Source organism: Sinohyriopsis cumingii, chromosome 4 (assembly GCF_028554795.1).
Source record: "Sinohyriopsis cumingii isolate HCF-2022 chromosome 4, ASM2855479v2, whole genome shotgun sequence".
Lineage (NCBI taxonomy): Eukaryota > Metazoa > Mollusca > Bivalvia > Unionida > Unionidae > Sinohyriopsis > Sinohyriopsis cumingii.
The window spans coordinates 59,352,836-59,424,924 of NC_142964.1; the positions used below are offsets into that span (position 1 = coordinate 59,352,836).

Sequence of the window (72,089 nt, forward strand, 5' to 3'; positions counted from 1 at the left end):
CATAAACTTTTAATTTATTAATTAAAAGAACTAAAATGTAATATATACGATTGTGAATGTTGTTTTTGTCTCGTCGTCAGAGGGTTCGAGCATTCTTTTTATTGGCCAACTGGAGTACAGCAAGGATGTGTTTTTAATGTTAAATATGGAAGCTATATGTTATTCTTGGAGAAAAAACATGGATAGTTGGATTTTGTAGCGGAGGTTATCTGCATAGACACGACACAATGGTACTATGTTTGAACAGAAATGACAACTGAAACAATACAAATATTTAAGTTAAATATACCTGCCTATGAATCAACAGAAGCTATACACACATTGAAAAGTAGTTAATCTACATTTTTCAGATTACCTGTATATACCTTGCTTCGGATACTTGATACCAAAATGTATGATTAGTTTGAAATATGTATCCGAATCATCGAGCTTCCAGGGAAACAGGATAAAGCTTAATATTGAATTTTGTAAACATATGCTAGGTCTAGCAATAAATACGCCACATTCTTTTGTTTAACACGAATTAGGAAGAATACACTCGAAAAACTAATTTGTATGTTTGAATTTGCATCAATCTCCAACTGAAATGGGGTGAAAACTTACGTATTAAAGCATTGATATATAATGTCTGGTTAAGATACATTGTCTCTAATAAGCGACTGTTTAAACAAATGTTTACACAAAGATGTAAAGACATTTTCATGCAATAAGTCGCTGACGAGATCAATGGAATGGATAGATGAAGATACTCTGGGTGAGACTATAATGTTGGGTGGTTGTGATTAGTTTGGTTTGTCTGCCATTGGCAATGCTGGTCCAAACTGGTCTTTTTGGTCATCGTGCTTTAATCCATTATTAAGTCCTTTTACACCATGTACTTCTATTTTACGGATTACATGGCTTCGTTCATTTCTGAATATCGTCACAAAGAATCGCGAAGAATCAGGGAAAACCCCGCTAAGAACCACCGACACACTGGAAATTATTGGCAACTTTCTCACATACCCACATTGTCCATGCCCAAGACTCGTACCCACGCAGACATGGCTGAGATGCCATTGATTCATAAAGGAAAGGGATTTAGACCACTCGGCCACCCGGGGGAGGGGGGTCTTAAATAATTATGTAACTCCTTTGACAAATTGCATGTGTAGGTACGAATCACTATTCCCCGCCATCAGATTTTGGAGCGTGGTTTCCTTGTCAGCTTACAAACAAGGTGTTTCCCATCAACTTCTGCGTAAAACCAAGGGGTCTATATACACGTCTTCTGGCAGACTTATTCTGATTGGCAGTGTAAACGACATCATTCAAGATCTCTTATAATCAAACAAAATAGCGGTATGTTTACTACGGTCAATACAAAGCAGTTCACGGATAAAAATATTCTGTGATAAAAAGAAGTATTCATGTAATTTATAGACAAACGTGCTAAGAAATATGTATTTCTATCTTTTCTTCCAGTGTTGGAGACGTGTTCGCGTAAATTAGCATATCCACGATATAGCTTATTCCGCTCTAGTTATTTTTCACTGAATTATTACACAAATGTTCAGCGATTTTTGGCTATCTAATGAAACAATTGAATAACACTATTTGCTGTATGAAATTATGAAAATGAACAAACGTTATTCCCATGATACATTCACGGGCCTCGGAATATTACCGTTTCAAGACCGGATAAGGATAGCACAGATCCTTTCAACTAGCATCTCGTTGCTTTGAGACAGCTAAGTTTGGAAAACCATGGAAAGAATGATCAATTCCATTCTTGTTTGTTATTCAGAGGCTAACAATTTAGCTCCTTTCTAAAGTAGCTTCCAATATGGCCTAATAACCAAAAATCATCTGTTTAGACTTAAACGTTCAATCGCGATGAAAGAATACTTAGTAGCTGTTTTATTTGAGTTGGAAAAGGACTATGATGGAAGTACCCACTTTATATCGAACTTTCCCTCAGATGTTGAATTCATAGGACGAATGGGATTCACCCTTTCTGATATGTATGAGCAGGAGATGGGTGTGCCCCAGGGCTGTATTTGATTTGCTAAGGTTGTAACATAAACAATTAATAAACTGCCAAGTGTTAGGCTCCCGGTGTGTATTGCTTCTTATATATTGATAATTTCCTAATATGTTGTTGCTCGAAACACATGCATAAAATTGAAAGACAGTTGCATCAAAATATAAACAAGACTGAAGCATTATTAGGCCACTCCCACTGGTTTTAAATTCTCAAAATCAAAAACAGCGTGCGTGCATTTATGGTACTTACAAAGACAAAACGATGATCCTAAATTCACGTTGGATGGAACGCGTATACCGGTTGTTGAGGAAACAAAGTGTTAGATAATGTCTTGGACAAAAAAAAATCCTCATTCTCTTTCCGGGCATTAAGAAATTTAAAGCTAAAGGCTTGAAGGCACCTGATTTACTCAAAGTAGTACTGACTGGTGTGCTGGTAGAAAGTTGTTCTGAACCTCTATATAGGTTCAGTACAAAAATCATTTAAAAGTGTTTGACCGAATTCATTATCAAGCAATACGATTGACTTAGGGAGCGCTTAGAATATCCCATGCGAAAGCCTTGTGGAGAAGCGAACGAGCAACATCTATCACATATAAACATTATTTTTACAATTTGCCTTAAAACGGGGACTCGACCCTTTAAACCATGCTTTTGCATTTGTTTCTAATCCGATTACATAACTTTATATACGAAAATAAACCAAAAGTCATTCCTACCTTTGGCATTAGTATATCCCCCATTCCTGACAATACAAAAATTGACATTTTAAAAATCCAGAATTGTTTGTAACAGAAACACGTCTGTGTTTTCTAAAACAAACCCAAGTGCGTTTTACTCTGCGTGAAGGAAAAATATCAGACATTTCCTGCCATTTTTCTTAACCAGTAGAACGAGTTGTTCTCAAAATTTGACAATTACACGAGAATTTATACTGACGGGTCAGAGGATGGTGAAAAGGTGGCTAAAGCCTTGAAATGTGGAAAGAAACACTAACAAATTTGGTCAGTAATGAGTTTTCTGACTTCCTACTGTGGTATAACTGAAAGTGAATCCGAAAAGATGATATATTTTAAAACATGTTTTGTTTCGATATATTTCTGGGCAAGGTCTATTGCTTGATTTCTGCTGAAAATATCGATGTACCATCCGGCAAGCGAATGTTTGTCGTGTGATTTCCACTAATGAAGGCTGTAGCAGCTTTTTACTTGTCAATTGACCATCGGTGTAAAATTATGTGTAGTTTTAAATTCGGTGATGAGTTCCTGATAATTTATGATAAATGGACATGTTTGTCTCAGAGTTGTTTTCGTCGTGTATCTTTAAAGGTACTTTGGGCTGTTTAAATAGACAGGGAGATGTTTCGGAAATGGACGTTTTATGGATTTTGAAAGATCGATTTTTCTGTGGTCAAAGCTGTATATGTGTGTGATTTGGATTTTTAACGTAGCTTTAACAATGTTTCAGTCATATATCTACGATGTATGCAGTGTGACGGTTTATAGTGATGTCTAGCATCATGCCGCAGATATGTAGCATGATGTCCCACCCAGTCACGTTATCCTGAAACCAGGCAGACAAGTCCTAACACTAACCTCTTTAGGCTGAGCGCCAAGCTGTTAGTACCATTTTTGTAAGTCTTTGGTATGACTCGGCCGGGGATCGAACCCACGACCACCCGCATCCGTATGGTCAAAGTTGGAAGATATTCTAATGCCAAAGGTAGGTATGGCATTTGTTCTGTTTTAGTATGGTGATTAGTATTTGGGTTTGAATACAGTCGTAACAGCACGTTCGAAATGGTTGGATCTTAATTTGAGGCATATTGTATAGATAGCGTTTCTCCACGATGTGATGATATAGGTGGCGAATTCGCTTGAGCCAAAAGGCTTTCACATAGGGATGTCCTAAATGCTCCCAGAGCGAGTCTTACACCTTGTTGGTGAATTAGATAAAGTATCTTTAAGTTATGACTTTCTAGTTGAACCATGAACAACACATCCAGAGTTCTGTTTGCATCGAATAAAGGTTCTTTATAAATTGAGAACTACTTTTCTGTCAGCACCCCAGTTATTGTGTGCTACTAATTTGAGTAAATCAACAGTTTTTAAGTTTTTTATGTTTGGAATAAAGGAGTCGATGCTTCTCGGCTTCGTCTAATAGATTCTTTTTATTCTTCAGTAAACCCTGGTTTGGGGTTATTTACGTTAGGCTAGGACTTATGAATGGATTCTTCTGCAATCTCGATTAAATCAGACTTGAATTGTTGAATGTCATGATTGTCGTTTAAAAAGGTATGTCTAGTTTTACGATGTGTTTCAAATTTGGCCTAGTTGGCTTTCGTTAAATTCCGGTATATAATTATCTCGTTGATGATAGAGTCAAATGTTCTTCAGTGAGATTGGAAAATGGTCACTGGCGAAGGTCTTCAGCGACCTTTTAATCATAATCCAAAAGCAGAGGAAATTGTCAGATCTATTTATGTATTTATTAGGACAGAATTTTTCAGTACAAGTAATAAGATTGAAATTTTCTCTCAATTATATTAAAAGTAAGTTGATAAATTATATTGAAAGTAAATTTCTATTAAAAATATATTGAGATTGAATCCATTTATTTCGGTATTACAATTATATACTATTTAATACAGATTGCGCACTTATACATGCATTTCCCTTGTATCCTAAAGTCAGCACACAAAAATCTACATGTGAAGTACCGCATTGCGGAAACCTAAAAATTCCTAAGCTATTACTAATAGCGCTGACGTTGTAGAATTGTCTGTCTAATGACGTACATAGACCCAGACGATAACCTGTAAGAGACTATGAAACCTCACCTTGGGATTCTGGTAAATGCAAAGTGCTTGGCGCGTGCCCATATTTGGCTTTGTCTTAAGAAACTGATATATAAAGCCTCAGCCACGGGCACACGCCAGTTTTTAGCCAGAAAACTCAAACAGCTTCTGTCTTTGCAGGCAAGATAATCGTCTATGTACAATTTTTCATAGTATAAGACTTTTTAGTGTTATAAGACTTTTTTAGTGTTATAAGAATTTTTAGTGTTAAGATTTTAATCTAACATCAGTATGTTTAAACATTAGATTATTTTAATATTTCTTTGCTATTCGTTAATATTATGTATTGGAAAATTTAATTGTTTGAAGAACTTATATTTACTTGTAATTATATTATTGGTTATAGTAAAAAGCAACGTTCACTACCAACTTCATGCTCAATAATAAGTTAATTTAGAAATTAAATACTCTCTTTAAATAATAGAGTTTAATATGTTAACATTTTAGAATAAATTGAGTAACATATATTTCAATTACGATATTGGTCTGAAATATTGAATTTTAGATTCTATTGATATCGTGAATTTATTCGATATTTAATTATCTGTATTATATTCTAAACGGCAGATGTTATACAATGTATGATGTTGGTAAGTGAAATAATATTGTAGTTTTATATGTAATTCTTATATCCGCAATTTAAGCTTATGAAGATTGATATTGGAATTTAATTTTATATGTTGAGTATTTCAATAAAGTTTGCTAGCCAGAAACCCCAAACAGCTTCTGTCTTTGCAGCTCGATCCCGAGTACTCTCGCAAGCCAAGATTCCCCAACATGTAGCTGTATTTACAACGTTATGAGTGGCACCCTCTTTCAAGAGAGCCCATAACTCTTTTCTTCTCTCTCTCTCTCTCTCTCTCTCTCTCTCTCTCTCTCTCCCCATGGGCAAAGACATTTCTTAAATAATCATCATTATTCATAACAAGAGGTTGACGAATATCATGGAACAGCTTGACCAAGAGTTTACAAGAAAATCCGTCTCATAAAAGCTGGTGGATAAAACTATATTTTCCCAAATCATCATCATCTTCGTAAAAGTTGATGGCCAATCCTTTCTCGTAAAGGCCTATGGATAAATTTCTTTCCGGTAGATACAAACTTTTTTCTCGTAAAATATTTGTTACCAAGTATTGGATGATAATATGTTTTTATGTGTAATATAGTCATAAAGTGGTCTAAAAATCAAATCTTCTACATATACGCCTCTGTCATTTATGTAATTTGATCCCATAAGATATGATGGGCATTGAAATACAACAAACTGGGCAGGCAGCTATTAAACAAGGTTGTTTAATTCATTTGCTTTCAAGTTGATGTTCGGTGGTGTATAAAGAAACAAAATGTAGCCACTCGATGTACATATTTACAGTAATGGCTTGAAGATCTAAGAGAATAGTGGTGTCAAAGAAACTCCAACAGTCGACCTATGGTGGCTGGTGAAGGTACCATGCCCATTCAGGATCCCAGACTACATAGAAAGAAAGATGAAAAGAAGATATGATGAGAAAACTAGTGGAAGAGGAGATTGTAACAAAGAGAAAAAGACCATAATCTTAGAGTCTGACATTAAATTGTTTTCAGATTCGGATCAGAGCTGCAGATAAGGTGTAACAACTACATACTTTTGCTCACAAAACAAACTTAAGGACACTGCGTGGATGAGCTAAAGATAATGAAATGGAGCTTGAGGAAGTTCAAGATTTCGATGGTTGGTTGATTGTGGATTTTACCGCTGACCAGCACTGTAAGACTATATAGCGCCGCAAAAAGGTTAAGCGATATATTTATTTATCAAAACTGTTTAGTACCAAACCACAAATTTGCGATAGTGACGATAACAGGTAAGGGTTACGATCAACGGGGTATGTAACTGGTGGGTAAAAAGGAGAACTAGATCCTAAAAGACTAACTAGGGTGATTAACAGTGCACATATTGGTTTTAAATGTTCAAAAAGAGTTAGGGGGTTGCACACAACGTATAATTTAGAAAAAATGTTAACTTCCTTCGAGAAATTTACAATACAAGACTCATTTATCCTATGAAAAAGTTCCTTCATGTTGTGCTGAATATTGTAGTAGCGATCGTGTGAAGGTTGGAGATGCAAACAATCTATTATAAAGGGTTTCACGGAGCAGGGTGCATTGAAATAAATGCACTCGGGTGGGCCTCTGTCCTTAATATGTAGGAGTGGGTTATGCTAGTATGACCAATTCTAACTGATGCAATGACTACCTCGTCCTCACGGAGGGTTTTGTAGGAAGGAGACCATTTGCCTAAGGTAGAGTTGCTCACATTGAGTTAGATAATGGCAGAATAATTTCATCAAAATGTTGTTTATGCTTCATCTGTAAGTGAGTTTTAATAATACCTTTATTCAAACGACGTCCACATATAATAAGCAGTCGGTTCCTGGATTAAAGCATTACACTATGCTGGTAATTTGGATACTCATGAAGTGACATATGATTCCCCCAGGGACACCCATCTCGTGAATATAACTTTATGAAAAGGTACAACCTACCTTTATAGCTGATACGTTTGAAAGGTTGAAGATAAAGGTAGATAGGTAGTTCTTTGGACCTCGGTTGAATAGATCTTTCATCATACACTACTTCCATGTGATATGATACGTTTCTTAAAGTCTAAAAAGACGATAATTATATGTTCTAATTTTAGGAAAGATCTCTGATAAATGCTTGAAGTATGACAATATGGCCTTTTCTGTTTCTGAGGCGGCGGAATCAATATTGAACATCCATTACCAGTATCATTCATAATCAGTTTAAAGGTTTCGCAAATGCAAGCTACTGATGCACTGGGGCGATAGTTGGACGGGTCGGTTTGGTTCTTCCAGGTGTGGATACTGGGATCACTGTTGCTAACGAAAACCGTTATATTAGATCGATTGATTGATTGATTGATTGTAGTTTTTATAGCGCACCAACACTGTAAGGATATATAGAGCCACAACAAAAGGTTATAAGAGGAGCAATGTCTGTAATCGTATACATTTTTATCCAGTAACAAAGGTCATTAAACTAACGTAATGTATAACTGTATAACTTGACATCATGCCTACAAAATTATGATTTAATCAGATTAAATTAAGAAACAAATAAACGAGAAAAACTGCTTTTGGTTAAACGTTTTGTCTCTATCAAACCTAGTGCAATACATTAACCCCCAAACATGCCCCGTCCATCAATACAGGCTATATCTACAGCTATAATTAACAGAGGAATAGTCTGGAAAGATAATATTAAGAATCTCGTTAGCGCATTGCGTAAAACGTTCATGAAAGCTGCATAATATAATTATATGGTGAGCACTTAGAAATTGTACATGTAAATACAAATAAACATGCCAGCATTTAATTTTCTCATAGAATAAGGGATACAGTCGCCTTGATTAATATTTACTGGGAGAAATTCCTTTACATTACACTTTGTAAAATAGTATATTGCTACTCTGTACAGCAGTCACCTTTTAACAAATGCCAGGTTCTGAAAGTCTATTTGGTTCAAATTATGGACACATATTTGCAGATCTAAAAGCCACCTTCTATAGTTGATGACTCTATAGACAGATGTGAAAAGGGGACCCACCCACTTCACTCTTTTTGCTAACGGGATTTAAGCCCCAGTTACAAATCTACAAGATATGTGTGTAATGGGCGAATTACTTAAACAATGCAAAGGAGAATTACACGCGAGAGAATACACAAACTAGTAATTAAGTGTCAAATCATGAGTCAAGAAGCCACCTTTAGGTAAATAGAAAGAATAGGACCAGTAAAAGTCAAAATAACCAAGCACCACAGGGAAAAGCATGTCGACTACATCAATCCTCCAAATCCACACGATAAGGGGATAATATATACAATCACAAACATAAAGAAATCATACTTTACAACAAAACACAGAAACAGGAAATAAAGCAGTGCGCAGGAAACAAATTGAGGGACGCGATGGCGACGCTGTGGTGTTATTTTTCAAAGGAGACAAACCAGTCAATATATATTGCAGAAAGGCTGTAACCAAGCATGGTCTAGCCTTTTAAAAACAAACAACGATTTTGTGGAAATTGTAAGGAATCGTGAAACTTCCAAAACACGTAAACCTCCCCATGTGTAGCCAATGTGGTGCACATCGGGGAACATACACTGCAGCGCTGCTCAAACTGCCCAGTAAAACAAAACCAAACAGCTCCGCCTCAGAGTCATAAGAGTGGAATTAATAATAGAGCTTATGCTTACCTCTGCCTTAAATTACAAATAAGCTAGGTAGCTGAGTACAACAAAGGCACTTAAACCCAATAAAAAAATACAAAAACAGTACAGGGTAAGAAAAAAACACAAAAATAAACAAAAATGGCAACTCAGGAAAACTTTGTGATTAGACAATGGAATACGCAATGACTATGGACCAATGCAGACCAGCTCAATATTAAAATTAAACAAACTTGTAGTAAACCGGACGATATTTATCTTCAAGAAAGGCATTCTACAATGCAAATATCCCAAAGTTAATAGGGCATGAAGTCAAATACCTAAAGCATTGCTCTTCTAATGCTAAGGGACGGGGGTTTATCAATATTTGTACTTTCAAATCTCAAAAAGATTATCAAATTAAAACATACTCGGTGAATTATATAACAAGAATCTGAATATATATATATATATATATATATATATATATATATATATATATATATATATATATATATATATATATATATATATATATATATATATATATATATATATATAATAGGCATTGTCAAAACCCACCAGAGGTGTTGTGAATTTAAACTGGTTTATCCATAATAATGTGAGGACCAATGATCACTACTGATGACAAGCGGGAGAACATAGGATAGTCAGAATCGGTTAGGCTACACCAGAATGTCTGTGATACGATGTCGAGATACTTGCATAGACATCAGTTCAATTGTGTGGGAAAAAAAATACTTTTCAACATACAGTAGCAGACAAACTCTAATATTTTGACTTAGCATGCAAAAATCTTTGTGAAATAGTCATTTAAGAGTTTAACGTTGTTTTTCTGAGTTTATCGTGGTATAAAATGTTTTAAAAATTCTGCCTTATGGTTCTTTTGTTTGTTTGTTTGTCTTTGGTAATATTTACCTGCCTATTCCATAGGGGAACGAAATATCAGGATTGTTCTGCTGTAATGTTGTTTTGGCAGTGTATTTTTTTAAAATATATACACACAGATATAGAGCGATTCACTGCCAAAATTAATTTCTTAAACTGAGGGGAAAAAAAACAAGGAAAATATTTTAAACATAGTTTCTTCTGTAGTAGAGCTAGATTTAGAATATTAATGATGCTTAGAATACATTCTCAAGAACAGTTTCGTAATAGAAGATAGTATCATTAAGAAACAAATTGTTTATGTAAAATGGATTCTCACGCATTCCCTGCTTTCAGAAAATAGTTCCTATGCTAAGATAATAAAAATATAAAGTAAAGAGATCCAACAACTCGTTATTTTCTAATTAAGAAAAGAACTATTCTTATTTCTTCTTTAAATGCGTTACCCAAGCTTAATATTTTAGACCGCTCCAGTGGTTAGAGCGTCCGCTTTGGATGCGGGAGGTCGCGAACCCCGGGCGAGTCATACCAATGACTTATAAAAATGGTTCTAACAGTTGCCTCGCTTGGCACTCGGCATTAGGTCTCACTGGACAGTTTATCTGGTGAATTTTCATCCGACGATGACCAATTACAGAAAAATGAGAATAATTTTACACTGAAGATACAAATAAAATCAAACTAATGATTTTTGTAGATAGCATACATGTGAAATTTTAACTGCAGTAATCAGGTTAATTCCTGATGCAACTCGTGGTTTTTATACTGAACCAACACTGCCACCAACCCCTAAATTTTACATTCTTTTTTGACAAGAAATAGCTATTTTGAATATTTTCCTGTGACAAGGCAGCTAAAAGAATCAGTATGTGCCTTATGCATGAATAAAGTTCACTAGTACTATAACAAATTAGCATACTTTTCATCACCCCTCAACCATCTAGATTTTTAGATATTTACCTCTGTAGCAGACACTCATCAATACGTAAGCCAAGTCGGCAGCTCATTTGCAGCCCAAGTTACGCATTTGATCTCCAATGCTCATCTAACTGTGACAGGCAGTCACCAACAAGCCAACCTATTTCCACGCCTAACTCAAAGTAAATCTAAACCACATTATAGATTTAGCTTATGTGTGAATTTATAAATGCTAGGCTTGTGATAATTAGGTTCATGCCTTCTACCTTAAAAGTTATGGGGTGTCAAAATACAAAACTATCCAGTGAGACCTTAAGAGGTTAGTGGTATGACTGGTTCGCCTGGTGTCAGGATAATGGGACTGGATGGGATACGATGCTGCATGATGCCCCGGTGCTAGAGATCACTATAAACTGCCACACTGCAGACAATATAGTGACATTACTGAAATATTGTTAAAGCTAAGCTAAAAATCCAAATTACACACACACACACACACACACACACACACACACACACACACAATACCTTAGGGTAATTACTAATATCTCGCAAATACATCTGTCCCAGATGCTACTTTCAGCTAAAGGGAGCTAAACGTTGGCTGCCGACCTATGTATCGGTCGGGCAGAGTGATCTCTCCATAGGTATACGGATTTTCGGCAAAGTCTAAGAACGTGTCAGTTATTACTTCCGCTAGTGCCAAGAAGCACGCTGTTATCAAGAGAAACATCACAAAAGCCAGAATCTACGTGGAAAGTATATGATTACAAATTAGGGGAAGTTTATTACTTCTATCTATATATCCAACGTTTTCCCTTCTTATCTAGAGAAAGCTCTGAATGAAAAACTCGGTACCACTTTGTCGTTGTCACACATTTAGGTACATGCAAGGGCAGCCTAAGCGATTTTAAATTCAGTTAAGGATGTAATTATTTTGTACGTTCAAATCTCTAGCACTTTTAAAAGCTCCTAATATGTGTGTAATTCCATTACGAACGAGTACATATCAGTGAGTATCTATTCCAAGGCATTCATAGCGTCTAGATTTTTGATTGTACAGGAGATATGTGAGCCTTTTTCCCTGCATATAATTGTCTCATAATGGATATTGTTGCAACCACTTTGTACGTATCTATAACGGTGCCTCAGTTCCCATTTCTGTGAAGATCTTTGTGTGTAATGTAGACACTTGCGTACATTTCTGTATTGCTTCCGCTCTGGTCAAACATGTTCAGGTCGGCTTTCTATACAGGGTTTATTCAGTCACGCCTTGCTCGTGCATGATAAATAGCAAAACTTGAGTCATAATTATCTGCGTAAGCATTCCATCATATTTAAAGAACACTTAGCCACTCGCACGTGTAGCCTATGAGACTTCAGAAAATAGGTTCGGGCTACAATATTTGTATGTGTATATTTCTTTATGTCCTTACGAAACTCCTTATAGATGTGTAATTCCATCATTTCTGGGACATACAGGTGAATTTCCTTTACCACGGCATCCTAAATATTTGAAAGCCATACTTCAATGATTCTGCCTGTACACGCTGTCCTTGACCTTCCATACAGGTAGCATTTTATTTGAAATCGTCTGCTACCACTTTTTTCCAGATAACTATCATTTGTTATCTGCTCCCATACTGTATTCATCACATATACAGCCCCACATATACTTTATACTTCTCCTATTTACAGGCGTTATTATCACTATATTTTACCTGAACTCTTCATTGCTTTATTAGTCTGCCTATTATCAATTTCTCGATGACTTTTTAAGATTTAACTCTGCACCGACACTGCATCTAAAAGAAACATACAGGACTACAGTTGGGGCCCCGAGTGGCCGAGTGGTCTAAAGCGCTCTCCGCTACGGATCACTGCCATCTCACCTCTGTCTGAGTAGGTTCGAGTCTCGGATTCGGCCAATGTGGGTATGTGAGAAAGCTTGCCAGTAGCTTCTCGAGGGTCGATGGTTCTTTCCAGGGTTTTCCCGGATTCTTCCTCCACCATTAATACTGGCCGCCATGTATAGCCTATCGAGTGCTGAAAAATGGCGTTAAGCCCAACAACAACAACAACAACAGGAATACAGTTTGATACGTTTTTCTCTATATGTCTTACGAATTAAAACTACGGGCAAAGCACAGAAATTAAACACAGCTCACCACGAAGACGTCGCCAGTCTGTATGCTGCTCTTTCCCAGCGTGAGAATTTCTGGTGGACAAAGGAGATTAATTAACTTACCCTTCAGCCACAAAGCCCGGGTAATTGACACGCTCAGAAACAGCTCAGTTACCCAAGTCACCACCATAGGACTCAGCATTTTTGACAACTCCCTCTAGCTAGCCCCTTCGGAGTTCAACTTGATTCATGTTGTGGAACAGAGAAAGACAGGGCTAACAAACAGCCATGTCCTATCTCACTTAGGAGACATATGGACAGGTCACGTGGATCAAACATCATATAACCCATCCGAAACTGATGATCCTAACGATATCCTCCCAACACGGATGGCCTATGCAATATATAAGGGATCACGAAGGGCCAAAATATCAATCTTACGGGCTCAGTTACTAATACCCTGGTTGGTTCCAGTACGTCTAACCCGACTTTTGCAGCCGTTTACAGGTACCAATCTGACCCTCATACCACCTCGAGACACTCATTCGACACGATGCCACGAATAGTTCTTCATCCTTCAACATATATCGCTTCTCAATCACTCGTCACTCTGCCACTAGAAGAGACTGTTTATTCATCGACCGTCTCGAATTCACGGTCTCTATTTCAAGGCGTTCTACGAGTTTTGTTAGCGAACCTCGCCATCCTTCACCGGGTGAGTTTCAAGCATTACAGGGGATCTTATACTCACTTTATGCAGCCAAGATATGATTCTTGTTCTCCAGTGCTTTCATCTATTTTACATTATCCGATGGACTCAAATATTCAGCCTTCCGAGCCTTAAATGAGGACTTTTCCCACCTCTGAACCCTGAAGTTTTGTTCTCTTCCTCCCACTCCGTCAACAACCTGGACAAGAGATGCAGCATCTTTTGATCTTACGAGAGAACAGAAGAGTCCTACTTCAATTACTAACTCAGACTGGAAGAGTTACAGATATTCTGACCCGCCTTTATCATCAGTTCGTCTGCGGTTTTACCTTTGTTACACACCAGTCTTTCATTTGGAAATCCAAGCAGTTGATAGTGATATCGCCGCTTTGGGGATGAAAACACCACGCTCTATAGGTATGAACCGGACGACCTTTGATGACACGTGTGAATTAGTGCGCAATTTCGTTGCCGTTGCTTCGATGTTGAACTTTCGTCTCCATGGCTAACTTACGACAGGCGGAATATAGCTTATCTTCTCCCACTCAGAATAACTCAGGGCATGCATGGGAAGCGATTTTAAGAATGGCTCGATTACTGAATACAACCGCTGAAGGTCCACCATAATACCAAACTAAGAGCATCAACAAAAAGACTCTAAAGCCACTCATGAACCTCTGAAACCGTCCAATCGAATCTCCACCCAGCAAAAGCCAGTTCTCGCATACCAAAGCAGATGTAGCACCGAGAGGGTCCTATTGTTTGTTCCAGATATTTTTGGTCCCATAGGCAAATGGCACTCTGCATACTGTCATCGATCTAAGATACTTCAATCTATTCATTTAAGCTCCCTGATTCTCAATGAAAACAGCACAGCGCAGTTTGAATACCATTCACGAGGGAGACTTCTCCATCAATATGGACTTGAACGGCGCATACATTCATATCCCTATTCACAAGGTTTCAAAGACGCTCCTGATATTCCACTAAAACATCGTACACCGATAAAAGGCTCTCCCACTGCGGCTCAGCAGCAGCCCCTGTGGCTTCACTCGTCTGATGAATCGAGTAATTTCGCATGTCCGGACCATTTCTACTGCTGATGCATCAAGTTACCTGCACGACATCCTGCAGAAACATAAGTGAGTTAGATCTAACACATGATAACTCTTGTTACTAACCTGGGCCTTTAATCAACGAGAAAACAATCCGACTTTGCACCATGCCAACAATGTGTTCACCTATGCATAGAGTTCAATACACCGGCAACATATTTCGTCTCACTTAGAATCGGCCATTGAAATCCGAACCATGGTAGCACCTTACTTTAGAGGAAAATTCTATCCGCACGGAAATTTTATCACCTACTAGGCTTGCTCAACGTGGCAGCAGACCTCATGGTCCTAGTTCGCATTCTTACACGCCCATTGCAAATAAGTTTACTGCCCATACGGAGTCCTAAAGTTTGCCTACTGAACAATCTTTTCACCATCTGCACACGACTGAGGCACCATCTGCGGAATTTGAGCAACCTAACTTCGCTCATGTCGGATATACATCTACCAGTACAACCGCCCGAGATCACATTCTGTACCGATGCAAGTGCGGAAGGCTGGAGAGCCAACCTACTATCATCCTTTCGTGAAACCAGCGGTGCATGCTTTCTCCAGGAACGGCATTTTCATATCAATAAATCCTGGAGAAGAGGGCCATTGTGAAAGTATTTCACTGGTGTCAGGAATATTTGTATGGCAATGGAGTTCTCACTCTGTCCGACAACACTGCAGTGTTGACTTATCTCATACGACAAGGCTGAATCAAGTCCTTAGACATTTTCTCCTGGTGTGGGACTTTCTAAAGTGGTATTGTCAGCACAAAATCCACGTACAAGTTTGCTATATCCCAGAATTCATAATTTACTAGCCGAATCCATGCCCCAAAACAATCAACTGATACAAACGTAATGGTCTCTTCATCACTCGGTTTTCATTCGGATATGTACCCGATGCGACCGATCGTTGGAGGACCTGTTTGCAACAAGGTGGAATACCAACTTCCAACCTTTGTATCTTCCGTTGCGGACTCAAAGCCTAGGGAATCGATGCTCTATCGATAGATGGAAATATGCAGCTACCTTCCAACACCTCTGATCCAAACGTAATACAGAAAGCAACAGGAACTCCTCGGAGAATTCGGATTTTCCCTCATCTACTTAAACAACAACGACGACAGTTGTTTCATTCCTACTCAGAGCCACAGACCCTACAGGTCTGGATCATATAAAAGAGGCCCTTAGAAATAAAACAACCAATCGTAGAGAATTGCTCTAGCAAGAAGGCCTTCCACTCTAAAAGCATATGAAGACAAATGGTACGTTTTCACGCAGTGGTCACAAAAGTACACGTCATGCCTCTCCAGGCTCCACGGTCGCTACCTTTCTTCATCACGGAAGAAGGGATATCAGACAAAACAAGGACCTATCCGACCTACTCTCCAACTTTGAGTATACTCGACCATAAACGTTAGCCTTATGCCCAATGTGGAACCTATCTTGGGTATTAACTGACTTGACAAGACATATTTTAACTACATTCAACAGCGTAGCTGATGCATCTTTCACACAAGACCTGCTCCCTCATGGCGTTAGCCACTGCATGCAGAATTAACAAAATACATGCCCTATCAGCAGACCCAAATTACATGCAGTTCTGAAAAGACGGGTCAGTTTTACTCATGAAGCATTCTCTTTCGTCGACAGAACAAGCTTCCTTCAACGGGTAACCAGTCCTTCGTCATGAAATATCTGTCTAGCCTGTACACATCAGCTAAAGACCAACTACAAGACCCAGTTCGGGCTTTCAAGCGGTACCTTAACCAAACGGAACCTTTGCATCGAGGGAGATCACGCCTCTTTCTACTTCTCAAGATAGGACAATAGCATATATCACAACAAACTATCACGTCTTGGATTAAATGGGTTATTTGCTCAGCATATAGAGCTCAAATAAATTTAATACGCATTGCAGCTCATAAGGCTAGAGCAGTTGCCACCAACCTAGCATTCGACCGGTACTGTAAGCTAACCGATATCATTCAGACTATGGCATGGAGATCGGAGTCCACATTCTCTGCTTTTATCTCCGAGATCCGTCCTCCCCAAAGATTCCAATTCGATCTGGTCGGACCTATAACCGCAGCTAAACAGGTTACCCTTCCAGGTCGATTGACAGTTTATTAAGACGTGGCTTCACGACTTCCGCTGTCTTATACAAACGTTTGTTATAAAAGACGTCAATGATATTTCAACACCCTCTGTTTGTCCATCGTCCATAACCACTTGATATGGGCGAATATTTGCAAGACGTAGTACATACGTAGCCCATGTGATGACCAACTGTAAAGAGCGTCATTTTCGGGCTCCCCTGAGTCAGAGGTCTTTTATTTTAAAAATATGTAAACACTTTTATTAATCTATTTGTCATACTTTACAGACACATTAAAAATAACATGGCCTTTAAGTGTTGGTATAAAGCAACTTGATATACCAATAGTATTGGTATATCAAATTGTGATTTACTCATGGCGTATGAATACGCATAATGAACATGCTTTTATAGCTATTATACTCTCTAAACATGGATATGAATTTCTTGATATATTACATTTTAAAAGAAAAAAAAACAAGAAAATGATTTTCATGTAAAATATTTGTATAGAAACTAACAGTTTCATACAACAAAAAACAACCATGCTCAATCCAGGAAATAAATATTATTGAGCTCAACCCTGTGTCGTCTGCTGTCATCTCTGTCAACGCTGCTGTTTCCAGTCTCTCCCTCTGGCAAAAATCAAGCACTGCAGCTCTGTAGAAAAAGAAAACAATGACATCAGATAAGGAGTAAGATTATGAAGCAACATTTAATCTACTAAACTGTGAGTTAATTGGAGAGTTTGATGGCTGAGAAATTTGTAAATGAACATGATCAATGTGTTAGGGAAGACAGATTTGTACACCATGTGCCGGATGATATAAAGAAATTTATAGAAAGTAAGCAGAATGCAAACACTTTTAAAAAAGACACTTTTTGATGAATGGCTAGTGACAGAATTCTTGCAGTCATAAAATGAATTCAGAAATTTACTCAATCAAAGGCAAATATTACAGAAAGAAAGAAATTAACGAACACTAGTAGCCGAAAGTACCTAATTCAGAAGTTAAGAGATAAAACATTCCCTCAACTGATATCATGCAAATTTCAGGCCACAAAAATGTACACTCCATAAACAGCTACTCAAACATTAATGACAAACAACAACTGACGTACTCCACTTACCTGAGCAACACCGTCCACCCAAATAATGATGCTATCATCCCCCACCGGCACAACAAATAAATATCCAACTGCACAGCCACAGACTGTAGTATATCAAGTTCCCAAATGTGTAATATTCAAAAGAATCAAATTATTAGCAACCCATTCTACGGATCAAACATCACCGTACAAAATATGTTTGTTTTGAACCTCCCGCAAAACGTGAACGACATCCCTAACTGGGTCAACTTCTTTCAACAGGCGAATTCTCAAAAATGGCCCACACAGCGGAAACGTAGGAGAATTATTGAAAGTGACACTGTCAGTCAGTAGGAATAACGAAATATGGACATAAACGATATCACTGAAATGTGGTTAAGGTTAAATTGCTTAATTACTTCTTGTTCCTTCATTATTTTTTATGTTTCTGGCTCGAATCGTACTGTTGCTATAAATGCAAATGGCCGTCCTGTTACTATACTGTTCATGACAACAAAGGCTGTAAATTCAATGTTAGCATGCACATTATTTAGAAGAGAAGCTTTGATAAACGAATAAATATAAAAATATTGTGTTGCTTAAATAAATCTAACACAACATGAAAATACAGCATAATGAATAACGTATTCGATCTCGGTTTATGGGCTCACTTACCTAGCTTTATATCAAAATGTCTGAAACATAGAAATTTCAGAGTTACGGTAGGTCTAGCCCTGACATTTATCCTCAGGATATTTCAGTACCTCAGGACGGCTAAAAATTGATTACAGATTTATCCCAACTGAGTAAAACTATTGACAGAAGAAGACGTATTCGAATCTTCTGAATCTAACTTTGATTGAACTTACATCGATTGCACAGAACTCATGCTGACTTGAGTCCGATTTGTAAGCCTTAATTTCAGCCGTAAGTTAACTTTCGTTCTTCATATTGCATACTACACTGATAAATAAAAGAAAAAAGTCTCAAATTTAATATAGTTCGTAGCAAACACAGATCAGGGAGCAGACCAGAAGATCTTTAGCAAGACCATGGCTCCACCGTGCACTGATCGGTCCAGAAATCTTACCAAGTCTTCCAGAGTTATCTGGTAGGCGATGGTTCCAAGTACGAAACATTGTGTAATCGAAACATTTTTTCCAAGATTTTTGCCATACGAATGCGTTTTAAAAAAGAAGTACGAACAAACAATCTTGTTAGGATAATATTGTACAATTCCATATTCGAAATTATCCACCTTGGTAATTAAAACCAAACAAAAATAGTTTTTCTTAGTCATTACAAGAACAAAAATGAAAACAATATATACCCTTTCCCCTACATTACTAACCATCATAGCTATACAGTGAAAATCAGATTTCTATCATCCGTTTATACGTAAGGTTCGAAAGATGGAAACAAGGCAAAAGATGATCTGAAAGAAAACTTTTAAAAGACAACATTACACTAAAATAGTCCCCCTTTTTAAACACCTTTCAAACTGTTGAAAGGGTCTCAGGATGAGCTTCCGTTGTTGGAATAAACCTCTGTTGACACAGAATTTGTTATCATATCACCTTTCTGTTGCGTTTTGCAGCCTTACAGTGCTGGTAAAATCTCTTAACAATCAAACGATAATCTTACAGCATTAACGAACTGCATTTGTAACACCATGGAAAATATGTTAAATATAGACTACTCTGGTATCTCGAATCTAGTATGCAGCTAACAGACTCTCATTGTGGATTCACACGCCAGAGAAGTAGACCACATTGTTCGACTTGAAGCATTCATTAGAGAAGCTTTCATAAAGAATAAACATAGTCTTGCCATCTTTTTCAAAGTTGAGAAACCTTAAAATACCGCGCAGAAGTGCATAATGAATGACCTATTCAACCTAGGATTGAGGGACTGCCTAACTACCTTTATCTCTAGTTGTTCGATGGATTGAAACTTTAGAGTTAAGGCGGGAAGCACCATTTCTTCACGAGATGAAAGGTATAAACAAAGTAAAACAACGAGCAAAAGAAAACGGATTCAAATTTTCGAAATCTACAAATAACTGAATACATTCGTTCTGAGGCTACAAGCTCTTCCTCGGCGGTTGTCTTGTTCCTCTTGTGGAAGAAAGCAGATTTTAAGGGTTATTTTCGAGTGTAAGCTAACTTTTCTTTCATGTCTTAGACACCTTAGGGATAGATGTCAAAACGCCATGGTTTTAATAATGGAAATCAGATTTTGAAGCTTTTCGGAAGGGCTTGATATGAACATACAGCTGATTGACATGTGACTAGGAATTGATATAGATCAGCTTGTAATACTTACCCGCAAATGCTTGATCCGATGCACAATCAGGGACGTATACCACGTTTGGGTGTATTTGTAATCTCCCCTTTAAAAAGCATCTATGCTGCGGCGAATGGACTATCACTGTATCTCAGACGAACTACGAACGAAACGGCCTTTTAGTATGCTACCAAATTATCTTTTAATGCATCTAACCCCGCACATGAATTTTGATTTTGTGTTTAGGGCCAAATAACATAAATTATCTGCTGAGAAACGAAATTAATTCCGCCTTTTGGCGTATGTATTCTTCTCATTTACAAAGATACTCCAGCACTTTGCCTTGAAGACAGTACAAAAACTTTGTCAGTTCTTAAAATTCAACAAACCGTGGTTTAATAATGGATGCAAAGATGCAAAGATGCCATCGTGTGACGGAGAAAGGCGTTTCAACATTTCCATGCCAGTATGACAACTGAAAATATAAATATATACCGAATATACCAACAAAAAGTTCGTCTTATCATTAGAGTGACCAAGAGGAAAACGTGGAGATCCCGTGTCTCTTGATTGAACTCTCGAACCTCCATTAAGTTAGTATGGAATATGGTCCGAAAAATCATTAGCAAAAATAAAAGCAGCAGTACCGAGCATGTACAGATATCTGATGAAATAATCATGACCGGACAATTCAGCAGGATCAGATAATGTCCACTAATAACTCTTGAAACACCTGACAGAGTTCTAGAAATATTGCAAAATCATTTCAAAATATTTAGAGAACTGGTGACTTCCCGTAGTCCTAGCAAGAAGCACCTGCCATACCACTACCCGAACTTGTAAAGGACCCAGGCGACCCTACCATCTATCGTCATTATTGGAATGTATGTGCCAAACCATAGAACGGATAGATTTTTCTGATATCCCGAAGCCAACAAACTATCTTTTAGGACGTCTAGTGTGAATTCAGATACCAGAGAAGGACAATAGACCATCTTTTCAGAATAGAAACATTAATTAGAGAAACATTCCAAGCGTAATAAATTACAATTGTCTTTTTTCACTTGGAGAAAGCCAATAATGCCACGTGGAAGTACTGCATAATGAAAGATATATTCAACCTAGATCTAAGAGACCGCCTACCTGACTTTAACTCAAATGCCTTGAAAAAAATACAGAGTTATGGTATTCAATAGACGAGAGAACCAAATTAAGATAGCAAGAGTGAACTGTTTCAGTCAGCTCAGCGAGCTTCGAATCCGTCCTTAAGCTGCCTTTCACTCAGATTAGCTAGCTTCGAATAAGTCCTTAAGCGATCTTTTGCAAGAAGAGTCTTTCATGTACCGATCAACATTTTTCAAAAATAAACTCATTCAGTATCCCAACATGCATTTGGATGAAGCTAGTCATCATCGCCAAAAGGTATGTCGGGTTCAACTTTAATGAGGTGGATTACCATTAGGAAAGACTATTATTTATTTTAAAAATCAGATAATACAGTATTTTCATTGATTTGAAACTAAAATATTTCAAAGAAGTGAACTTTTAGCAATGTTGCAATTTTATTTAGACAGATATAAATAAGCGTGCAGGTTTCGGAGGGTCCCTGAGAAACGTGCAAGTCCTTAAAAGATGTGGGTAATACCAGCCAATATTTACGGTTGTGTTTCATTTATGATTTCATTTTAAAGGTTTTTAAATTTTGCACATGTTAATGATATAACACTTTTGTGTTTTAGATGAGACACGTGATTTTATTGTTAAACACTATTAGAACATGTATTAAAACCCATACGACTATCTGATGAGCATAACTATGATGATCGTTTACAGCAAGAACTGTCTCCGTCGTTTAATGAATACCGCATCCGACACTGTAAGTTGTAGGATATGCTGACAGCGTCACTTACACACAAAAATAATCAATTTTTAATCATGTTTAAAGGGTTTTGCATGTGTACCTTTATATGTGTTGCATTTTATCTTGTATTTAATTTTACATTTGTTTGGAAGGTTTTATCTTGCAACATTTTTTATCCAGTTCATTTTTACCATTTTCGTACTATTCTGTTTTTACTTTTAATTTGCATCTTATACCCACTTTTGTATTAAGGTGCCGTAAATTGCGTTTAAATACACATTAGTAGACACGACTCAGTTGCATCATTTTTTTTTAATGATGTGTAGTTTTTCGTGTTGGAATATGGACTGGTGTGTGCAGGCAAGGTCATGGATGCCGTTTACCCGCGAACCTGGGTTCGAATCTCCGTAGAGTACGAAATGAAAAATTATCTCGCCTGTATGATAGTATTATTTGTATTAAATATTAATTCTGCCTACTATTATCAAGCATTTTCATCTAGAATCAAGAGACAGTACTTGCCGTTCTGTGTTATGCATATTTATAACTAACTCTCTCTCTCTCTCTCTCTCTCTCTCTCTCTCTCTCTCTCTCTCTCTCTCTATATATATATATATATATATATATATATATATATATATATATATATATATATATATATATATATGTGTGTGTGTGTGTGTGATATATGTGTGTGTGTGTGTGTGTGTGTGTGTGTGTGTGTGTGTGTGATTTGGATGTTTACGTAGCTTTAACAATTTGTCAGTCATATCGCTATGATGTCTGCTTTGATGCAGATTATAGTGATATCTAGCACTGGGGCATCATGCCACAAACATGTAGCATGATGTCCCACCCAGTCACATTATCCTGACACCAAGCCGACCAGTCCTAACACTAACCTCTTAATGCTGAGCGCCTAGCGAGGCAGCTATTAGTACCATTTTTGTAAGTCTTTGGTATGACTCGGCCGTTGTTAGAACCCGCAAACTCCCCCATCCGAGGCGGATGCTCTAGCCACTAGGTCACTGGAGCGGTCAGAGAGAGAGAGAGAGAGCATGATATGTAAAATCTGACTTGGTCTATGCCGTCCATTTCTTTGTTTACTCTTATTTAATAAACATTCTGATCCACTGTACTTCATAAGGGAGAAAATATCATAATCAGCCTTTCTTCATAGCCAAAAACATACGATATTCTTGTTACTGAAACACCGGTAATCATATACGAAAGTCGTTACGTAAAACATTACGTAAATCCTTGACTTATGAGTATTGGTAAAAAGTGACCCATAAGAACAGTAGACGTCCCATTGGCAAGGAAAATTTTCCATATTACGTTCCGGTTTTTAACGGATGACACAATACCCAGGACAGAATTGGTTAACCGCCCATTAGAATTACCACTAAATAAAAAATGACCGCTGTTAGTTGGTTGGCAGAGATTGGGGATCCGTCAACTGTTTGATGGAGACACGTTAAAGATCTAACCTTATAATTCACTTGTTTGTTTAATTCGATCATGGGGAAATTAATTTATATCACACAATATGCCGTGTAACTGTATAATAATTGTACAAAAAAAAGCCTCGGTTTTCAGGTTGAAATGTTAAGTTACATATGTAGAATGCATGTAACGAAAGAAGACACGAGACTAAAATATATTTATCTAAAAATGTGTATTTTCAAAAGGCTTATAGTTTTCCAACGTCTGTCGTCTTTGCTGTAAATCCTGGTAGAAGTGCGTTGTGTGCTTTTCCACCTTAAATCTGAGATGATACATGGTCAGTCCGTCTTTGTTGTGAAAACCAAAGAAAATAGGAAAAGAAAAATGCAACACCGTGCCGTTGTTCTATCTGCATTACAAATATATGTCTGTTATTAAGAAAACTTAAAAGACAAAGCTCTCTCTCTCTCTCTCTCTCTCTCTCTCTCTCTCTCTCTCTCAGTGCACACTGACACCAACACCATCATGAATATAAAAGCACACGCAGTGATTATTTTGATCATCAACTTCCTTTGTTGACGAATTATGGCAAATGTTCACACTGTGATCAGTGGATGGTTTTGCCACCTTTGATTCAATATCTCCAGCGGGTTCAGTTACCAGTTGTATCGAACCCGACGTGTTTTCAACTGTTGTCTGCTCAGTTGGATAAACGTCGTCCATACCATAATTATTTGAGGTATATGGTGGCTTGTCTGTGGTTCCAGATGCAACATTTGATTGTTTTGATTGAAATTTGTTCTCATGGATCCGTGGAAAGTCTTGAGTGCCAGATGCGGTTGTGATGCTTGCCTCAAACATGTTTTCACTCTGACTCTGTTTTCTAGACCTCGGCTTCAAATGTTTCCTTGGTTTTCTGATAGACAAACCAAGGGCACTTTCGTCCTCGTTTATTACTTCTAGGTCACTAACGAAGAGAGAATCGTTGAATGATGTCTTTCTTTTCCGACTTTCATAGCTTCTTCTATCTTTATTTGGTTTTAGTAAAATTTGTTGATTGTTGTCAATTTTCAAAAGCTGAACATGCATGTTGTTTCTCAAAGGGGATTCTGGGTTTTGCCTCTCTGCAACGGATTCTTCTCCATTCCTGTTTGCTTCTGACAGCATACTTATATTTTGACTGGAATCAGTGGCATTACGTCCGGCGCTATCATGGTCCTCTTCGTTCACTCTAGAAAGACTAGATAGTTTCGTGTCCTCCGGATTTTCACTTCCGTCCGCATTCCTGTTTGGCGGTCGCTGCAAACACTTTGGTATTAGCAATCCCATGATGCAGTATTTCTCATCGTCCCTGAAAATATGAAAAGAATCAACATATTATGTCAAAACTTAAAAATATATTTAAACTGTGCAAATAATATTCAAATATTACTCGATAACAATTAGGTGTTAACCTCATTCTGAATATACAAAATACGTAAATGAAATTAAAGGTTCTTGAGCAGAATATGACGTTAACCATAGGCAAAATATCAGTTTCAAAAGATGTTAAATTACCTGCGGCTATAATACCTCTGTCTCCCTATGGCACGTCAAAATCTGTGAAGATTATGTACCCGATATTTGTATTGTTATTTTAACCACATTGTGCTAGTTCACAAGCAAAGCTCTCGCTCTGATCTTGACCTTGTGTTATCACCAGAATTTAGCATAAATTATATCTTGCTTTCGACATTTTTAATTAGTGTGTGTGTGTGTGTGTGTGTGTGTGTCTTAAAAGACCGAATAAAGTACTTGAGTGTTATCGCTTAGTTCAGCATTCATAATTTTCTCAAATTCAAGTTCTTGTTAATAAATAAAGTCAAAACCAAAATTACACAAATTATAACTCCAAACCAGGCTGAACCTGGTGCAAACAGTGTCTGTATAGGCAATGTTTCAATAAGCCATCTGGGAAGTATATTTTTATCTTTCGTTTTGTTAAAGTAGTTTCGTTCCACAGAATTTATATTCGTGATGTACCAGAGAAAAATGATGAAGAAACAAGCATTATAGATATAACGTCTAGTCTTCTTGATGTGCAATTAAGGAATATAGAGAGGATATTTGCTTGAAACAAGTGAATAACGGATATATTTCATTGAGTGGATGAAAATACTAGAGTTTTTCACCCACGAGATGAAATGTATCCGTTATTCACTCGTTTCAAGCAAATATTCTTTTTATTTTATGCTCACATACATTGGCTACCTAATGTTTGTGACACTGTGAATTAGTAGATTTCTTACGGTAATGTCAGCTGTTTACCGTACATGTTCTGCTGTGCTATGTGTACCTGCGCACAAAATTAGTTCCACATCAGATTGATAAAAATTAACTGATATTTCAGAATAACAAACTACAAGTTTCAAGAATAACAGATAGGGATTATTAATCTGCTAATAACTAATTATTAATTATTAATTTTCTAAGGTGCAAAATCAAAGGGAGGTAAATCTGTTCTGACCCAAAAAAGTAGTTCCTTTAGTGAATAAATATTGTTACAGTGAAATATCAATATTATTTTAATTAGAAAATCAATTAGCATAAAATAAAAGCGTTTTATCTTAATGATTCCTACCACATCATGGGTATTTTATCCCAATATTCTAGTTCAGACTATACCCTCATATATTCTTCAACAATTTCTGTGTCAAACGCAGGCTTGAACGATAACATTATTTGATTCGTCCCAAGCACATAAAAAAGACTTTGTCATGAAAATAACATTCTTAAGATAATGGCACTACGCAGCGACCGAATTGAGTACTGAACATAACTTTGCGCAATGACACCAATGCGATCAAATCAGAAAATAAAGTCCACTCTTATCCCTAAGATAAAACATGACGGAAAAAATACAACGATATTAGTCCTCGATTCCACTCTGAACTAGAACTCATTTTTCTTTCATAAATGATAATAAGAACATGAATTTAGAAGAAAAGAAAAGCGGCGTTGTTTCGCGTGAAACGAGACTGTAGATATTGTGAAGCCTCACGTCTGGCAAAAACGTCTGGCTCGGGTGGAAATTTTCTATCGTACACCGATGCAGATGAATGATTCTGTTAGTCCTCTATGGGATAACCGCAAAAACATTTATGCCGTCCGTAGACGAAATATGTCGTCTGTACGTGCCCGTGTACGATTATTGTTCATGGTTTCATATCGATAAATAAAGTAAATAAACTGCATTTTGTGTTTGTTTCTACCACCTTATTGTATCAAGATGCTAGCATTTTGAAAAATAACCATCATTTTCGTTCTGATAAAATTGTAAACATGAAAACAAAGTGTGTGGGAAAGTGGGAAAGCTTTTTTTTTTTTTTTTTTTTTTTTTGGTGGGGGGTACAAATTCATAAATATGACGTTCATGGGTTTAAAAAAAAAAAGCTTTTACAATACAAATATAAAAATAACACATTTTCCTCTGTGATACAAAACGAGAGCAATTCCGATTAGAGTAAGCCGGTGTGAACGTGTCATAAAACTGCTGCTCTATCGTTCAATTTTATATTTTGGTGAGGACCTCTCTACTACACGGTCCGCCTAGCAACACTGACGTCATTAATCAATATTCCAATCGGTAACTCCTATCTGTGGAATACCAATTACTGGTACCCGTGGTCCAGCCGTAGGTTACTAGAACTTTGGCCATATATAGTTAGCCCGAAATTGAATAAATAAACGGTCTGAATCTGCCAATATAATGAAATGTCAAACCGCTGGGTTACTTTGGTCAAGCTATGCCTGTAGGTACTCACCATGAAAATCTTCGAAGCAGGAATAAAACTGTGATGATAGCCATTACCAGGACAGCCACTGCCGCTCCTGAACCCACGATCACAAGTAACTCTGAAAAGAACAAATAGTAACCCTCTTTTACGTCAAGTAAACAGCGGTGTTTATGAGGCTAACATTAAAACAGTGTGAAAGAATGGCTCGTGAGAGGTGGTGAAGAGGGAGGAGATGCGCTGACAAGTGGAATCAGATCACAAGTATTAGTTCCGGTTCACACGAATGAAGTCCCAGTCTATTTTTAGACAATTTATTCTGTCTCCTTTTGGTGGTCATATAAGAGTTAGATTTAGGCATTCTTGGTATGGATTTAAAGGCAATTGTTTTTTTTTCTTTTTTTAGATTGTGAGCTTACGGTGTGGTCGTGTTTATGTTTTTCGACGACAGCGCACAGTGAGTAATAAGGTCTTGATGATGATACGAAAGTGAAATCTGTGTTCAATTGCACGTTGCTTTGTTTACAGTCCAGCCTCTCAAAGAAATAACGGTTAATCTATGACAAGAACTTCAGTGAAGTCATCTTTGAAGGTATTTTAGATTAACATATGATTTGTACTGACTGTCACACAGTGGAAAGTTCGGTACTGAGAAACAAATGTAGAGAATATATAGTAAAACGATTTGTGTTCTGGATCCAAGTGCAAAGAGGACAATCTGTTTAAAATCAGATCTCCGCTGCATTAAGTGAAGATCTAACAGCAGCCGCTTAGGAGTCATGTTCTGGTGACCTATATTATTACCATAATCGCTAAATGTATCCGCCAATAAGATTAAGTCTTATATCTTCGCGTTTGAAACATTGAGCAGTGTGGCTGAAGAGCATTAATGTGTGCCGAACGATTTCAGTGACTTTCATTGTTTTGAAAGCTGCATTTCCATTGGCTAGTTCAAAGGTCACCAGAATATGACCGCTTAGCGGTCGCTGTCAAATCTTGACATAGGACAGTGGAGATCTGATTTTAGTCAGATTGACCAGGAGGTCTGATTCAAATAGAACAGAGTTCTTGCTGTGTTTCTCGTCCGTCAAAATTAGCCATATTAAAGATATTAAAGAGTTTTCTTTTCTTTCACGATTATAATTGATTTTGTAAAAGAAAATAAAGGTTTTGTTAAAAATGAATCAACAGGAAATTATGTGGCATGTAGTCTAGCCTGGTTGGCCGATGTATTATCAAAACCCTTCAAAAAGTCTAAGACTCTCTCAGGTAATATATTATCAAATGTTTTTCTTTTTTATCTTGCAGTTCAGGCCAAAAAAATAGTTTAGTCTCAAGGACTAGAAGTTGACTCGCTAGTACAAAAGAAAAACAAATGTGTTTTACTGCCAGTAGACGCTAGCCTGGTATGCACATCAGTCGGGGTTCACTGTTTGGGAGGTATACTAGAGTCAGGTATGTGTGTCCAATACGCGATCGGTACTGAACCACCTCATCTCTATGATTGTCTACATGAAGAATGAATGCTACACTTCAATAGTGGGTTGAATGTTCCTAAGTTTGTTTATGTAATTTTCGTTACACATTTTTTGCCAAGTGTGACGAACATGCTGATGTATACAGTATCTGAAGTCATTATATAGATTTTTCCATCCAGAACCATGAGACTGAAGGGAGCCTGGGCAATTTGATTTTCCTTTCAGTCCCCTTTATTCCACGTGACCAGACAGTCAACAATGCGGAATACCTTTTCCTTGTAGCCTGAGCACATCATGCTTCTGTAATATTTGAGTTTTCATATTTAAGATTTGGCAAGGTTTTCATTCAGTGAATCTGAAAAGATGATAACATTTGTTATTTCATAGTTTTCATTTTAGTTTAAAAGCTATTATTTTTACTGCAATGTTTGCAGTAAAAATTGAGGATTTATACTGTGAACGGCCCGATATGGTGTCATGAATTGTTGCAATGGTAATACTGACTGTGTTTCCATATTTCCAACCTTCGACATATTGTGACTTGTGGATACGACAGAAAGCTCTGGATTCATTGAATTTGCCTATGAAAATGGAAAGGGTTTGTCGTGGACTTTTTGATAAAAATAGTTTTTGAGGGTGTTGATAACCAGTGTGACTTTGAAGCACATAATGTTTCAGTATTTCCTACGCTGCTCTTTTATTTTTCTAAATGATGACTGATTCATATGCCAAAATGTTGAATGAAGTCGTACTTCTAGATGGAGATAGTTGAGACCCTCTATCTGAAGTGCCAACATATTCCACTTATCTCTGCTGTCTTTCCAAGCTCCAAGAACTTTTTCTTTTCTTTTTTCTCTATCCCCTTGAGTATCAAGACCAAAATGATTGACGCAGTTTTGTTAACTGCTCAATTACGTTTAATCTTCTATCAATATCTCTGGGCGTAAATGTCCTTTATTTAACAATGAAATTCATATTTGGTAATTCGTATAAAAATTATTCCAGAGAGCATTCAATGATAGACCAAATTGTGAATACACTTCTTTTTTGTCCGTATACATCAGAGTATGTCCGCATGTATTCTAAACACAGCTAATTAGAACAGTATACTTCACTTAGATAATATGGAACGGTATAGTAAGACTAGACTGTTATGTAGACACTAACAGGAAAAGTTTGGGTAGGTCCAGAACTTCTGGATGGAGACAATTGAGTCTATGTTGTTGAACACCCGAATGGCTTTCTCCTACTTCAACTGGCGATATGGTCTTTTCTTGTTATTCTTTCTTGGAATGTCAGACTTCATGTAGGAACTAGTGGAGCCAATGGGGGTAGATCACTAGTAGTACAGGCAATTGCACGTGCTCGCCGTTCATTATTATGTCAAATGGGTAAGGTAGAAATGTAATTGTATTACTGTGCTAGTCTTTGTTTGTTCTGTGTAGCATGTGTTAAATATGTTTCTCTCTTGAGTTTTAGTTAATACTCTGCACTAAATATAAAATAATATATTGTAAACCGGGGACATAGTTCCAGACGTAAATACTATACGAATGAGAATAATACACGTCCGTCGTAATTTAGGGAATGTACCCCTATAAAGTATTCTCTTGTTTGCCGTGACAAGCGTTTCAAAACAAAAATATGGCTTCGGAACTAGTATATTTACTTTCGAATATTCAGTTCACCATAACATAGTCATTGTTTTTCAAATCGATCATGGTCGGTCAGGTGCTTGTGACGCTTTTCAGTCCAAAGGTAGGGCTTTAGTAACTGACAGTTTTGGTCGGGCTAGACCCAAAATAAACTTATATGAAGTACTCCTAAAACATACTGAAACTCCGTACAAAATTCAGAAGATCCCATACATACATACATACATACATACATACATTATCATGCGCAAAACTAAAACGATGGTCAAATTTCAAACACCAAGTGAACGTAAGTGTGTGTTCGCACGTTTTATCGTTTGTGTATCCTGTCCTGTGTATAATGGTAATAAAATGTTAAAATCCTCAAAATATAGCGTCAAAGCTGTTATACGAATAGCATTTCCTCTACAAGTTAATAATGGTGCTGGTTACATATCTTAATGATCCTTAACTGACTTCCAATCATAACAATTATGTCGCACAAGATAGACGAGAATACGATTGACAATCCTTTATATCAATGTCAGTAGACACTGGCATTGTATGCACTCTGGTCAGGGTTCATCCATCAGAAGGTATGCAAGAGTCAGGTATGTGTGTCCTATACGTGACTGGCACAATATTACTTAATTTCAGTGATTTGCTCCATGAGAGATGCCGCTCTCCAATGACAAGACTCATGTCACGAAGTTTGATTTTGTGGTTGTTAGTACACATATTTTCCCAAAGTGTATAGAACATGTTGATCTATATAAATTTTGAAGTCAGTGTATGAAATCTTCCATTGGGAACGGTCATTGCAGAGCAACTTTTGTTGCTTAATTTGGGCTCGTGTTACCCGTAACGGTACAGAACACGAGCGAGGTTCGGTAGAATAGATAGAGAACCACAACGCATTCAGCTTCATCATTTCCCATGAATGAGTTTTGAATTCTTAGTTTTATTTAAATATGTTGTGTTTTTAATGTGTTTCTTATTTTGGGACAGAAAAATACTAACACCACTTAATCACATCAAACTGACAATTATTATTTTATAGTGTGTCAGCAAAAATGTTGTGATTGTGGAAGTTGAGTCGTAACGAGTTGCCATGGTGGGTAATTGTGTGGAAACAGCTAGTGTCAGTATTGTAGTTATCCCCCTTTGTCCAGTAAGGAAGTTGCATTATATGTGTATCGGAAAATAAAATTTCTTGATTTATTTTCATTTCTGGCTCCTGCAGCTCTTTCCGATGCATAAATAAATGCTCACTTTCCATTAAATTATTCAAAGGAAAACTGGATACGGCACGGCATTATGTGACTATACTGCTTTCCATAGTTATCCTGTGAATACGTTTTGGTACCTGTAGTCTGCAAGCCAAGTGATGCACTCTGGACAACGTTGAATTCTCTACTACTTTGATTTGAATATGGATGATCCGTTTATATTCTCTGAACGTTTTAAAAGAAAAGTTACTTTCTCATTCATTTTCTAGCATCTTCCAATCAACATACTGTAAACTATTAAATGCAACATCTGTATTTACGACTGGTTGCCTATTCGTATTGGTATTAACGGTAATGAAAGGACAGAAGAAGAAATAATAAACAGCCGAAGCAGTCATGCAGTAACCCCTGTGAGAACGGAAAGTTCTATACACTGATTTGACATATTATATGAATAAGCAATTTCTATATACACGGCAAAGTATGCGGAATGAAAACTTCACAAACTTGCTTCATAACATCAAACCCATCTTTGGAGAATTGCATCCCTTAACATGAAAAAATCTCAGACATAAGGTTAAATCGCAATACATCCATCCATCCATCCATCCATCCATCCATACATACATACGCCTGTTCTGAGTAGCCGAATATCTAACATTTTATCTGCTTGAAATCAAAGAATATACATACTACTGGACGCCAAATGATATTCAGATTCGTATGTCACTTGTTTAAGCTCGAATAAACAGTAACACAAGAAAGAGTGAAAACAACAAGCTTTTAAAATTATACAATAATTTATTTCCCTGGAAAAATTCTGTATAAATGAAAAAATATGAAGTTACGGTTTTATAGAATCAAATCCAAAAATGATCAAAGAATTACCACACACAAAAATAAAAATTGAAGACCTAATAACAAAATGTTCTACTGATTTCACGTTCAAATTCCGACGAAGAATCCAAGCTGGAAGACGAGGACGTATGCTGCAACCTGTATTGTTGAAGTCTACAATTCCTTGTAGAAACAAGAATTATCACTCTGGTTTCTGATAGCTGATGAAATTTTTGTATATATAAAAAGACTGTTCTTGTTCCACAGTATTCATTAGCACACGTACTTTCCAGAAAAATAACAATTAATCCTTTTTGAATCCAAGTATTTTGAAATAATTCCAAACAGCACCACATACAAACTAACAGTTTAACAGCCCAGCTTCTACTGATATTAATTCTCCAAAACATGGGTTATATGGGCTTTCTAAAACGTAAACAAGGGGTCACGTGGTCATCTTCTGGACGGTTATAGAAGCAAGTAGTTGTTACAGATCACGTTTACCCAGTGTGACCCTGTCAAAAAGCAACCATTTTTACTCATCAAATATACATGACAAGAAAATCTTAGAAAGTGCTCAGAAATGGGTAGGAAAAAAAGCGGGCTCAGATTTTCGAAATCAAAAACTAACTGTATGCGCATCTGCCAGTTACATCCTAACCATCAAGACCCCAAGCTCGTCCTTGACGATTGTCTTATTCCTGTTGTTGAGGAGATCAAATTACGAGATTTTTTTCGACTGTAAACTACCTTTTCTCCTGTATATCAGATATCTCCTTAGGTACGTATGTCACAGAGCCCTGGATTTAATACGAGTCTTAGCAAACTGATTAGGAATCAGATCAGAAGGTTTTGCTCCAGTTATATATATATATATGGTCTTTCAAATTCGAACATCATCAACGAATCCTCTCGCTTTTCAGAGTGAATTCAATGAAATTAGAGCCTCTTTTCGTAGCCATACGTCACTATATAAACAGACGGTCCGAACAAAAGTGGCAAAGTTGTAGTTGCCATTTTAACACCAAAAGACACCATCTCGAACCGGTTACCAGATAAATGCACAATTTGTTCTGCAGAAATCAGAGTCATATTCAAATGTTAGAACTTCAGTGAAACCTTTCAAAAACAAATTGCATTATCTTTTCGGATTCCATAGCCACACCAAAAGCCTTGAAGAATCTTAAAATCTGAAAACGCGTTGATGTCACAGAAATTACAGAAACAAAATGTTCTCATAATATCACTGCTGGCTGCAATGTCACACTGGTAGCAAGGAAAGAGGACGAATAAAGCAGCCAAAGCTACCCTCTCTGATTTAAAATATTGCATAAATAACGATAGTTTGACATATGTAGCACAATGTCTGGACTAAAAAATCCACAAACGTAAGAACATCAAACCCAATAATGGATGGAACGAATCAGAGAGATAAGGCAATAATGAGCCAAACGTGTATCGAACACGCATGTCTGACCCAAGCATACCTCCTGAATGGTGAACCTCGACCAGGATGTGTTCTACGCCAGTGTCCACTGACAAGGGAATACATTTTTATACATACATACATACATATGGCGGATCGGAGTGCGAATTTTTCGTAAAAAAGAGACAACAACAACGACCATTAAAAGCCTAAACTTCATATCTCAAACGATCGCGGCCCTATCGGATTAGTGTCACCAAGCTATGGGGTCGATTAAGGTGCTCGATTACATTTACGATTACGATTACTGGTTGTCTGGCACTGATAATCACGATTTTGATTAAGATTATACTTTATTTGGAAACCATAATTACGATTACGATTACGATTGCAGGGGATGATTACGATTACGATTGCAGGGGATGATTACGATTACGATTGCGATTACGGTTGCTTTATACTTTCTTGTTACATTTCTTTCTTCTGGGCAGATTTAATACATTGTATAACTCAAAAACTAACAATTTAAACTCTGTGTAAATGTTTATTGACAATTATTTACGTACAGATTAACATGTCTGATGAGCGCTACTTAACCTGTTAAGCGCCTCGTCTAAGCTGTATAAACTTGGCATTCTGCTCAGAAGCCAAGTAAAGTACATTGACGTGAAGTCTGCTTTACTACTAACTTATACCTCATGAAAGAGTTGCTAACTGGACATGAAGTTTTGAATTAACAAATGGTCACCAAAAATTATTAGGCAGTATATTTTTAGAAACATTATCTTGTATATTACCGATTCCTTTTTGTAATAGTCAACATTCTTGGTCTTTTGTTTAAGGCAACTTTTATTATTCTTATAATTATTAAGAATATAATTAACGAGTTCTGGTTGTAGACATTTGTAATCATGATTGCACTATGTAATTACACTGCCAATGTAGGAAGATCACGACTATAGACCTTCTAAAACCAATGATTTCACATTGTAACCGATTACAATCGTATACGATCACAATCGTAGTCGGACCCATGCCTGGTCATAGCTAAGTGAATTGAAGTTTAAACAAAAAGACGAAATTTGCGGCAACTGCGACTATACTTCATATCTAAGAGGCGCCAGGCAATTTTACGTTCGATCTTCAAAAATTTCTAACTGGAAACATCATCAGTCACATTCGTAGGGCCGGTTAAATCAACGCCAAAATTTTAGCATTGTTGTAGTGAATTGTGTGCAGAGCATAGTGAACATTGAAAATTTCATTTTATCATGTGCACTTGTTTCGTAATAGAAATCAGATTTAGTTTTCTTTGATGCTTTACCGTACAGAACGGCAAGTTAGTTTTTTAATGGCAAGGCAACTGGAATAAAGTGCCTTTCCTAATGACACTCCACGGTAGCCAAGCCAGACAGATTCGATGGTAAAAGTTTAACCCGTATCGACTGTCCTTTGTCCGGCATGCTATATATATATATATATATATATATATATATATATATATATATATATATATATATATATATATATATATATATATATATATATATATATATATATATATATGTATGTATGTATGTATGTATGTATGTATGTATGTATATATATATATATATATATATATATATATATATATATATATATATATATATATATATATATATATATATATATATATATATATATATATATATATATATATATATAGTCTTGTATTAAAATGTGTTGCAAAGTGATTTAAGAATTCAGGGTGAAATTGTACAGATCCATTCTTACGAGAGTTTTCAATAGTTCTTACTATAGAAACAAAATATATTCTACAACTAGCTTCGTTTGTTTGACATATGTTTACTAACTAAAAGGTGTATCAGAGAAACGGGGTAGCGAACTCACTTCTTTTCTATTAAACTGTAAAGCGTCATAAATGACGCCCAGTTATTATATTAAAATAGATTATTGAATGGAACTGATGTAGAGAGTTGTTTTTAAATGTAAGTTAAAATGTATTTTACAAAAACGAGACTTTCAGTCCCAATAGACTGTTGGTATATTTCTTTTTTTTACCTTTCCCGTCGTAGTTACTGCTGGTAGTTTCCATCGTGACGTACGATTTAGGTCGCCACGCGCGTGTGATGTCATTATCTTGACTGTTGTTGTTCGTGGCCTTCATTATGGCTGCAGCAGTCGTGGCAATAGCAGTATTCGTAGTTAGTACCTTCTCTTGTATGTCCGTGTCACTGCACAGGTTCTTATTATCTGGAATTAATACATTTTATCTGTTGTCGATATAAAAAAATATATGTAAAAATAGGATATTGGTGTTTTTAAACAAGTCATCTCAGTTGGCAGATTCACAAACTCTTGTTACGTTGCGTGGGATGAAATACATATAACAATATTTTGTTTTTATAGCAATAATGATATACTCCCTAGCTTGAAATACGTCTTCCAGTAACAACACTCCGTTTGCATATAACATAAAAACTGCACATGAAAACAGTCGCACTTAGTGTGCAAATCTACCGATGTTGTACAATAAGATCCATTTTTCTTTTTCCTTTCTACTCCTTGAACATATGGCTACTTATGAAGTCCAAATGACCTGTTGAAAAGAAAGCATGTTGGTAATTAGTGCAACTGTATCAATGTAAGGTAGCATGGTCCGACAGTGTGGAGTCAGGGTCAAATAGTGTTGGTAACTAGTGTAACTCCATCAATGTAAGGCAGCATGGTCCGACAGTGTGGAGTCAGGGTCAAATAGTGTTGGTAATTAGTGTAACTACATCAATGTAAGGTAGCATGGTCCGACAGCATGGAGTCAGGGTCAAATAGTGTTGGTAACTAGTGTAGCTGCATCAATGTAAGGCAGCATGGTCCGACAGTGTGGAGTCAGGGTCAAATAGTGTTGGTAACTAGTGTAACTACATCAATGTAAGGCAGCATGGTCCGACAGTGTGGAGTCAGGGTCAAATAGTGTTGGTAACTAGTGTAGCTGCATCAGTGTAAGGCAGCATGGTCCAACAGTGTGGAGTCAGAGTCAAATAATGTTGGTAATTAGTGTAGCTGCATCAATGTAAGGCAGCATGGTCCGACAGTGTAGAGTCAGGGTCAAATAGTGTTGGTAACTAGTGTAGCTGCATCAATGTAAGGCAGCATAGTCCGACAGTGTGGAGTCAGGGTCAAATAGTGTTGGTAACTAGTGTAGCTGCATCAATGTAAGGCAGCATAGTCCGACAGTGTGGAGTCAGGGTCAAATAGTGTTGGTAACTAGTGTAACTACATCAATGTAAGGCAGCATGGTCCGACAGTGTGGAGTCAGGGTCAAATAGTGTTGGTAACTAGTGTAGCTGCATCAGTGTAAGGCAGCATGGTCCAACAGTGTGGAGTCAGAGTCAAATAATGTTGGTAATTAGTGTAGCTGCATCAATGTAAGGCAGCATGGTCCGACAGTGTGGAGTCAGGGTCAAATAGTGTTGGTAACTAGTGTAGCTGCATCAATGTAAGGCAGCATGGTCCAACAGTGTGGAGTCAGGGTCAAATAGTGTTGGTAACTAGTGTAACTACATCAATGTAAGGCATCATGGTCCGACAGTGTGGAGTCAGGGTCAAATAGTGTTGGTAACTAGTGTAACTGTATCAATGTAAGGCAGCATGGTCCGACAGTGTGGAGTTAGGGTCAAATAGTGTTGGTAACTAGTGTAACTCTATCAATGTAAGGCAGCATGGTCCGACAGTGTAGAGTCAGGGTCAAATAGTGTTGGTAACTAGTGTAACTGTATCAGTGTAAGGCAGCATGGTCTGACGGTGTGGAGTCAGGGTCAAATAGTATTGGGCTCTAAATGTGCCTTTAAGACATGGCGTGTAACGTTGCTAGCTCCAGTCAAAACAATTTTTAAATTTTGATCTTAACTGTTCAAATATCGTACTAGAGCGTCCGACTGATAAAGAAGTATGTTATTTAGAGTCGAGTGGTGAAATAATTTGAACCCCTGTAATATTTTTCATAATAACAGTTGCAACAAAAAAAAGTATTTTGTTTTACGTCTTAAAGACTTGTTTTTAAACTCTTCATGTAAGCTCCGTAACTTGATTGAACATAGCAAAACGGAGAGCTGTTCCAATAGCGGAATTCGAATAAATACTTGGATTTGATGACATTATTGGAACAAAGTCGAATTCAAAGACTCTTCGAACAATGTTAATTTTTTTTAAATCAACAGGACCCGTTGCCAAATCAGCGAATTTAAATACCCACAAAAATGTAATTTTCGCAAACACTAAGACATGTTTTGCCCACGAAAATAAAAGAATTCACAGTATTTTGTCCAGTAAAAGAACAGAATAAAAATCCTTACCAGGTAGGCATTCGTAGACAAGTCTGAAGAAGTTAACATATGCTTGGCATTTCTGTGAGTAAAATTTCTTCACCAGAATCGGACAAGAAGTTTGTCCGCAGCAAGTGTCTTTGACTCCGTCGAAAGCCTCTGTGCAGTCTCCAGTGGTGTATCCGCAGGCGCCCCACGGATTCAGACCAAAAATAAGCTCTTGAACTAAGATCTTCTGTCCCTCTGGACATTTGATAATCAGCGTTTCATCTTGATCCGCCACACAACGAGCGATCGTAGGAGATCCTTCGAAAGAAAAAAGTTTAAAATTTGGTCCAGCAATTTTCAGATTTTAAAAAAAAGTCCTTCCATTTCTCAATTCTGTGCAATCTATATACATGTCAGACAAGCTGTGATAATTTGGCATGTGTGTGTGTGTGTGTGTGTGTGTGTGTTTCCCTCCAATCCTTTCTCTTTTCTTTCTTTTTAAAACAACTTCAATTCCTCAGAAGAATATACAAAACTGTATGTACCGTGGTATCTTAATGAGATTCACATCTACTAGATTATTGAACCTTATGGTATAACCAGAGGAATATTACTTAAATTTTTACGAAATGATTTCTGTTTATAACCGCAGAATTGCATTGACTTTACGTGTATTTTGAAGACTTAATATCATATCCTCTGTGATAATGAAATGATTAAACGCCCTTCTGTTCCTGACCTTTAGTACAGGCGGCTTAGAACGAGTGCCACCTTTCACTGGGAATACCGCTTAGATTCGTTGCTTAAGCTATAGTAAGAAGAACCTTTCATTGGAAAACCATTTGATCTGGTCGCTTGAATCAAAAAAGAAATGCAGTTTTCTTGCCACCTGCTTGGTTGCCGAGGCAACACTCTATCAAGTCTATTTAACGATCACTTGACTTTAAAATGACATTTACGGACAAATGAATATTTGTACAGGTGACATTCATTCTTTGTGGCTATCTCCTTCATCAGTAAAATCACGAGTGGTTCACATGAACTTCTGAGTACCGGTATTCGGAGTTAAATGCATGGCTTACAATTATTTCAGAGATCGTTTGTTCTGATGACATTTGTAATGGAAAAGAAAATACAGAACTTTAACAGGCCTGTTAAATAAACTGGAGCGCACGCTTTTTTTTCTAACGTACAACTTTTGATTGGGTGAAAAATATCGCGAGTTCAAAATATTGAAATTCTAATAGTGCCAGAAGCTGTCACGCCGTTTTCTCATCAAGCTTATTTACAGGCATTGGTGGATTAAAGAACAGCAATATTTTTGGAAAGAAACTAGATACATTTCAAACCATAATTCCACCACTAGCCTTTTTGTCTTATGTATTGATTAATCAATTAATTTATTTGCCAAAATCTATAAACTAATTAAGTCCTATTATTAAGAGGAAACGTTTGTCTAATTTAACTCTGGTATTTTGACAATTCACAATGTCACGTGAGGAATATATACTTTTGTCATCTTGTTAAATGTTCTCGGGAAAACGAGTATTGTTCTAAATGTATAACAATAACCCTCTAAAATACAAAATAAAATAATAATTAAATCAAATAAGCTCTGGACAGAAAACTGAGAACGTTTAAAATAAACATTTAGTCCATAATGGACCGGCAGATCTCGGTCAGTGCAGTTTGTTCGGAGTAATCAACATACAATATGTGACCAGCAGGTCAGGATCTTTGATGTTTACAGCTGGACTGGAGTCAAAGGCAAGCATATAACAGTATATCAAATATATTGGGGTCGCTGAGCTAACAAGGCCTTTTATTTTTAAATTAATACAAAAGAAACAGCTGGATAAAATTTAATTGTAAGCTCTCTTTTTGCTTTAAAGAGCACCTGTTTTAAAAAAATCATTTTAAAACAATAAGGAATATCAGTAGGATATTAGCTAAACGTAAATTTGTACCGTACAACCTCCCTTAAAGATCAAACTCCTAAAGCAACAACCTCTGTCCAGCCAGGATCCGACGTTAACGTCTCTTCATTCACCTACATATTTTACCTGTCCAAAACAAATTGTTTCGATCTCCACGGTGTAGCAATACCTTTTTACCTTACATCCAATTATTTAATTTTCAAAATCCATAGCTCTAAGATCATAGTCGTGTTTTGTCGAAATTCAATATTGAAAACACTGAAACAGGCCCTGTCACTGTAATCTATACTAATGAAAGTCAAGGATTTCTATAGTCGCAAAGTTATCCATGAATATCCTAGAATTATACAAATATAATTAAAAATTAAATATATCTTTATTCTAAAATCCTTCTTTAAATCGCGAAACTACCAGTCTAAACCTGGATTTGATTTCACCTGCAGAATTTAAAATTGGACTTAAACTCTAGAATCAGATAATCCATCAGATTGGATCTCCAGTCACGACTTATAATGTCAGACACTTTTGACATATATATATATATATATATATATATATATATATATATATATATATATATATATATATATATATATATATATATATATATATATATATATATAAAATTTTGTATTATGCTTATCATTTAAAAAGACGAATTTTTAAAACGCGGACTTACCTTGTGAGACGATACATGGAAAAACTACCAGAATTAAACAATGCCTCCACATTGCTACCTTCTCTTCTCTACCTTTTCTAATCTGTCAGTTTTTCAGAGAAGTGGTTTCCCATCTCCCAAAAATGTGTGCCGTTCACATCTTTGTCAACCAAGTTTTGCCTCGGGCTGCCGTCAGAAGAGATCAATTGACGGAAAAATAGCCTTTGTTGAAAATATTAAAGACGATCCGAAAAGTATATACTAGGATAAAAATTGTGTGCCATTTCCCCATTTATACTTGCTTTGTTCCGAGTTTTATTCTATCACTGCTTTCTACGTATACTGGAAAACATGGTTGTCGAGTAAGTCGATTTCCTACCTGTGAGATAGGAATATTTTCAACTGAGCTGCCTGAAGAAACTGTACCAAAACGCACAAACAGAGAAAATCTTGGACTTTTTAAGGAAATGCGGTTTATATAACAAATTTTAATTATGAATTAGGTATTTTACATGTGTTACCTTTATCTGTTATTTTATATAAATTTTACATAATTTCAACATTGTACGTTTTAGATTTATCTTATATTTAAATTGTTTATCTTGATTTAAAGACTTTATCATCCGCAATTTGTAAGCATTTATGTTGTACTTAATGTTTACTTTCTAGTTTGGAAGGCTTTATCTTACTAATTATTTTATTTAGTTCCGTTTTCCAGATTTCGAACAATAGACACTTTTGTGCTGAGGTGCTGTTAAACGTACATACATACATACATACATACATACGTACATACACACACACATAACACACACATACATACATACATACATACATACATACATACATACATACATACATACATACATGCCAAGGCTTTCTGACATTTGTCCCTGAGATATCTAATATATGAAATAAAATTATTTCATAATAAAAAAATAAGCCCTAAAAATGTGCTCTCCGCCACAACAGGAATAAAACATACGTCAAGAACGGAGCTTTGGTTCATCGTGAGTACAAGTTAATAGGTACAAAAATGCATAAATTTAGTTTTTTATTTCGAACATTTGAACCAGTTTCCTTCGGCCCTTTTTTTAAACATTTTTTAAGCTCATCCTCAGCTGACGTTCAATAGTATTCGTACGCCTCTATCTATAGCAGATCTAAAGGGTCGTCAACATGTAATGGTCAGTTCGGGATTAAAACATGAACTATGCTGTTAATATTGACGTTAAACATGGTGATTGACAATATGTTGTCCTGATATATACCAATACTCATCTCCTGATGACTGCTTTCAGAAAGGTTGATGTCTACCTTAACTCCAAAAACGTTGGAGGTCAAATTTTTAGATAGGCGGCCTCTTAGACCTGGGTTGAATGAGTCATTCAATATGGCTGTACTTCCAATTTATTTTGTGCCATGAACTTTCCCCAAGTCGAAAAAGACAGCAACTACAAGTGTTTTTATGAATGTTTCTCCAATAAATGATTCGATTCTGAAAGGATGGTCTTTCTCATTTCTTTGGCATCTGAATCGACATTAAACATCAGAAAGTGGGATTCGAGATATCAGAATGTCATTTATCATCCTTTTCATGGTTTTGCAGACACAACCTGTTAATTCAGTGGAACGATAATTGGAAGATTCGTTGGGGTCCTTCCCATGTTTGGGTATTGATATCACTGTTGCTTCCCGCAATGACTGAGGGAAGTCACCAATTTCCGGAATGCTATTGAAAATGTTTAGTAGTGTATTTAGAGCTGGGTCAGGTAAGCGTATCATAAGTTGAAAGTGGATATCATCTGGTCCTGCTGACGTGTCTTGGGCTCGACCATGAGAATCTTCTAACTCTCTTAGAGTGCAGGGTTTATTATAAATTCAGCAATAGCAGATTTGGAATTTAGCGAAACCTTTTCAATTTTTGATACGGCAAAAATTTTCAGGACAACCATCTTTTGATGGGTTATTCAAAAACATTTCGAACAATATATTTGAGATTAAATACCTGAAAAAGCTGATTTTAATTTTGCCATAAATTTTCATACCATATGCCATACTGATTTAAAAGAGGAGGGTGTTTAACCTAGAAATACTAGATTTCCGTGCTTTCCTCTCTCTCTCTCTCTCTCTCTCTCTCTCTCTCTTGGTACGAGAAGCTTTGCATCCTATATACCGTTATTATTCAGATTTTCAGTAGCCGAATTGCCATTGAAATGTTGAAGGACATTTTTCCGTCGCCTGTTGGTGTCTTTGCACGCATTATCAAACTAGTGCTTCCTGACACGTTTAGAAATCCTATACTTATTTGGTACTTTATCCTAAGCACCTTTGTAAAAAAGGATAAATGGATATACTATATTGTCAAAACGCTCAACTGTCATTTTCCACTCGCAGAAGGATCGAAGTATTTTCCAATCTACCTTATTCAATTTTCATCTCGACCCTATCCCTTGAGATTTGGGAATATAGATTCCTAAATATATTGGAAAGTTGTCACTACCATACAGGTCGTCCCAAGAGAAGACACTTAAAAAAGGATGGATTGCAGAGAGTAAAATATAAGGAGGAGTATGATCCTGTGTCAGAATACAAGGAGTTATGTGACTTATCATTAAAAAGGCAAAGACTGTGTTTTGAGAAAATATATTTTGTCTTCTTTAGTCTCAGAATGATATCTTTACAGTCCCAACGTGTATGTTGGCCATTAAAGTCGCTGAGGAAAACAAAAGGCGCAGACATCTGTTCATTAAGGTGGTCTAAATGAGACTGTTCAGTATGATGGTCTAGATGAGACTGTTCAGTAGGATGGTCTAGATGAGACTCTTCAGTAAGATAGTCTAAATGAGACTCTTCAGTAAGATGGTCTAGATGAGACTCTTCAGTAAGATGGTCTAGATGAGACTCTTCAGTAAGATGGTCTAGATGAGACTCTTCAGTAAGATGGTCTAGATGAGACTCTTCAGTAAGATGGTCTAGATGTGACTGTTCAGTAAGATGGTCTAGATGAAACTCTTCAGTAAGATGGTCTAGATAAGACTCTTCATAAAGATGGTCTAGATGAGGCTGTTCAGTAAGATGGTCTAGATGAGACTCTTCAGTAAGATGGTCTAGATGAGACTCTTCAGTAAGATGGTCTAGATGAGACTCTTCAGTAGGATGGTCTAGATGAGAATGTTAAGTAAGATGGCCTAGATGAGACTCTTCAGTAAGATGGTCTAGATGAGACTGTTCAGTAGGATGGTCTAGATGAGACTCTTCATAAGATGGTCTAGATGAGACTCTTCAGTAAGATGGTCTCGATGAGTCTCTTCAGTAACATGGTCTAGATGAGACTCTTCAATAAGATGATCTCGATGAGTCTCTGCAGTAAGATGGTCTAGATGAGACTGTTAAGTAAGATGGTCTAGATGAAACTGTTCAGTCCAATGGTCTTGATGAGACTCTTTAGTAGGATGGTCTAGATGAGACTGTTCAGTAGGATGGTCTAGATGAGACTCTTCAGTAAGATGGTCTACATGAGACTGTTCAGTAGGATTGTTTAAATCAGACTGTTCAGTAAGATGGTCTAGATGAGACTCTTCAGTATGATGGTCTAGATGAGACTCTTCAGTATGATGGTCTAGATGAGACTCTTCAGTAAGATGGCCTAGATGAGACTCTTCAGTAAGATGGTCTCGATGAGCCTCTTCAGTAAGATGGTCTAGATGAGACTCTTCAATAAGATGATCTCGATGAGTCTCTTCAGTAAGATGGTCTAGATGAGACTGTTCAGTAAGATGGTCTAGATGAGACTGTTAAGTAAGATGGTCTAGATAAGACTCTTCAGTAAGATGGTCTAGATGAGACTGTTCAGTAAGATGGTCTATATCAGACAGTTCAGTAAGATGGTCTATATGAGACAGTTCAGTAAGATGGTCTAGATGAGACTGTTCAGTATGATGGTCTAGATGAGACTCTTCAGTAGGATGGTCCAGATGAGACTCTTCAGTAAGATGGTCTATATGAGTCTCTTCAGTAAGATGGTCTAGATGAGGCTGTTCAGTAGGAAGGTATAGATGAGACTGTTCAGCAAGATGGTCTAGACGAGAAGGTTCAGTAGGATGGCCTAGATGAGTCTCTTCAGTAAGATGGTCTAGATGAGTCTCTTTAGTAAGATGGTCTAGATCAGACTGTTCAGTAGGATGGTTTATATGAGACTGTTCAGTAAGATGGTCTAGATGAGACTCTTCAGTAAGATGGTCTAGGTGAGACTCTTCAGTAAGATAGTTCAGATCAGACTGTTCAGTTAAGGTAATAACCGAGTTCTCTGATGCTGGGATGGGACAAATTAGTAAATTTCATAATGTTATATTCCTTCCCCACCCACCGGAATAAAGACCGACATATGAGACACTGCTACTGTATAATAATAATAATAATAATAATAATAATAATAATTATAAGCAGTATTATTGGTACCTGTATCGCATATAGGAAAATATATCTGTCAGTGTCAGATCTGCTAACAAATATTAATGATATCTACATGCATATTCGTATTAGGGACTTACCATACCTACGTACATGCATATTCGTATTAGGGACTTACCTTACCTACGTACATGACCAATACTCTAATGGCAAAAAAAAATTAATATAAAAGTTTGCTTGTAATGAAATTCTCATATAAATTATATTTTAACGGTGTTTGACAGTGTACCGGTCAGGTACTACCTCTATTATCACTAAATATATATGGCTTCTTAACGCGGGAATGCATTCCCTACTTTAACTGCGTGTGTAGATCCTAGAAAGCGTAAAAGAAATGCTCAGCATTGGTCTAATATTAAGCGAATGCCTGCGACATATTTCGCAGTTATTATTATATTATTCAAAATCATCTTATGACATTAAAGATGAATACGTGGCAAGTTTTGTATATTCTTTATTACTGCATTGATGTGTTTGAGAATAGCACCAAAAATTGAACAATAGAACACCAATACCATTTCGATTATCAGTGGTACAATCCTACAATGTTTTGAAATTTTACTTGTCTTAATATATATATATATATATATATATATATATATATATATATATATATATATATATATATATATATATATATATATATATAGCATCGTTTGTAGCTTTTCGTGCACATTTACCTATATTTTAGTACGGTTCACCTGTTAACAAATATAAATTTAAAAAGCTTTATAATCGTACTTAGGGCAACTACAAAACGTACTAGAATTAATGCTTAAATTTTAGCGACATGTGTGTACATTATTCCATTTTAAAGACGCAGCTGGAAGAACGTCCACGCGCGAAATTCTTTATTGAAACATCTGTCGTCTGCCGAATTCAAGGTATTGTCCGATGTAAACATCTTTTGCATCGCATTTCTGCCTCTGCTGTGCCAAACACGTATTATATCGTAAGTTACGATTCACACTAGAACAATTTTATTATATCTTTCATACTGAAAAATACATCATTGGGAAAAAATATCGCAACAGTGTCGATATCACTTTTGTAATCTCTCTCTCTCCCACGTCATGGTGTGCAGATCTTGAAATGTGTCAACTGTAGACCCTCTATAGTACATTTGTGCAATCAATAAGGTGCGATCAATAAATGTTGAAAAACAAACTCGAAACAGCAAAGCAAGTGGAATTCAAGTATTAACCTTTTATAATTAGTTTTCTACAGGAATCATGGAAATTGCCAGTGACTGAATTGCATCACCTGTTGCTACGTTTTACCCATACGGTATTATATACCATAATACTGTTGCTATGAATTACCCATACAGTATTGTATAACTGTGGAACTCTACGACAAACGGTACACAGTTGTTTGAGAGAAGAAAAAAACTCGTGACTAAATATAGTAATCCAATTTTTACTAGTAATTTTAGCTAGCATCACAATCGTATTTAAAAACGATGGATATATCAGTCATTGATTAGTTTGACTGCAAACAGAAATTAAGTGACAATCGAAAATTAGATACAGCACCTGATATCGACCTAGACTACAAATCTGCAACGCCACAACAAAAATTACGTTTGAATATAGAAATAAACTAAATCAAGAAGGAAAATACTTACAAGCAAACTCACAATCATTAAAATCGTTTGTTTAAAGATGTCACGCTATGTCGGATATAATCGCTCTGTTGTGTGTTTAGTTACCCTACCCCAACAAAAATATCAATCCACGCTTGAAATGTATTAACAAAAATAAAATTCTTTTCATTTTCGTACGAAAACAGTCGTACTTTTGACAAAATACGCAATTAGAAGCATGAAAAGAACAAATTAAGTTTTTTAAAAGTTCCTGTCCCGGAGTTATTGTAAACATTAGAACTTCATTTTATCGATGTAGTACGGTTTTTGAGTAGATAGGCGGAAATTATTTCACTCGTGAAGTGGAAACAGCCACTCGTGACAATACAGCGTTTCCCCGTCATGCCTGAAATACTTCCGTATATCTACTTAAAAGAAACGTTGGTATTTTATATTTCCTTCATAGCAGTCAATAGCATGTTTGTATATTAGATTCATAGATTCTATTTGTTAATACCATTATTATTAATGCACCTATCGTCTTCAGAAGGACGAATCTCTCGTCCTCTCTCTATCTCATATATTTTATTGTCTAATTATTTCCATATATTTGTAACGTAGTGATGTTGATATGTCATTCATGTCGTTAACATAGTGTTTCTTTGCGACAAGATGCTTCACGAAAAGGTTGACTTTTCTTCATGAAAAATGTTTTTTTTTTCTTCAAAAAAATAAATGTCAAAATGAAACTGTCAAAAGCTGGGGGAAAATGTTCATGAGGAAATTTGTTTTCATGAGCCATCATTCGTCATGTTAAATTCACATCTTCACAAAGATCATACAATTTTAGTGATGGCTATACAATTTTCACGAGATGGATTTTTCATTCAGAAACCTGTTTGGAATCAGTCTTCGTTCTTCTCGAAAAAAAACATAAATCTTTATGAAAAATTGTTCATTAAGATTATACATGTACTTTTTCCAGGAAAAACAGTCTTTTCCGCCAAAATTTTGCATCAGCGTCCAAGGGCACTTTTTCCATTAAAAGGTCTATTTAAATCCACATTGCTGTCCTAAACCGTAAAAGCCAGACTGTAGTTACTGTTGTTTTTTCATCATATGGTCAGCTTCACATAGTGGCCAGTATATGCAGAGGAAGAAGAACCCGTAAAAAACCCGATTAAAAACCACAGACCTTCGGGAGACTACTGGCATGCTTTCTCAGATACCCACGAGTATGATACTTTATCCAACCTGGACAGTGGTGAGAAGGCAGTAATCTGTAAAGGCGAGCGCTTTAGACCACTCGGCCCCCAATGGACCCATTAGAGCTAAACAGTATAAAATTAATGAGGAGCCTCGGGTGGCCGAGTGGTCTTAAGCGCGCGCCTTTTTCAATCACTGTCATCTCACCTATGTCCGTCTGGGTTCGCGTCTCAGGCTCCACCAATGTGGGGATGTAAGGAGGCTTGACTGTAGCTTCCTTTGGGTCATTGGTTCTTACCATGTATATTGTGTGCTGTTGTTGTTGTAGTAGGGTTTAACGCCATTTTTCAGCACACAATAGGCTATGCATGGCGGCCAGTATTAATGGTGGAGGAAGAACCCGGGAAAACCACGGAAAGAACCACCGACCCACGAGAAGCTACTGGCAAGCTTTCTCACATACCCACATTGGCTGAATCCGAGACTAGAACCCACGCAGACAGAGGTGAGATGGCAGTGATCCGTAACGGACAGCGATTTATACCACTCGGCCACTCGGGGACCCATATTGTGTGCTGTAAAATGGCGTTTAACCAACGGCAATTAAAAAAAAAAATGTTGGTCCCAAAAATTACCTGAGATCTAAAATGTGTAAGCAAAGTTAATAAGACAAACGAAAAAAATATTGCTATATGACACACACACACACGCAAACACACATACATACATACATACATACATACATACATATAGTTAGTTATTCCTATGTGCCGAATAGCGTACTTTTATTTTGTTTCCTTTCTATCATAAGCAAATTATTTCTCAAAGGATAGTATTAGAAGTAGTGGGTAGTAGTGGCATTAGACAGTTGTTTGATACAGCATCGATCTGTCATCAAAAGACAATTGTTTGATACAACATCGATCTGTCATCAAACTACACTAATAAATAGGTATCGTGTTGTGATTTCAGTTTTAGCCTTCGGGTAAGTCAAGTATATGTTTATCGACTAATTCGACCACCCTAAAGAAAGAATACATACGATATATGGAGACAGGATAAGGGTCATATTAATTGTGTCTATGTCAAAAATTCATTGTATACCATCAAATTAATTATTAACATTTGACGAACTGACACATTTAAGTTGATTGCTGAGTAAAATTTACCTTTATGAACCACCTTTTACCAAAGGTAACTTCAAAATTACACGCATGCCCTTGTGTGTTACACAACTTGTATTTCCATATTTAGTCATATTTAATTTCTCTTCTTCTTCTTCTCTTTCTCCCTCCTTTCACCCCCCCCCCCTCTCTGGACGATCCTATTCTAAAATGTCAGGACTGTGACCTTTTGATGTTTATTTATGTAATTAGTGGGGAAGTGCCATCAGATGATAATATCTACAAACAAGCTGCAAGCTACAAAAAGTAGGCTTCAAGTATTAACTTGTAAATATTTGTTCCACGTGTGGTACGGACTTTTTAACAACGTTCTAAACAAGCATGAAACAACAAAAGCAACAATCGTCAAACACCAATATCAACCTAAATCAGTGGTTGTTAACCTTCTGGGGCAGCGACCCAGTTTAAATTTGTCGCGTTAGCCTCACGAAGCATCGAATACTAAATCAAAAAGCCACTTCGGTAGAAAATTTAAAAGTATTAAGGTTATCTCGGCAGCCCACTCAAAACAGCACCCGACCTAGGTTTGGGTCGCGACCCATAGGTTCAAAACCAATGATCGAAATAGATAATTTCTGAATCAAAGAAATCAGGATATAAAACTGATAAATTTAATTTAAAAAATAAAGAATGGAAAAACAACAGAAAATGGCAAAATAAAGTTGTTGTTGTTATCGTTATAGGGTTCAACGCCATTTTTCAGCACAAGATAGGCTATACATGGCGGCCAGTATTAATGGTGGAGGAAGAACCCGGGAAAACCCCGTAAAGAACCACCGACCCACGAGAAGCTACCGGAAAGCTTTCTCACATATCCACATTGACCGAGCCCGAGACTCGAACCCACGCAGACAGAGGTGAGATGGCAGTGATCCGTGACGGAGAGCGCTTTAGACCACTCGGCCACTCGGGGCCCCAAAATAAAGTAAATATTTTAGTAGAAGAATCTTAGAAATGATACTATGCAACATGGTGTAAAGACAAAAGGACATTCTAGCTCCTTGTGATAACACCTGAATGAGCTCAAGCCATCAAAAGAGCACTCCATTTCCAAGACAGCTGAGTTATTATGACAGCATTGATTCTTCAGAGCAGGATACAGCTGACACGTTTAGCAAGTTCTTTTTCAATATGGAAAGTACATATTCTGACAGTAAACAAAATGGCTGTAACCCAGACTTAAACCACATCTTAACTCTTATAAAGGCTACAGTTCCTGATGATCTCCAGTTTGCCCTAGATATTGTGGGTGAAAGTGAGTGCTCTACATTCTTAGCAAAATCAACACAAAAACGTCGTGTGGTACAGATGATGTGGGACGACCAAAGTCCTACAGTTATCAGCACCAGTTACTGCACGATCTGTTACCTACTTGATTAAACTCGGTATTACTTCAGGTGTCTTTCCAAATCAATTAAAAAAATCTGAAAAACATGTAGCGAGATAGGTTTATCACGATTTTAATACCGTTTCCCTTTTCCGCTAGAAAAGGTCAGACTTTCACAAAAAGTAGTCATTTCACACAGCTCTCACTAAATTAACTGATCAATGGCTTGAAGAAATGAATAATGGAAACCTAGCTGGCATGATATTTCTAGATTTTAAGAAAGCCTTCGATCTAGTTTTGCATGATATTCTCCTAAGTTAGAGATACTGTTAAAAATGTCGTCACAATACCAAACTATTGGTTTAATTCATATTTAAGTGACAGGAAGCAAAGAGTTTCTAACGGAATGCCCACTCGATCGCCTTTTATATAATATATGGTTTTCCATATGGCTCTGTACTGGGTTCCCTCCTCTTTCTGTTTTTTATCAATGATCTTCCACTCTGTGTTTAACATACAAGCAGTCATATTTGCAGATCATGCAACAATTTCTTCATCAGTTGAATGTAAACTAAGATTAGACCTTACATCAACCGAGGAGTGGACACAACAAAAAACGATGGTTAAAGGTAAAGATCGGACTAAATGCATCTTTTATGGGAACATCTAAAACAACTTGCAAATCTATTTAAAAAAAAAAGAATGGTATATCACTGCAGTTAATAACGAGGCAGTTGAAAAAGTAAACAGCGAGAACCTATTAAGAGTAATCACTGACAGAAGTTTCAAGTGGGAAGAAAAAGTAATCCATGCCTGTAGGTTCCTCACATCTGCAATTTAATTACTTAATAGAATACAAAAGCACCTGACAATGGACTCTACTTTACCATAATGCTAATATACTTCCAACGACTGACTACTGTTTAGCAATATGGGGAAATTGTTAAAGAGTTTCAAAAACTAGCAGCTTTGTTGATTTTGCTATGTCGTCATCGATACATCATCATCATACTTGTTTACAGATTTATAATGGTTTAGACTATACGTCACAATAGACCAGTTTTGGTTTTTAAATGTTCAAAAGTACATGACTAGAGATATTCAATAAAAATCTTCTCAATATGATCTAATATCGAATGTTCAGAACAATTCAAAATTTTGGAAAGATGAGACAAAACCTTGCATTGAACAGCCCAAGGAAAGTTAACAGTATTTAGGGGCTAAACTATTGAACTCACTTCCTGCTCACATTCGACCTGCTGATTCAGTAAAATCCTTTTTTTAAAAATGTACATGCAGACTTTTAAGCCTACGTATTAAGAAGCAAACGAGTTCAAAATTGAATTCTGGGATTTATAGTAATGTTACTCTTCAAATTATCACCTTACCACTGACTTGTTTTTCATTTTATATATTAGCACATTAAAAACATTTGTAAAAAAGAAAGATATATATACTCGTTGTATGAAGGTCTCTCTACTTTTGTACCGAATGAAATTTAATGACAAAGTATAATACTGGTGTAAACTCTACTAAATGCTTGATATTATTTAATGACAAAGTATAATACCGGTGTAAACTCTACTAAATGCCTGATAAAATTTAATGACAAAGTATAATACTGGTGTAAACACTACTACATGCCTGATAAAATTTAATGACAAAGTATAATACTGGTGTAAACACTATTACATGCCTGATATAATTTAATGACAAAGTATAATACTGGTGTAAACTCTACTAAATGCTTGATATAATTTAATGACAAAGTACAATACTGGTGTAAACACTACTAAGTGCCTGATAAAATTTAATGACAAAGTATTGTACTGGTGTAAACTCTACTGCCTGATAAAATAAAAAATTTAATGACAAAGTATAATACTATTTGCAGAATAGCCTTATTGTATTGTTATGACTCTATGTTTTTAAACTATATAACAGAAAAGAGCAAGCACCAAAGTGATCTCGTGTGTCTCCATTTTCTTATAAGGACCCCATTTTTAACAAAATATAAAACAGGTAATTATGTGACTTCATTTTCACTAATAGCGCTCTGAAACAAACAAGAGATCTCATGATCCTTTTCCTGCTCGACAATGAGTGATTGTCTTCTGTCACCCTAGTTAGAATAAAGAGAATGAGAAGTGAAAAGATGATCACTGTGATTGGTCAATAACGGGAGTAAAAGTGACCGAATCAAAAGACTGACAGATAAATGTGTCAGATAAACGAATACGTTCCTAATCAAAGTTTCTAGAACTCCTATTTTTTTCTGAGCTCTATTAAATGCACAAGCAGGCATAAATAAGAGATTTCGTTTTCATTTGAATCAATATTTTGGTGGAAACAAGGCTTGTCAATTACAAGTGGATTAACCACAACCTTATCTCCAGCTAGGTCAATGCCTGATAATAAATGGATATCCTCGATGGCTAAAGAAATTACAGTTCCGACTGTCCAGGGTCTATATCTGAGACTAAGTCTGATGGGAACTTTACACAGTTGAAAGGAATATTTATAAAGACTCTTCTCCTTGAATAAGAGCACTTTCACTCAGAAGAAGGCTACTCACACAAAAGCAGAGTACCTGAAAACAAAAGACTCTGAGAATCTCATATGTCCCTTAATATTTTAGTAGAAATAGGCTAAACAGAATTACCATTAAGTGATATAGAACCTTTCGACATGACTACTTCTTAATTCTTCATAACAAAAGCAGACTGAGATTTGTTTGACCCAACAAATATATTGGTTTCAATAAATGACCTTGACCTTTTGAAATAAGAGGATTTGCATATCTCTGTCTTATGTTGCTTGTTTTATTAATCTGTAGCAATACATAAATAAGGAACCATTTCTTCTTAAAATAGGTAAATAGGTGCACGTAGGAAGAGATATGGATTTCTGATCAGTCTTATCAAAAGTCTGATTCCTAAACGTTGCGCCGGATTGAGATTTTGCAGTGCTCATATGAGACTGAGACTTTTTTTAACCAAAATACTGCTCGGAGGAAGACTTTCTGACAAATGAAACTTTGTGAGTTAAGGAATAATTGTCGGCTGTACTGGCGCATTTTTTCTAATATTTCGACCTTTTGCATATCAATGTAGGTCTTGACGTCATTATGGATGCAATTTTTTTAACTCTTCAACTAACACCAACTGTCTGGTGTTATTATACTATTTATAACATTTTTGGCTGAGCACCACCTTTCCAATAATTGTTCTTTTCCCTTGCAAATCCGACATGAGTCTGTCCAGTTTCTTTTTTACAGCTCGTAAACCTATGTCGAAATGTCTCAGATACCAGCTCTTAACCCTCCAAGATGCATTCCTCAACCACAAAATAATTAGCACTTTGTTGTTCGAGATTTGCCAATAAGTACACTTTGTAATAATAAGTCAAATGCTCTTCTGGCCACTTCCAATTTTCAGCAAATTTCTCAAAATGAGTAAGTACTTATCTACGTCATTTTCATTAAAAGGGGGTACTAACCTAATATTTCTGGTAACATCAAAACCTGAAACTGTATTCTCTCTGCGTATGCATTTCCTTCTCTTCTTTTTCTCTTTGCGTCAGAATTTGCATTTCTCTCTCACTCTCTCATTCTCTTTTCTCTTTCTGAAGTTATATTTATATTCCTCTCTCTCTCTCTGTCTGATTTTGGATTTCCATCATTTCATTCTGAAGCTGAGTCTTTCGTCACTCCATCTGTGTTTTTTTAAATTTCAATTCTTTTAATTTCATGTCAGAGTAAGACAGAGACTTCTTAATAAAACCCAAAGCCCATTTATCCACAAAATTCTTTTCCACCAAATAATGGACCAAAATATTTTATATTTCTTGCTTTGTTAAAGAAACCTCCACTTCAGAATGATTATACCGCTTAGCAGCCTGGAGCCACTCGTCCTTTAGCAAGGTCCCTAACCCTTCATGGGTAGGATTTAAAATAAAGTTCTCCACTTTAGCTGACATTTTGCAAGCGTGTTGGTTTCACCAAAGATTTCTCACATATGTGAAATTCAAATACCAAGGACTAAAAATCTTCCGAAACAAAATGAATTTAACTTCCTTTTAAAACAAGTTGAAGATTTCTGAATTATTTCAAAGAAATTTGTATCCCGAACCAGCCTTCCAATTTTCTGTTATAACTATATTGTCTTAAAACAAATAACGGAAAAGATAGTAAACCAACAAGTTTAGAAAAATTCAACAAAAAATTACTTCCCATTGATACTAAGTGAACGTTTAAAAAGAACTTACAGTATTGTGGATTAAATCCAAAATAATCCCAAAAGCTCTTTCACAAGTATAGAATATTCCGAAAGAATCCCATTGGTGTTCCGAATATATTCCAGTCTTAAAAATGCTGATGTACTAAAAGACTGAAATGGTGTTGATGTGCCAACAGTCTTAATGTGTCAAAACGATATAATCAAAAATGACTCAACATGAGTCGACAATAATCCAAAAATAGAGTCAGTGATAAAGTCAAAGAGCACTTTATAATTCGAATGAATAATTTAAAACATTATACCTCTCTAATTAAAACTGACAACTAAAAGAATGATTCCACTTTGGATGTTAAGATAGGAATGAGTGATTCTAATATAAACAATCCTAATCTAAAAACCTAAGTCACAATAAAAGGACCAAGATTAGGGTCATCTTACTGGAAATTTCTATTAAATTGTAAACATAAATTCGTTTCTTGGATCAAGGCTATTTACCCTACATGACCTTAAGCAGCTAAGTCCAAACTCCTATCCTCAATTATGGAAAAACGTCATACACATAATACAAATTAAATATGCACAACAGGACAGCTAAGCAGAATTGACCATTAACTGCTATGTAAACTAGAAGATCTTCAGGAAAGTCATTTTCGAAACAGTTTTTGGAGAGATGAGACAAATATTTATATATGCAGTTAAATCCCCCTACTTTCATAATGTATTTTTGTATTTTTTGGTGGATGTGTTTACTTGTAAATAGTTATTTTCATGAAAGAAAGATTGAGAAAAACTTGCATGAAGACATGTTTAGTAGAGTGCATCAAAGGAGATTATTTGAATATGCTAACTGAGTTACCCTCTTTCAGTAAAGATATTATTATTATTATTATTATTACATGGCAGTAGCCGAACTTCCATTACTTGTTTCTATTTGATAATCAGTGCTACCCGTTTAGCATCGTATACCTGTTAAACTCCACCGCAAATGGTACAAGTTATTCGGGACAAACACCTGATTAAAAATAGTAACAAATCGTTTAGTTAGCGATTTTAGCTCTCATTACAATCATAATCATGTCTGGAAACGATTGAAAAACCTGTGGTAGATGAATGTTGGATGCATTCAAAAGTACGTGATAGTTGGAATTTGGGTGCATCGTCTGCTACCAAACAAGACTGCAAGCTTGCCAAGGTTAAACAATTCACGTTTGAATGCAGAAAGAAAGACATTAACGAACTAAAATCCATACGGGTAAACTCAAAATCATTAGAACCTTCTGCTGGAATGAGTTACGCTCTTAAGTCTGTCATATACGACGTTCTGTGATTTTTATAATACACCGCCATCCCAAAGATGTTCATGGTATCAATTCGCGCAAGAAATGTGTCCACGAACATAAAAATCTGATTATTTTCGTACGAAAACAGTCTTTAATTTGACAAAATACACAGTTTGAAGCATTATGTTTACTGTAGACACTTGTAAAAAGTCGCTGTCCTAAAACTAGGGTAAAATTTCAACAACAAAACTTTTTCCACCGTAGTAATGTAGTGGAACAGAATGAGGGGAAAAAAGTCATTTGCCTTAACAATATGTCATAAAACTACGTTCTTCTAGTAAATGTAAATACATATTTCCAATGGAAACATTTTGCATTGTTACAAGTGGCTACGTGACTGGAGAATGTTTCCATCTGTGTCATGAAATATTTCTTTATATTTCTATATAAAAAAAGGTTGAGATTCTGCATAAATTATAAAATAGCCTACTCGTGTTTAAGCATTATAAATCTTTTCTTAAATAATGAAAAACAATTCTCTTTTCAACAAAAAGTTCAGTCATTTTCTTTAATACAATAGTATCAATGGTATTATTATTTTATATTTTTCCAATATAAAAAATTTCTTTCAATATCTTTTCATCATCTGTGAACCGGCATATTTTTTTCAATAACGGTTTGACAAAATCAAACGACAGGTTAAAATTAGCAGAAATAAAAGGATAAAATTGCATATGAGCTATAAATAGGTGTTTTTCAAGTTTTGAAATCAATGTTGATAATAAACCTGTTGACAAGTTTGGGGTAATTTCCCAATGGATGATTGAGTCATGTGGATTCTTTTACGACGTGAGATATTGTGAAATATGTCACGTGGGAGGTATTGCGACATAGATCAAGTAAGAAAATATTGCAATGTAGAGTCGTAAGGGTATTTATTATATGCTCATTTTTGTTCCTCGTTAACTTTACATTTTCAGAATCGTTCAAAATTACCCGATACTGAACTCGCGCGACAGTACACATATAGCATTCACGTGCATAAAGCAACTACTTTCTATTGTAAACAAACAATGGACGCAGACGCCAGCACTTTGGATTTGTACATAAATCATGTACACTCGCGTAAGAGGCTCTTTACGTTGTGGTTGTTTAAATTTGTTTCTGAATGGACTAAAACATGTTTCGTGGACTGCCAAAAAACCCAGCTGTTTTGGCACATTCCGCGTTGATACAATGTTACGGATTTAGGCTAGCTACATTATATAACAGACGGAAGATAAGGTCCTAACAAATAACATACAAGTGACAATTCATATACTCTCTTCTTTAGCAGGTGATAAGAATGGCAAAATAAAATGTACTTACAGTTTTACATCCCGAATTTCCTCAAAATGTATTTTCTTAATTCTGCAAATCCGATTTACATGAGCCGTGTCATAGGTTTTCAATCTGGATTACACGTTTCGAAATTCTGCTGTAATTTCAGTGATAAGTGCAATTGCATCCTCCTTAATGCACTTAAAATGAAATAAGCATTAAATTCCATAGCGTCTTTTTGATAATTGCAATTGAAAGACTTCGTATTTTTCCCACATTATGATTTCAAACATTCAGTGACAGAAACAGAAACACATTTGCAGATGTAAACACGCTTCTCCCGCGCCACTTCAATCCGATGTATTTCATGTATAATTTGCACAGATGAATCCAGTCCAAAATCACAAACTTTCGTCGAATCGAAACAAAATACCAAAATATATTCATTCCAGATCAAATGGAAAAGTTGTTGCAATGCGCATTCATTCACAATATGACTGCAATTTTCAATTTTAACTAGACACGCCATTTTCTTTCGAAAGTTATGTCGAGCGCGCGACTAAGTTCAAATTTATCTGGGCGGAGTTAAGCGCGCATTAATAATGATGTCATTGTGTAATGACAAATCTGCGCTTGTGTATTTAGTTTGGAATACGGCATTCATTCATTTACGTTGTTTCTTGTAGTGCATTTTGTTTATATAATTAAACCTTAGGTAGAATAAAAAATGAGCTTATAATAAAAAGGTTGCTGCATTTATATGGGAAAATATGAACTCGTTTTGTCGGAATGATATACTGCACTCCCAAGGTCGTGCAGTATTCCATCCCAAAACTCGTTCATATTTTCCCATACAAATGCAGGAAATGTGTACAATTCATTCATTCATGTCCTAAGGTCTTGTTTTAATATCAGTCTCCAGACGTATTTAATGTTGTGTTTATATATAATTTTATAGGATGCTGTAGGATTACAAAGTGCTCATTGACTCTGTACTAAAATAGCATTCTGGGATTATTGTGAGTTTTAGACAATACCACTGTGATACATCAAGACTGTTGACACTTCATCATATTTAAAGATATTGGAACGTCAGCACTTTCGAAGACCTGGAATTTATAGAGAATATTCTGTTCTTCTGGACTTGTGATAGAACTGTTTATGTTTATTTTGGATTTAATTCCCAATAATGTAAGTTCGTCTTAAATTTTGATTTTATAAGTCAGAGAATTAAATTATTTGTTAAGTTTTACAAATTTGATGGTTTTGCTTCTTTCTGTTACTTAGTTTAAGACCATTGAGTCGTAACAGTTACAATCTTTTTAAATAAAACATCGTAACCCGCTTGTAACCCTTCCCACGATCCACACTGAACGAAAACATTACTTTTTACATTTATTTATTATACTGATTCTATTTATTTATTTTTTATGCAGAAATCCTTTGTAGACTCAAAGTACTGACATGTAAACTAAAAGTAACTTTAAATAAATAAATCAAGTATATCAAACGAATGGTAACAACAAACTGTAACTAACATAAATAACATTCTCAACATTAAAAAGAACATATTAAATTTATAAATATCACTGAGTAGTTTGCACACATAACTGAAAACAAAGAAATGTTTTGTGTAATGTTCATTGCAGTGTATGTTGCATTGGAAAATCACAAAACTACAAAACTATTCCGAAAGAATAAACCACAAAGTAATAACAAGATCAAGTATACCAAACAGCCAAATAATTATGGACAACAACCGATATGTTGTTTTAACGAAGAGGCACAAAGAGACAAAATAAGACACTTACCCAGCAACACAATCGTCCATTTTGGAGTGTTGGGCCTTACTGGTGTCTGCAAGGAATTATGAAACCACGTCCATACCGCCGTTTCCTTTTCTGATGGTTAATTTGCCTGCCTCAAGCCTCCCAGATGATTACGATTATTAGACGCTAATATGAATATATTCAATGTAACCACAGGCACTTGATTCTGGGGAAACGAATGTGTACACTCACCATATATGGTGAGTGTACACATTAGTTTCCCCAAAATCAAGTGCGTGTGAATGTAACAACCGTTATCACTTGCACGCGGTCAGTTAGTACTAATATTAGTACACTTAATCCTACCTTATGGACAGGGTACTAACATAAGCATATACGTGTCAATGGAGCAAGCCAGGTGTGAATCACACCCGGCGCTCTTTTAGCCTAATGTCAACAATTTGAACATATTCCTTGCATATAATCCAATAAATTGAGCAGTCCTCTTATTTAATACCGGAAGTATCGAAAATCATTGTACAAATAGTTGTAAAATCTTGTTTACCTTTTTTTATCCGATATTTTCGTTTAGATCGTCCGCCATATTAGTTCAAATAATGATTACTTCCGTTCTCAGCCTCGTTTGTTTGTCAGCCATATAAGGACATTGATGCCTTGTTTGGAAACGTAAACAAATCGTAGCAAAAATTTGGCGCGGTTTGAGTAAGAAATTCTGCGCATTAAAAGTAAATACGGTTTGTCGGCAACTTTGAAATTCCACCAAGAAGCCATTATTTGCCACTTGATTGATAATAACATAGCGTAGAATATCCAAAACTGGTCTGGCAAGCCTTAAGGAGAAAAGGGGTCACGGCGAGAGTCTTGCGTTATCTGTCATGGCGGACACGTTGAGGTTAGTGTAACCATGCCAATTTATTTTATCGTGTAAGGGCTTAATAAATTAAAATTAAGCTAAACTTCCTTCACAACAAGATTATACTTATGTAGTAGATTTCTGCACTGTTTGTTTATCTGACTTTAGTGATTTTTTTTGTGCTCAATTACATGATATGGGCTCAGTTCGTAGCCTCAACCACAACAAATCAAGCTGAGGCTACGACATCGTAGCTAACGGTCAGTGCATAATAGACATCTGAGTGAAGAGTTAAATCGCAGTATAACAATATTCGCTAAATTCTTGGTAAAAATAACGTCACTTATCAACATGTTTACTTAATCTACAGCCATAATTTTACATTCGATCTGAAAGTAATTTTGCTTCTATTTATGCAACTCTAACGAAAAGTGCATCTTCACGAATAATGTGCAACGAAACTTTCAACGAAGAAAAGAAAACTTTCGTGAATAATATGAAATCTTCATTAAGAACATCAGTCTCTTCAAGAAATAATTTTTTCTGTACACGTCAGTGCAAACGGTTTATGAAAAGAACTAAGTTTTTCATGCAAAAATTCCTTTCTTGCATGAAAAAAGTGCGGTACTGTTATGAACAATGCAACTTGCACGACAAAAGGGCTCATTCACAAGGTATGCAACTTACAACTTTCAACTCATGTTATATCTGATTAGATTATACGAGTTCCTTCCCTTCTAATGCTATTGCGTTGGTTTTCTGATTTAAATAGCAGACTTCGGTACCAGGAAAAAATTTGTACCGCTGTATAACGTGTTTCCTGAACATACAGCGACACGCACCACAATATACCGTAATTACATTTGAGATCAACAACTGAATGATCAAGGACAAGGTCCTGACACATTTCTTGTTGTAAATTTCCGTCTGTCAATAGCTGGACAAAATACCTTCCTCTCATTTATAGCTAAATAATACCATAACATACATAGTATTTTAAGAAAAAAATTGATTAAAAAAAATATCTCAGCTCAAAACAAAAGAATTCCCCACAAAATCTAAATGGTCAGTACATAACCCTATACTAGATGAATTTGCTATGTATGTTAATTTTCTGTGTAAGTTGTAATCTAATATCTAAAGTGGGATGATCAAGCTTGCATGATAAAGAAAGTAAAGTGTTGATAATGAAGCCTACAATTTGCAAGCAAAACTATCGGTTATAACAGGCAGATAAACTTATATATTATATATTTACGTATCTTTATATAATGATTACTAGTATCCGATTTTTTTGTAGGTTGCAATGAACAATCCTGATTTCCCGATCAACATGCTAAGTGGAATAAATAAATAAATAAATAAATAAATAGAGATGGCTAGAGCATCTCTCTCTCTCTCTCTCTCTCTCTCTCTCTCTCACGGAAAGTCAACCAGTGCTTGTGGCTGGAATAGGGCATCCACGTCTATGTCTTCCATGACGCATGATCTAAAATTGAATCTACAATATAAAGGACATAGGACATTTGTTGCTCCTCGGTGATAATCTGACAGCGCCATCTTGTTGTTATCATGGATCATTACAGTAGTTTCCTTCTTTGACAACAGATGGCAATGTCACAATAATTCTTCTTCTGCTAACGTCTTGTAACTTTTTCGCTGTGCTACATTGTAACTTGTACGGTGTGATTTATTTTTACTGCTACGGTGATAAACATGTGATTGAATACATTGTTAAAATGCTGGGAGCAAACATAGCAATAGAATTATACTACGTCGAATATTGACATTTGTAACACTGGAAATATGGAGTTTGAAAACATGAAGCTGTAGTGCTCCAATTTCATGAATATCAGATCTGGAAAGAAATATTGGCAGATATAAAGATGCCATTTAAAATGTACTTCTCACTCACACAGAAAATGGAAAACTGAATAATGCACAAGAGAATATACAGAATATACTAATAATAAATACAGGCAGATAAATATGGCGGTAACATGTACAGATAATCCAAACAAATACATAAATGCCAGCATATCGGTGGCAAGGGGGTGGGGACGCGTGCCCCCCCCCCCCATAAAAATACATAAATGTCCGCATATTGGTGGCAAGGGGGGGACACGTGCCCCTCCCCCCTCCGAATATCACACCTAAACATGTTTTGGGATACATCCGTGAAACTTAATAGCTGACCACTACATGTTTGCCCCAACCCAATAAAATAATTATGCGGGCACCTTGTATCATAATGCTTTTGACATTGCTCTATGGACCTAGAAGTGTACATCAACGTGGTCTTGCATGTACCTTTACCGATTATACATCAAATATTACTTTTTGTTCTAAAGTTCAGTTGTATCTAATGTAATTTTACCAAAATCTGTTCATTCCTGATTGTTTAGTAATCTTAGTTATCTTTGCTAAGTTTTCCAGACGAAAATTATCGATCGCTATGTACTTTTAGAATGGCGATTGGGAACTAAACTGGATAGAAAAGATTAAGTCGGTCTATTTTTTACTTGATTTGTTTTTTATGTACTTATCTATTTTTAACACATTATTGGCTTTATAATGACGAGGAAATGGAAGCTAAGAGTCCCTGCACCGGACTCATAGAGGCGCTTGGAAATTCTTTGTATTTTTCGTTCAAAACCGGGATCTTTCCAGGTTCTCTCTTTCTTTCCTTTCCAATCGGGACTGCGTAAGTTTTTCTACTGTCTCGTGTCGCCATAGTCCCAACATTCTTGCATCTGCAATCCCCTGACACCTATTTTTTCTACATTTTGTAGACAGGAGCGAAATCTATCGATCGGAAGCAATTTCTTCGAGAGGCCAGACTGTTTGCTCTACGCCAATAGCATGGCTCTTTCGAACACGCCATCTTCAAGATACATATGTGGAATCTGGCAGTAGTATCGACGGATCTGGAGCGTTGCGTGTTTGCCCTCTACAGTTGCAAGTGGTCAATGTTGTTTTTGTTTCCTGGTCATTTGTTAAGCATTGCAGTGGTTGCATCGAAATACCATCGCCGTTCCTTGGAAGTATGCCTCCTCGGTAGATTGGACAGTACCGAAATCCAAAGTCCGACATTGGCCATACCAAGGCCCGTTCCCATTTTGTCTAGTCTTTCACATTCGTTTAGGTCTTAGGCGTATCCTTGACACACGGTTGTTTTTTGTGTGTGCGTACCAGGCTATGTAGATTGTGCCGTTGGGCCGATCGGCTAGTATCATGCAACAATCCAACGCGTTGGCGAGATTTATCCATTGTCGCTATGACGGCTGAAACATTAACAGTGTTTGCTCGTGCGGCGATACCAATTGCAATTCTTCGTCGACAACGATTTCTGCAGTTTACCAGTCGAGTTCGACAACTTGTCGACATGCATACGACAATACTTCTATACGTGTGCTTCTACATTCGGGTGTACAATAGTTTCGCGCAAGTGAAAGTTCAGACAGTTGGCGTAGTCTGCCACCTCGCTTGTTTCTCTCGGATTCTATCTAAGTCGTACTATACATCAATTGCTACCAAGACCTACGTACTGTATGCAAAATGCAAACCTTTTGGTGGACAATGCGGTTTGCCGCGATGGTTTTCTGCATCGCATCCTTGAAATCGATTAAAAAAAAAAAAAAAAATGCGCTGGCGGACCCACTATCCCGGATCGTACAACGCATGACACCTTTCATGTGTACAAGATCTTTGCGCCGAAGATGTTCAAACACGTATACGTCGTCGGCAAATGTTGAAAGACCGGAGGGTGTCTGCAAATGTGTGCGACCCTCGTGCCTTGTAGATAGATTAAAGTGGCGATGTCTGGTACTAGATTGCTTTCGTATGCTTATTCTTGGAGTATAGTTAGTGCTACCGATGTCCGCGCACAAAGACCCATACTTTGGAATGTAGCACATATTGTTGGGACGCAAGCATCCGTTGTATCATTTTGTAGTAAATTTCCGGTTTGTATTGCTGACTCTAATTTTGGAGCTAGGTTATTTTCCATTTTCTTTATAAAGGTAACTGTATTTCTCCAAATGTTTATTGTCTAGTATGACGAGTTTGGGATTTTTGTTTGCTTCGATGGATTTCTGTTTGTGTTTGTGTTTTGTTGTCCATGTTCTTTTATTTCGGATTTGGACGTGATTTTCTCTTTCGATGTTTTGGTTTTGTTATCTGTGCTTGATTTTTGGATTTAGTGCTTGTGGCTTGGGTTTTTGGATTTGGTATTCGGTGTCGAGATATTAGTTTGTCGAAAATATGCTGCAAGACTGTAGAAAAGAAACAACAGCCCTGTGTAATGGTAGTTTCGGCAAGAAATAGCGTTATAGTAACTATCTTTGGCATTTGTGTTCAAAATTAGATTTTATCATTATTATATACGTAATGGAATCCGACCGCTTCAATGTGGTTGAGGAATTAGCCGACGGGGTGTTGGACCAACAGGCAGCGAATGTTAACATCGATAACAATTTTGCTCCACTTGTGGAGGAATATCTGTGTCAGAGTGACGTTACCAAGCCTTCGTATGAACTGTCAGATAATTTTGCTAAAGATCAAGTAGAAATTGCTATTTGGAATCACCCTGATGTACCACAATCAGCTCCAGGTCAGCTTGGAATCATAGCACGTGCACATGATCATGCTCCATCGCTAACTACAGCAACCGATGAAAAAGTACTCTGGTATTGTTTCTGTAATGGTAAAATGGCATTCGCCGCTGTATCCACCCTAGTTACGTTCACCATCAGCTAGGACGCACTTGTCTGGGTAACATTTATTGGGCAAAGGCATCGTTAGATGCAAAAGGTATAGGCGTAATCGGCATGTTTTTAGTTAAATGGGTGCCAAACCACCAGAACCCACATCGCCGGATATTAAAGTGAGGCAGAGGGTTTTTTAATTAAAAAAAACTGTATGACAACTGTGTCAATAAGAAAGGGTGATGCGCTAGAAATGAGTGTGCGTCGTATTTCCCCTGCGCGCGATGATGGAATAGGACTCTGCGCGTCGTGCAATCAAAATACGCGATTGTATTATCAAAAGAAGAACTGTAACGGACCATCAAACTTATGGAAGTGAAAAAATAATCAAAGTGAAACAACAGCTGCAAAAAGAAATTCCCAAGAGAATCGCGATGATCGTGAAATACATACACGTGTTTTTAGTCGCGGATGCTATTTGCGGTCTTGCTGCTGCAGCAACTGTTTGTCTTGGTGTGAGTGGAATCACGACCACACCAACCATCGTAGGTGCACCAGTCGGTGTTAATGACGGAGCTACATCAATAGTAACCGGTGTCTCTGGTGGTGCTAGCAAGTTAAATTTAATGCGACTGCATCCACGAGTACGCGTCTTTTCCGAATTGTTAGCAGCTGCATAGATCAGTGTCACTGAGATCAGTAAATTGTACTCGGTAGTAATCGAGAATAAAATAATCGGTTAGGCTGAGTTTCAGACTGTGTTGGCAGAAATGGAAATTCACAGACAGTTGCGAGCACAAATAAGAATTAGTGCGGATCTACAGACAGAAAAAGTCAAACAAAAAACAAAAACAACAATCGTCACTCAGGAAGCTCATTATTGATCGAAAGACATTAGCTCGCTATCATATGCTTGCCTAAATAAGTGCATTCTGCGGGATGTAGTTTCTACAATCGCAGCTGAGTAGTATCAAAGGCTGGTGTTTTGGACCCTTTTTAAAAAAAACACTTTGGGATACATCCATCCGGATGAGACTCTATTCCAAATGACTGTCTCACTCAAATCTCGTCACGTGTGTGTGTGTGTGTGTGTTTGTGTGTGTGTGCGTATGTGTGTGTGTCTACCTGTGTGTGTCTACGTGTGGGGGGGGATGTGCTTGCATCCCTGCGGACCAAATAAAGTGATCAGCATGTGACGTTCGCATGTGGGATTAATTTTCATGGTGGGATAGAGGCGAGGACTAGTGGAAAGGCCACAAAAGGTGACAAAAAAGGCAAGCTCGTTAGCTTGATACTACTAAAAGAAAATGACAGACTGATAGTATAACGAGTGAAATAAAGGATCGATATCTGTACTGCGACGAGATTGCTGAGTATAAAGTGTAAAGAATATACAGCTAATGAAGTCCACCACCCACCCCACTCTCTCTCTCTCTCTCTCTCTCTCTCTCTCTCTCTCTCTCTATATATATATATATATATATATATATATATATATATATATATATATATATATATATATATATATGCATATTTATGTGCAAAGGCATCGTTAGATGCAAAAGGTGTAGGCGTAATCGGCATGTTTTTAGTGAGATGGGTGCCAATAATGAGCTTGCTGAGTGACGATATATGATAAGTGCGTCCCCGTCATGAATATGGAACCCTAATCCAAGTTACACTAAACACCATCAAAAAAGTTTTGTTCTTGATCAAAATTCTTTCAGATGTATTTTTTTTTTTTTTAATTATTAAATATCCTTAAAGACGAACTGGGGGTTTGTACATACAGTCAAAAACGAACTTTTCAATTATCCGCCCACACGGGGTCACGTCAAGGTCATGCTCGTTCATCATAACTAGAGGTCTCATAGGTGTCCACGAATCGAAAAAAAAAGAAGAAAAAAAAAGAGTCATGTATATTATAGCCAAATGGGCACCGATTACAGGTAACCCAGACGATCTGTTCCACATTGACTGGTCACAGATTTCTCTTTGGACACAAGGTCTTCACGTTTCGATATCAGTATGGTAAGAAGACGATCGTCGTAATGGTAAAGGAATTCAGATTAATAATTCATTAGTATTTCAATAAGCTGAAAATAAAATGCCGCATTGCATCAGCGCGATTACATTTTTCTCAGGTAAATTAGTTTTTTCGACAAGCCCGATGGGCACTTCCCTTAAACTGTAGAAAGGTCCCAGTCTGAAATTGGAGGAATTCTTAGCACTAACCGCCACTGGTTATTTGGCTTTGGTGCGTCGGGTTAAAACAACGTTATAAATTGAGCTATTTTTTTTTTCTTCAGGCGGACCACACAACTCAAACACTATACCCATTTAAACTTTGTAACAACGCCCTTGGAATACAAAATCAGTTGAGAATCTGGCCGGGGAAGTAAAACTAAAACGTTATACTAGAGCTGGGTAACACGAAAGATTTTGTATCGCATTATTTCGGAACATAACAGCGATATGTACCACGGTTCACCGCAATTACATTAGCTACGAACAAGTTATTGTTCTAAGGCACTTGCCTAAAACTTTTTAAAAAATATTTCCGTCTGTCAGTAGTTGCAAAAAATAATTTGCTTTTTTATAGCAAAATAACATCATATTATATCCCTAGTATCATTTTAATTATTATCTTGAGGGGGGAAAAATACGCGTTCAAAAGAAAATCGGAGACCTCCACAAATTAAAAAGCAAGTACCTTTATATTATATGAATTTGCTAATTTTGCATGTTAACTGTATATGAGTGGGATGATTCAGCTACTAATCTATCTGACACCCTGTGAGAGATGTTGTGCTAAATTTAGACAGCTTAGGAGGAGATGACGTGGAACCCTTCAATTTACTAGCTACACTATTGACGCAATATACAAGGACAGTTTTGAGTGGGGTGATGCCAACACCCGGGCAAGATATTTATCTGAGAGGATCAGTAAACATAAAACATACTGACTAAACAAACGGGTAAATATGTTGTGGACTTGAGAAATTATGTACAATTAAAACCGAAAACAAGTATCCACCTGAAATTAGTAGGCTGACTCGCAGTAAGGACAACATAAATGGGTGTATTTAACACATTAATCATACAATAGTAAATTACTAAAAATTACATTTGTTTTTGTTTTGTTTTATATCATATTTTTTTCTTCGAATAATCTGGATTTGGATAGAACACCTTTCAAAACATCCCGTTTGACCAAGACTTTGCATACGTAGCACGTTTCAAACATGTGAGTAAAGGATCATAAATGTAATTATATTTGTCATATTCAAAATTAAATTGTGACAATTGCAACAGGTTTAATATATCAAAGCTATTATATATATATATATATATATTTATATATATATATATATATATATATATATATATATATATATATATATATATATATATATATATATATATATATATATATATATATATATATATATATATAACTTTTTAATTAATTTTTCAAATAAAATGAAATTATCCCGTTGCCATCATTAAATTCGTAACAAGATTACTCAGGAATTTCCGTACATTCATTGCTGACGAAAAAAAAACCGAAGTACTGGTACGTGAAAAAGTACCTAAGTACCACCGGAAAAGAAAACCGCGGTAAACGAAATACCGGTAATACCGCAATACCGCGCACCTCAAGTTACAAAAAGAGGAAACGACGTATCGAAGAACTAAATAACAATCATTACTACTGTGCCAATCAGCGGAGATCACAGTATCCGTTTAATGGCCCATTCGTTGAATATCGGTTTGTGTGAAACACTTAGGTCTCACTGGATAGTTTCGTATTTTGACCCCCCCCCCCCCAATTTTTAAGGTAGAAGGCATGAACCTAATTATCACAAGCCTAGCATTTATAAATTCACACATAAGCTAAATTTATAATGTGGTTCAGATTTACTTCGAGTTAGGCTTGGAAATAGGTTGGCTTGTTGGTGACTGCCTGTCACAGTTAGATTTGCATTGGAGATCAAATGCGTAACTTGGGCTGCAAATGAGCTGCCGACTTGGCTTACGTATTTATGTGTGTCTGCTACAGAGGTAAATATCTAAAAATCTAGATGGTTGAGGGGTGATGAAAAGTATGCTAATTTGTTATAGTACTAGTGAACTTTATTCATGCATAAGGCACATACTGATTCTTTTAGCTGCCTTGTCACAGAAAAATATTCAAAATAGCTATTTCTTGTCAAAAATGAATGTAAAATTATGGGGTTGGTGGCAGTGTTGGTTCAGTATAAAAACCACCAGTTGCATCAAGAATTAACCTGATTACTGCAGTCAAAATCTCACATGTATGCTTTCTACAAAAATCATAAGTTTGTTTTTATTTGTATCTTCAGTGTAAAATTATTCTCATTTTTCTGTAATTAGTCATCGTCGGATGAAAATTCACCAGATAAACTGTCCAGTGAGACCTTAAGAACCGGTGTCATTTTTTCAGTCTTTTCAAATGTGAGTAGTAAATGGGGGCACCCTAGCGTCAGGGGAATTAGCATTACAAGACCCCTTGGGCAACTCTAGCGTCAAGGGAAAATTAACATGGAGAAAAATCGTGCGTCAGATTAGCGTCAAGGGAAATTAACATGGAGAAAAATCGTGGGTCACTTTAGCGACAAGGGGAATTTAACATGGAACTATAGTGTGGGTCTGTCTAGCGACAAGGGGAAATTAACATGGGAATAGAGTTTGGGTTTGTCTAGGGACAAGGGGAATTGAATATGGGATTTTTTTTTAAATTTAAATTTAAATTTAAATTTAAAAAAAGGGGTAGGCAATGGAAAGGCTATCTCTTTTCGAGAAATATGGCTGGCCCTGAAAAGGGCCTTTGGGTTTTCTTCTTCTTCTGCTTCTAATTTCTTCTTTTTCTCCACCAAGTTCTTATTTTATCTCCAACACTCTTTCTCTTCTTCTCTTTCTTTTTCTCCTGCTCTTCTTTCTTCTTCTCTTCCTCCTCTTCTTTCTTCCTCTTCTCATTTTCTTCTTCTTTTTCAATCTTTTCGTTCCATTTGCTTATTCTTATTCTTTCCTCTTCATCCTCCTTCTCCTCCTTTATCTCTTTCATGACACCACTAATCTTGTCCTTTACCTTTTTTAAGTTATTAATTTCCATCTTTACACGATGGGGACTATAGGAATAATGGTCTTCAACCAGTCTTATTAACATCTGCTCCATCATTCCTAAGTTGTCTAAAACGTCTTGTAATGTTTGTATTTTGTCCATTTGGTTAGAAGCCATCTTCTTTTTTTATTCTTTGCAGAATGGTTTGAACGACGAATACTATGGGTTCTTATACTTAAAGCGCGTACGTGAAGGAAAACATCCCCCTAAAACGTAAAATTGATCTTACCTAGATCATGACCAAACAACGCGCGAACGTGAAGGAAAACATCCCCCTACTTTTTCATTTCATATAATAAAACCCAAACTATACTTTCTCATTTCATATAATAAAAACCCAAACTATACTCTCCACATACGCTAAGAAACAATAAACAAAATCCATAATCCACTATCCACACAATCTTACGTGAGCGCTTACAAAACCCAAATTATACTCTTCACATACGCTAAGAACAATAAACAAATCCATAATCTACTATTCACACAATCGTACGTGAGCGGGTACAAACACAAACACAAACACACAAACACAAACACACAAACACATACGCTAAGAACAATAAACTAATCCATAATCTACTATCCACACAATCGTACGTAAGCGCTTACAGAACCCTAACTATACTCTTCACCTACGCTAAGAAACAATAAAGAAACCCATAATCTACTATTCCCACAAACATACCTGAGCTCTTACAAGCACCAACACACAAACACATACCCTCACACTATCTTAAAAAAGAGTTAGTGTTTATAATCACACTACTCTACCTACGCACATTGGCAAATCGATCGTTATTTCTTTTCTAGAGTATTGGGTAGCCCTGAAAAGGGCTGTTTTTTTTTTGTTTTTTTTTTGAACTTCATGGACACCTGGTTAATGGTGGCACCTTCCAGGCCTAGCGCCACATACACATCTTGTCCCCCAGTTACTTTTTACCTTTTTGGGGGAGAGAGCAGAGGCAGGATATGTCGCTTCAGAATCCCAATTTTCGCTCTCTGGGATTCTGAAATTTCTTCTTCTTCTCTCCTTTTCCTCCTCCTCCTCTTCTTTGTATCTTCTCTCCTCCTCTTTGTATCTTCTTTCCTCTTCTTCTTTATATCTTCTCTCCTCCTCTTCTTTGTTTCTTCTTTCCTCCTCCTCTCTTATCCTTCCCTCCTCCACAATGGCTTCCGCGGCCAGTTCATTTAATATGCGCCTGGCATATTGCAGATGCACATGAAGTTCCAACAGTTTCTCCAGTCTCGTGTTCATTTTTGGTGTTGATCAATCAACAAGGGTAGCTGGACTGCCGAACGAGTTTCAATTTATAGTGAAAGCGCGGACGTGAACGAAAACATCCCCTAAAAACATAAAATTGATCTTACCTAGATCATGACCATAAAACAACGCGCCGACCTAAAAGAAACACTCACTCACTTTTTATGCTACCCATCACTATTTTAAAAAATTTTTATAAATCACTTCAATAGACTATCCACATACGCAAATCAATCCAATCTAACCCCAAATTTACACCTCAAACACCAAAAAAAAAAAAAAGACATCATTTTAATCTACTATCCATACCAACTTACTTAACCACTTACAAACACAAACACACAAACACATACCCTCACATTTTTTTTTAAAAAAGAGTTAGTGTTTATTTTCACACTACTCTACCTACACACATTGGCAAATCGATTGTTATTTCTTTTCTAGAGTATTGGGTAGCCCTGAAAAGGGCTGTTTTTTTTTTTGTTTGCTATGGCATTCTTTTTTAGTTTCTAAGAATGCGATGTCCTCTGAGGATAGACTTTCTGGCGATAGTTCTGCTTCTTCGGAAAGAGAAGAAGAACTCTTTGGTGTCGATACGACAATCGACAAAGCCTCTGTCAGCTTCAGGCTGCTGCTGCTGCTCTTGTTGTTGTTGTTGCTGCTGTCTCTGAAGTCTGTACTTCTCTGTCCATTCTTCTTTTTCCCTGTTCATTTCTTCTCTGAAGAGCTCTTCTATCAGGTCTTCAGTGATTTTTAACATTCTCACATTCTCTATTTCTTCTGGCTTCGGTAT

The 72,089-nt window shown here is 36.5% G+C and overlaps 1 protein-coding gene across 1 annotated transcript; it reads right to left on the minus strand.

Moving 5' to 3' along the window:
* Positions 1–23,909: 23,909 nt before the first annotated feature.
* On the minus strand, positions 23,910–59,612 carry LOC149801238 (uncharacterized). Its single transcript, XM_089954281.1, has 5 exons — positions 59,349–59,612; positions 38,372–38,647; positions 36,081–36,272; positions 27,443–27,533; positions 23,910–24,990 (listed from the first exon to the last, which is right to left on the minus strand). The coding sequence occupies exons 3-5, from the start codon at positions 36,184–36,186 to the stop codon at positions 24,138–24,140; spliced, it is 1,050 nt and encodes a 349-aa protein (XP_089810407.1). The 5' UTR covers positions 36,187–36,272; positions 38,372–38,647; positions 59,349–59,612; the 3' UTR covers positions 23,910–24,137.
* Positions 59,613–72,089: the final 12,477 nt, after the last annotated feature.

Bases quoted from the DNA above. Each gene is read 5' to 3' on its own strand.
- LOC149801238 (XM_089954281.1), bottom strand. From the start codon at position 36,186: ATGAAGGCCACGAACAACAACAGTCAAGATAATGACATCACACGCGCG. The intron at 27,534-36,080 runs GTAAAAAAAAGA...TGTTCTTTTCAG, and splicing joins CAGTAACTACGACGGGAAAG to AGTTACTTGTGATCGTGGGT. The intron at 24,991-27,442 runs GTGAGTACCTAC...TCATATTTTCAG, and splicing joins CTGCTTCGAAGATTTTCATG to GGACGATGAGAAATACTGCA.